The sequence below is a fragment of the Schistocerca piceifrons genome, chromosome X (genome assembly GCF_021461385.2).
Source record: "Schistocerca piceifrons isolate TAMUIC-IGC-003096 chromosome X, iqSchPice1.1, whole genome shotgun sequence".
Classification (NCBI taxonomy): Eukaryota; Metazoa; Arthropoda; class Insecta; order Orthoptera; family Acrididae; genus Schistocerca; species Schistocerca piceifrons.
The window spans coordinates 482,891,129-482,963,217 of NC_060149.1; the positions used below are offsets into that span (position 1 = coordinate 482,891,129).

At 38.3% G+C, this 72,089-nt stretch overlaps 1 long non-coding RNA gene across 1 annotated transcript; it reads left to right on the forward strand.

The window, feature by feature from the left end:
- The first annotated feature begins 25,678 nt into the window (after nucleotides 1–25,678).
- Nucleotides 25,679–37,850, forward strand: LOC124721139. The gene is made up of 3 exons (XR_007006276.1): nucleotides 25,679–25,727; nucleotides 26,594–26,624; nucleotides 37,756–37,850. It is a non-coding gene; the product is annotated as an uncharacterized LOC124721139 (long non-coding RNA).
- Nucleotides 37,851–72,089: the final 34,239 nt, after the last annotated feature.

Consider the following 72,089-nt stretch of genomic DNA (forward strand, 5'->3'; position numbering starts at 1 on the left):
GCGAATCTTGTGGTCAATAAATGAACTACACAGTAGTTTTATGCCCACCCTTGATACTGAGACTTGCCCAAAAAATCTCACATGCAGCTTCAATTTCTATTTCAATTTATTTGACCTTCTTGTTTATACTGATAAATACATCACCTCCATCTCCAAGATACACTAAAATTTCCTAAAAAATCTCACTGCTATCAATATCAAGTTTCAAGTTTCAATCAGCATTCTATGCCCAGTATTGTGTGAACTACACTGTTTGTCAGGAGTGCTTTGAACTCTGGAACTTTGTTCTGAATGCTTCAGCAGCTTACTACTAAGAGTTTGAAACTATCACCTAGGGGGCATTCTTTTGGATCCTAGAGTTACACTTCTGCGTCTCCTACAACTGTTATTATGTGGACCGGATGGAGAGTTGCCTAATCTAAAAAAAACCTTGTGTGAACCTCATACACAGTTAGCTACCAGGGTAGCAGCCTCTGATGTATAGGGTACCCCTGACCCATTTAGAGGGATCCTACAGCTCTCAGTGCTGTGGCGTAAGTCACAGCCTACCTTGTCACAGAACCTTTGGAATCTCTGGTTCAATCCTCCCACTCGACTTAGAACCAGTGGGCCATAATCAGGTTTGAGGACAATGCTGCAAATTTAAAGCTTTGTTGAAACTCTGTACGCAAGACTGGTCTTCTCAATCTTATCTGCCAGTCACTGGAATGATCCTGTTATGAGCAACGGCCAATTTGGCTTTCAAAAGCGCTGCTCAATAGATGAAGTAGTTTATGAACTTGAAAATGAAGTCCTTGAATCTTTAAATGAAAAATGAAAGTAATTGGTGTCTCCTACGATTAACAAAAGCTTTTGGTTGTCTCAATCACCATATTTTCGTTTAGAAAGCTAACTTAGTTAGAATAAGGGATGTTGCAGGATATTGATAACAATTGTACCTCCACATAGAAAACAAAAAGTAATTTTAAATAGCTCAACTGGGGTATGTGATATCTCTGTTCAATCTGAATTGACTCTTACGACTCATGGTGTGCCTCAAGATTCAATTCTAGAGCTACTGTTGTTTTTTATCTTTATAAATGATCTGTCATTATGTGCAAGACTGCGCTATAAGAGTATTTAATTTGCTGATGATATCACCATTTTGATGAGTGGACAACCAGATGAGAGTTTTGATAAATCTAGAAATGACATACTGTCTGAAGTGGTTCACTGGTGCAATGCAAACAGTATTTCACTAAGTTCAGTTAAGACCAATGTTCCTCAACTCTGTACAAAAATTAAAAATGAGAGAGAAGTAAATGTGATAAGTGGAAGTCAAATTATGGAAAGATTTCATGTGTCTAAGTTCCTTGGAGTGTACTGTAATGGTAAAATGAACTTATTTTCTCATATCCCACAGTTCTACAAAGACTTAAGTTCAACTACATATGCCATTAGAATGATCTCTTCCTTTAGAAACTTAAAGACTACGAAGTCCACATACCCTGGGTATCTTCACCCCATTACGTGTTGCGGGAATTTGGCCTTAGCAAAGAAAATTTTTGTAGGATAAAAAAGGGCTATTAAAATTATGTGTGAATAGCCCTAGGACTTCACTCTGTAACATTTTCAGAAAGAATAAGAAAAAATTATCACTACATCGCAGTACATGTATTCAAATTTATGTTTTGTAATAAAGAATCCTGCTCTATGTATATGACTGTAAAAGAAACTATCATAGCTAAGTCATAAGAGAGACAGAAATCTGCTTTACCAGATTTAGTAGGTGACAGCAGTTTAAAGAGGTGACAAATTGTCTGGCACTTAAATATTTAACTCTTCCCTGTGACAAATAAGATGTTAAAGGGACAATGAAACTCTGTTTAAAGTTAAATAAAAGAAATATTTGTTAGATACATCTACCTACCCATTGCAAAAGTTTTATCCTGAAAAGGGGAAATTGTATTTAGAAGGAAATAAATAAATGCCTATGATAAATTATTGAACTCTAACATATGAATTACTATACATCCTGACAAATATCCTTTCACAGATGTGCAACATCTTTATTTATTGTAATAAATTATTGTTGTAAATTTTATTGTAGTAAATTATTCTTGTAAAATCTTTTATGCATGGTTCATCTGGTTTCTCCTTTAGGATATGCAGTTTTGCTGTTTTCCAGGATATACCATACAAAACTGTAGTACTTGTATCTGCTTTTGTAAATAATTAAAGAAATTTGCTGATACATGTATGTCATCTAGTTTTCTTTAATGTCCTACATTATTACACTTTGTTATTATTTTTGTAAATATTTAAAGAAGGCTACAGGTACATGTAATTTATCTAATGTAACTTGAGATCAATAGGACATAAAATAAATAATAACAGACACATTTATGTACACAAAGTACTGTGTAACTGTAATTTTGGAGTGTGAATTTAGAAAAGATTACTGAAAGTGCCTTCATGGGCTGGCACTCTGGCTCTGGTAAGACTATTAGATTCAGTGGAAACTACGACCAAAGAAATAAAATTGGTTAATAATGCTGTTGACACTCTTCCGTTAGATGGTGAAAAAACTGGTAGATCTAGTTATATAGGGTGTCCCACTTACCTTGATCAGCCCAAATAATGTTTTGTGAAGTTAAACAAAAAATTGAGCAAGCAAATGTTGTTCAGCTACCAGAGGAGCATTAATCAGCATGATTGCCATTCTTGTAAATTTATTTTTTATGAAGAGATGGATAACTGTGTGTCTTTTTCAAATAACCTCCTATACTTGTAATCCACTTAGTCTCCTCTCCACTTACTCTCCTCAAGACCTGTTCAAAAACTTACCATGGTGTACTGTTTGTGTAAACATCATGTCATTATAAATGTACTAGCACAAAGTGCAGATATCTGAGGTCATGTAACTCATCAACCTCCTGGAGTTGACAGTGAACAAATGGAAACACAAGGAAAATATACACTGGTCATTACTGTTCTGCTAACTTACATTCTGCACGGACGTGTAGCATTTCTACCTTCTCTTTGTCTGTGTACCTTGCACTCACAGAAACAATCAACTGGGGACAGTTGACATACACAAGATTCAAACTCAGTTTTGTGTTATTGTTTTAATACTGTCATGACTGTATGAATGGTACACTGTGATACATTCTGAACAGATGTTGAGGAGAGAAAGTTGATTATTCAGTAAAAAATATAGTGTAGTTTAAAAAAGATGTACTCTTCTTCATATTTCATTATGAATGAAGTATCAAGCAAGGTAAAAACGCTGGTTAATGTCATCCTTGTAGCTAAACAACATTTGCTTGATATGCTTTTCATATTGCTTATGGGCAAAAAGTTATGCGGGATGGTCATGTAGATGGGACACCCAGTATATTTATATGGTGATTGTTATTTTTGTACATAAACTTGATTCCAGCCTTGTATCACTTACTGATATAATGTGACAACGCTCCATTTGTTTAAGGGAGAATGCCTAGTTCAATTATCTCCCTATTTCTTGGATATAAATGCAGTGTTGCTATTACTCTCGCTGGGATTGACTGATTTCTTCACTAATCCACAAAACAATATACATTGTATGGAGTTCATCATTCACATGAAGTGGGTCCTTTGCTTAATACATTGCACATTAACAAATTAAAGGTTCCACTTTAACACATGAATGAAGCAATAAAACTGAGACCATGGGATTACAGTATGGTGATTGTGTGGAGCTTGTGATGCCCCAAGGTCAATGGTTAGTTTGTAGTAAATTTAGTGACTGGCAACTGCCTGGCTTCACAATTGTTAAAATAGAATCTGGAATTGTTATGAATGTCATATTTGTTGTGTATGTTCCTGCACCATACGCTGATGCCATTGCAGCAATACAGAAACATTTTTCATTCCTTATTTGATGATGGGGAACAAATTAATCTGTACTAACATGAGTGTGAGCCACTTGTACTGCATCATCTGTGGTGGTTTACTGACACAAATGTGCTGATAACGGGGTAACTTGCTCATATTTCTTTAGAACAATCGCATCTTTTGAAACATGTTCTACCTGTAAGGTACATGTGCCATAATAATTACATCAGACAAACAAATAGTTACTCCCAGGAGTGCCTTGTAACACTGTCACTAGCCATGATAATGGAAGAGTATCGACAAACATTTTCAGGTAAGCCATATCCAGCTGAAGCCACTCATAAGTGTTGGTAGAACAACTGAACTGCTAGGGTGATGATTCGTTGAAATAACTGAAAATTAAATAAAAACTAGTTTTGTTGGAAATGAGCAACCAGCAGGAAACAAGATCAATAATTTTAAATTATCACTGTGGGCCATGTACGGAGGGAGGAAACAGTCAATGCTGTTACAAATCTAAATACAACATACCCAGTAGGAGTTGTTGGCATACCCTGCAGAATCTTACAGCTCTCCCTCCAAAATATTAATGAATCCCTCACTCATATATATGTAACTGCTCATTAGAGACAGGCATCTTTCTTCATCAAATGAAAACATCCAAAGTTATTCCAGTATGCAAAGCTGATGACAATGATAAAGAGATAAACTACCTCCCCATGACATTAACATCCTCTTTCCCAAAAGTATTAGAGAAAATAATGTACAATAAGTTAATACCAATTGTAAAAAAAAAAAAGTAGTGTATTAGCCAGTTCTCAACATGGTTTCTGAGATAAGTAATCAACTGAGATGGTAATTTATGAATACATGACCACTGTTTTAAAAGCCATTGATAAAAAACAGCAAACAGCAGGTATATTTTTAGACTTAGCTAAGGTTTTTGACTTGGTAAACCACAGAACACTTCTAGGCATGCTTAAGTACTATGGCTTTAGGGGGTTACCAAATGAACAAATTCATTCATTTTTCAGTGACTATAAGCAAAAAGTATGCATCAGACATGTACAAGAAAAAGCACAAACAGTCTCAGAATGGCTGTCAGGAGATAGACCAATCACCTATAGGGTACGTCAAGTATCGGTAATGGATCTCTTCTTTTCCTGATACATATCAGCGATCTGGATTTGTACACTGAGTTGCACAAAATAATTCTATTTGCTGATGACACAACAACATTAGCAAAATCAGCAAAAGATGATGATATCGAACATGAAATAAACTCTGTTATAAATAAACTAAGTAAATGGTCAGCAACGAATAAGCTTATAATAAACAACAGGAAAACAGTATCATTAAATTTCTGTAACTCTAAAAACAATACCCTGCATTTTCAAGATATCACCATCAACCAGCAGCTGATTGTGAATGAAGAAATAACAAAATTACTGGCATTTGGATTCAGAGTGCCCTAAAATAGGACAAACTTATTTAACATGCTAATGCCAATTTGAGTACAAACTGCTACTTTTAAGGACGATAAAGAATCCACAAATTAACAGTATATAATGTCTGCCTATTGTGTGTATTTTAATACACATCTAAAATATCAATTCATATTCTGACAGAATTCACCAACAGCTCTGGTGACCTTAGGAATACAAAAAACAGCCATTAGGATCATTACAAGGAGCAGAGTTGGACAGTCATGTAGACTGATATTTAAAACATGGATTGTGCTACCACTACCTTGCATGTTTATTATTGATACACTAACGTATATTTAAAAAATGTGATTAGAAATGATAACACTATTAGAAAAAATTGTGACTTATGTAATGACAACACTAGATTAAAAGGTAGCTTGCATTTACTCCCAGCCAAAACTAGTTTGTACCAGAAAGGTATGCATTGCGTGGGAATAAAACTATCAATATCTATAGCACCATTGCTTCTATTCAGTAAGTGAATACCTAAAATGCAATAAATATATCAATCTGCAACTTTTGTAATATGTAACATGTAGAACTATGCTTACATATAATACTGAAAGGTGTCATCTGTAATGACTACGATCCAGTCCAGTGTCATCTTGTATACTTTATTACAATGATCAAAGGACTAAATAAACAAATCTTGCCAGTAGCTGGTCCAAATAGACCCAGACACTGTCTATGGCATTAAGGCTGGGTGACATCACAATTGATACTCACGAAAACTGACAGATTGAATATCATTGCTCCTATGCACATAATCTGAATGATTGTGTCGAAGTCACGATACTTCGACATCTCCTAAACATCAAATAATCTCCTGAGGGCTAAACTACATCCTCTAGGCTACACCCACCGCATTACATGCCACCCCTTGGGCTGTTAGTGCTCTTGATGCCTTCCATGTTTTGAAAAGAGACTAAACAGGGTCCCATCGGTTCACACTACAAGCCTCAAGTCTGCAATTGTCCAATTTCACGCTGAAGATGTGTAACTCTATGTGCTACTGTGAACAATGACGTTTTGTGAGATATTCAGTTGTAAATGTCCAGTGCATGATGGACCCTTTATGGTGTTTGCTTGGAAATAGCTGAAGACAGAAGTTTCATTCACTGATAGCAGCAATACCTGTCAGTTAAGATCATTTTATGGCCACTTTTAGTGTTGTATGGCTGCAAGTGATACGCCATTTTGAGTAGGCACACTAGATGGGCTGCACTGATATCTTTCACTTATTAGACAACTTCATTCATCATCTGGTCATGGGCATCTAATCTTCATAGCTCATTGCTGCCATTCTGTCACATTGACCTATGTTATTCCACTGATTCCATACAACTGTCAGGCAGATATGCACCACTTCACTGCCAGGATTTCTGCTATCGACAGAGTGTGACATGACGTCCTGGTACCAGTTCTACCTTTTTTACAGTGGTTCAAAGCAACCAGTGTTTTAATGGGCTGTTTAATGTTTTTGAGCCTTCCTTTTATCACTGCAGTTCTCTGCAAGTAACAATTTTACATACATATTAGGAAATCTGAGCAAAAATACCACCAAAGTAAACGTTAACTGAGTTGTACTGTAAACTATGGTTACCTTGGACCAGTTTTTGCCTGTCTCTTTATGTATGCTGAGAAAATAATGAATAACAGCAGAGAGAAAATATCAAGAATATTTTTCTTATGTTGTCAAAGTCTGGTACCATCAATTAAGTACTGTAAGTTACTAAACAAAAAACATTATATCTGTTACTATAGTACCATAGAAAAAAGTAGACCAATACTACCCACACCCAGTCATGTCTTCAAGACGTTGGGTCAAAATAAACGTCATGAATATCTCTAGAGTAGTCATTCATGAGTCTGAAAACAAACTCTAAATGTTGAGGGTAATATTGAACTTTATTCAGAAAGTGATACACTAAATAAACAAGTATAGTGTATTTCATGAACTGACCAATTAATTTTCAAGTTACACTATGGTAACTATTTGCTATACCATGATTCATTAAACTATTATTTTAGTCATTTCATTGGTGCCTAGTGCAAAACTACTCATTATTGGAAGCTATGTTCATGAGCCTAAACCATGCCTACCCACTGTCACTTCCCACGGCAGAATGGCAATTAGGTGGTACTGTGGTAAGATAATGGACTCAACTGAGAGGGCTAAAGATTGACCATTTACATTTAAATTTTATTAGGTTCCCCTGCATTGATTATGTCAGATCCTGGCGTACTGCCTCTGAAAAATTCATGGCCAGTTTCTTTGCCCATCTCCTCATTCTTTTCTGATTAGGCATATGTCCTTCAACAACAAGGGAATTGAAAACAAGTGATGTTGGAAGACAAACAAGTGAAGAAATGCTGCTTCTTATTGAAGGTAAAGGAAAAAAGATGAAACTGATTAGTTATTTACTAACAAAAAAGTTCATGATAAACACTTATTTGCCGGCCGAAGTAGCCGCGCGGTTCTGGCGCTGCAGTCTGGAACCGCGAGACCGCTACGGTCGCAGGTTCGAATCCTGCCTCGGGCATGGATGTGTGTAATGTCCTTAGGTTAGTTAGGTTTAACTAGTTCTAAGTTCTAGGGGACTAATGACCTCAGAAGTTGAGTCCCATAGTGCTCAGAGCCATTTGAACCATTTTTTTAAACACTTATTTACAGAAAGAATTAGGGAAAAGAGGCAGGAGTAAATTACAGAAATTACTATTTGAAAGTCTGAGAATAAGAAAATGTAGAGGTTGTCAAGACATGAACTTGTACCAGAAGACGGTGTTTCTTGAACATTCCTTGATGATAATTGTTTCCAAAATAGGAGAAAAACAACAGATGTTTTATGTATATATATTATTTCTATTTGTTTCTGATATCTCCGATACCATTGTGCTTTAGGGGAATTGTGCCTCCGCTCGTTTTACACGCAACTATGATACCAGCCAACACTTTATTGTATTTATTCACTATACACAGAATACTTATCCAATGCAGACAACAGAAATCTCAACACAATAGTAATTACCAGACAACATAAAAAACGTATCATATTGTCCAATGCAAAGATAAGTTTAGTTTTTTTTTATGCCGGCCGGAGTGGCCGAGCGGTTCTAGGCGCTACAGTCTGGAACTGCGCGACCGCTGCGGTCGCAGGTTCGAATCCTGCCTCGGACATGGATGTGTGTGATGTCCTTAGGTTCGTTAGGTTTAAGTAGTTCTAAGTTCTAGGGGACTGATGACCTCAGCAGTTAAGTCCCATAGTGCTCAGAGCCATTTGAAACATTTTTTTAGTTTTTATGTCAGAGCAATTCATGAATCAATGATTGCACTTGCTCCATATCAATTGTCCACTTTATTCCACCACATAACCCCCCCTCCCCTTTTTGGAGAGCTGCGGTTCGGGAAGTCATGTGTGTAGAATAGTCACTCACTATGTCTGTTGGCCCCTCAACTGGATTGAACTTGAAAATCTGGAGGCTCCCAGACCATGGGGTATCAACAAAGAACTTGGCTGCCATAAAACATAAACACAGTTGGCTTTCCAGTCTGTTCACAGAGATGAAAGTCTCTATCCTAGTCTGACAAGTCATGAGGTAATATAACAATTGGGCTCTTTCATTGCGAGGTTCACCCAGACGTGTTTCATATTATGGTGGCTTAGGGTGGTCAACTAAGACTATGTCGTGTTTGCCATTTTTTAATTTCAAATTTTTGTCACCATTGTCCATGGCCTTAAAGGGTCCCATGTATGAAGAAGAAAGAAGTGGTCAGCAATGTCATCTCTTATTGATACATACTAACATTTTAACAAGTCTTGCTGGAAAAAGTTGGTTTATCTGCATGTTGTGATGGATTGGTAGGTTTGACCATTTGCATGTGAGTTTGCAGAGTGTGTAAAAAGTGGCATATTCCCTAACAGATAAATTGGAAGAGGAGATGGCGAGGAAAATTTGCCCAATAATTTCAGTTTATAACCATAGACTAATTGAGCATAGGAACACCCCAAGTCTTCTTTAATTACTGTATGGGGTCCTAGAAGCACTAATCATAGTGCTGTCACGCAGGATTCCTCACAGCAGGCCAAGGCAGCTTTCAGGGTGCAGTGCTGGTAGGACGGTAGCTCGTAGTTCATACGTGTTTCCATCCGCATAATTTCAAGAGCTCCTTGAACAGTTGGCATTTGTACTGCCTATCCCTGTCAGTAGTGATAATCTGCAGAATGGCAACCCTGGAGAACCAAGTGGGGATCAATGTGTGGGCAACGGACACTGCTGAAATATCTGGTACAGGGACAGCTCTGGGCCATCTAGCAAATCTGTCTGCGATGGTAATTAGGAAACGAAAGCCTTCTGAAGGCAGAAGACGACATACAATATTCAAATGCAAGTGTGACAATCTTCCTGAAGGCGAGGGGAAATTGTCCCCTGGAGGAAAGTTGTGGAGAGAGATTTTAAAACTTTGCCATCGTGTCCAACATCAAGCCCATAGACAGCAAGCTTTCTCTATTGCCATCCAAGCAACTCTGTCTGATACTAACTTAGCAGTAGCCTTATCCCCAGGTGTGCAAGGTTGTTTAAGGTGTCGAAAACTGGGCGTCACCACTACCTATAATAAATGGACATAAGTTGTTTGCTGAAGTGTCTGTTGTCTGCACGTTAATCACCGACTGTACATCAAAAGGTTGCGTGTTCCTCACAACTTGGTCACCACTTTAGGGATATTCTGTCTCCACTTGTGACATACACGACTATGACAGTCGTCAACACTTCACTGATTTTATTTACTACACATTGAATACCCCTCCAACGCACACAACAGAAGTCACAACACCATAGTAATTACCAAAGAATGCAAGTAACATTATCCAATGCAAAGATAAATTTAGTTTTTATATCACAGCTATTCATGTATTAACGATTGCACTCGGTCCATATCGATTGTCCATTTCTGTCCGCCACAGCACCAAATGGTCATTGAACGAATAAATAAGCAAATAAATTTACGCTAACTGTGAAAACTAATATTTACTAATCGTATTTTATGCATTTGCACTTTAAAAATAGAGAAACAAACAACTCCTTGAGTAATTTACTGACAGACTTATTTAATTTCTGCGTATATCAAAGGTGTCGTTTTCTTCCGGTTGTTTCTTTCGCAATGATGGACAACCTGACGGGCGGCAGCCCTCGGTATTGTTGATTTGAACGAAGCGGCAAAGAAGCGAACCGAAGCTGTTCGTGCTGTGTGGGTAAGGTACCTTCCAAAAATACAATTTTTCTCCTTGCGTGTGTTTTAGATTTAGGATACTAAGTACATAGTTGCAGAAATTAGCAGCGCGTATCAGAATGCATACGTTGCTCTATAATGAGCACAAGGCCTGAGTTAATAATTACGATGCTTGAGTGTTTATAAATACGTAAAGTGCATTACTTTATAGTGAAAGGTATTAAGGTAGACTAGCACGAATCTGTAGCATTTTTTTCTTTTTTTTAAATTTCGGGTGGTGCAGTTAGAATGCTCGTATCGATTCATTTGTTATAAATTATGGCTTGAAAATGTGAAATTTTGTGTTACTGCTGAAATTTTGAGCAACCGAACTCAACGTAAATAATGCTCCTGCGTCCAGATATGTAACGAATCACTCCTTCGAACTGACATTTTAATTTTTGTTGCTTTCTTTAAAATGTTAACTGCGGACTAGTTGGGTCCATGTTGTAGGTTACTCCAGGGAAAAAGTCACCTTTCGAAATCAGTCAAAGCTTGATTGAATTAAATGGCGTTTACACTGGATTTGAAATATGTTTTGCAACTATATTGCAAACACGAACAGTTATCCAAGTCTGCATTGGTACATATCAACGAAAACTATATGTCTAGCCTGCTATTGCTTAGTGCCAACGTATGGTGCAAATGTTAATGTTATTATGACTTACTTCATGACTTGTAGCAGAGTATAGTAATTTTGTTGAGTCATAGAGTGTGAGAAGTTGAAATACCCACATCTGTTGCGTAAAGACAATAAATGTACTATCCTACGACGCTAAGGAGTGCCTGTGGAACGTCTGAAGAGCAGACCGTAAAAATTCCATCTCAAAAAAGGCTTCATCCAGAAAATAGCTCTTATGCTTAACAGTAACAGCAGCAGCGTGAGAAAAATTTGAGATCCCTGCTAATACACTACTGACAAATTGTATCAGGTACTCTTTTTGGTGCAACTGAATTTATTTAAAGGGTCCCACACATGAGTAATGGATCTCAGCGATGGGTCGAATCAACCAACGCCTTCTCTAGGTGGCATAGGTCGAATGCATTATCGCCTGCAACTGTTCGCTTGCTACGACACCCCACACATGAACGATTTGCCAAGCAATATCAATCAGTATTACGAACGTCACTGTGCCCAGAAATGGTAAATGGACTGTTGCGTTTAGCAACAGTTGCAGTTGATTTCCCCATCGCCAAGAATATGTGCAAAGCGTAAATTTTTAATAAAAGAGAACTGTAATACATTAAACTTATTTGGAAATGCTTCTCTTGGGAACTGCAGGTTACTTTACAGGATATATTATATTTTTTATTAACGCAAAATGGGTTGTGTATGTCTTTCCAATGTGCCAGTATAATTCGTTGTACATTTATTAGTTCTCAGTTCCTTTTTGTTCGTTAGTCTTATAGTTAAATTGCAAGTATTTACACAATTTGTTTGATGTCTCTATGGAGATGTTGTCAATAGCAGCACTACTGATTATTGTAGTTCACGCTATAAATTGTTTGAGGGAGAATTCGGTTATAGAAAAAGACTAAGGATGTAAGTATAACGGTACAATAGATTTCCCCTGATCATTTAAATTAAAATGTCCTCGTAACAGTACCATACGTACGGTACTATGTTAATCTGGTTAGAAGTTACAAACTTTAATAGTGTGTATAATTATTTCATATATAGCTCAAAATCATAATATGTAACCTGACCATGAAGTTTCCATCTGTTCTATTTCTATTGCACAAGCTTCAAAATGTTAATCACTGCAAAATTGCAAGGTACGTTTTGTATTACTTCTTAATAGAGTGGGAAATCTGGCTTTCACTTCACTTCTCAGAGTAGTTCGTGGTGCATGATAACTATAAATTCTAATGTAAATTTCTTACTCATCTTGGGCAATACGAAACAAAACTGCAAAACTAGGCTTGATAAAGAGACCCAAGTGTCAGGTATATTGCCACACACCACTGATACCCAGCCAGACAGCAATACTGCATGCTCTAATTGCATACGATCCATCAGATTGCCTGGGATTTCTATGCAACCAGCGATTAACGACCAATCACTGTGATTTGTCCACACACGTGTGATCTACGAAGGGATCGGTCACCCACTGCTGCACTCCGTTGCTCATCCGTGGGGCCCTTGACAGACCTGAAGAGCTACTAGTGAGCATGGCAATACACAACTACTACAGATAGGTTCCCTTCTTATTCGTTAACCCTTTTGTTGTCTATCGGTACATCAAAGTATGACCTCTTTTGATCCTTGTTTATTCTGATTCACAAGTATTTCACACACACTGGACTGGTGTTGCGTTTAACAACTTGTTTATGTGCAGTTAGAACCATTTCTCTTCTTTCTAGATCTGATTTGCAAGTTAGTGAATATATTTGCATAATCTTTGGTGAAAGCTGAAGGTTTGATTTGGAGAGACCATATATGTTTTGTTTACTGTCGTACAACTGTTATCAATTTTTTTATTTAGATATGATGAAAATTTGGTCCTATTTTCTCCTTGCATAGCTCTTTTGTAAAATCTGTAGGCTTCATTTACGAAATTAACCGAAAACCATATGATACTTTAGTGTACCAACTAGCCGTAAGTGCGTTTTTTGTGTTCTTCTGCATAAGCGTCGTTTGTCACTTTCTTTGATTTTTTTTTTTTTTTTTTTTTTTTTTTTGCTGTGTTTTACTAGCTTTGTCGATCTGGTTGAATAAGCGTTAGGTTACTTTCAGTCTTAGCTCGGCTCTCATTATTGTAAATATTGTTTCACAGAGAATTTTGGGCATTACCAATACCAACAAGGGACGGAATTGTTTCAACTCTTCTCAGAGATTCGCCAGATGATAATGTTGTTACAGAACTGGGGGATAATGAAGACAATCGTACTGATGTAAATGATGCTAATAATCTTGCAGGTTTAGATTTTGATGTGATTTTTGAAAGGCTTTGTTTTGGTGAAATTTTTCAAAGGGTTTTGATAGAACTTGCGTCAGTGGGGCTTGAAGTCAGTTTACATAATACCACTGCCAAATGTTAAAAAACAAAGAATAAATGCCTTCTTACATGAAAACCCACTCAAAAATAGAGGGATGGCTGAAACTGCAACTGACAGAAATGAAAGAAATGTTGTTGTTGTTGTGGTCTTCAGTCCTGAGACTGGTTTCATGCAGCTCTCCATGCTAATCTATCGTGTACAAGCTCCTTCATCTCCCAGTACCTACTGCAACCTACATCCTTCTGAATCTGCGTAGTGTATTCATCTCTTGGTCTCCCTCTACGATTTTTACCCTCCACGCTGCCCTCCAATGCTAAATTTGTGATCCCTTGATGCCTCAGGACATGTTCTACCAACCGATCCCTTCTTCTAGTCAAGTTGTGCCACAAACTTCTCTTCTCCCCAGTCCTATTCAATACCTCCTCATTAGTTACGTGATCTACCCACCTAATCTTCAACATTCTTCTGTAGCACCACATTTCGAAAGCTTGTATTCTCTTCTTGTCCAAACTATTTATTGTCCATGTTTCACTTCCATACATGGCTACACTCCATACAAATACTTTCAGAAACGACTTCCTGACACTTAAATCTATACTTGGTGTTAACAAATTTCTCTTCTTCAGAAACGCTTTCCTTGCCGTTGCCAGTCTACATTTTATATCCTCTCTACTTCGACCATCATCAGTTATTTTGCTCTTCAAATAGCAAAACTCCTTTACTACTTTAAGTGTCTCATTTCCTAATCTAATTCCCTCAGCATCACCCGACTTAATTCGACTACATTCCATTATCCTTGTTTTGCTTTTGTTGATGTTCATCTTATATCCTCCTTTCAAGGCACTGTCCATTCCATTCAACTGCTCTTCCAAGTCCTTTGCTGTCTCTGACAGAATTACAATGTCATCGGTGAACCTCAAAGTTTTTATTTCTTCTCCCTGGATTTTAATACCTACTCCAAATTTTTCTTTGTTTCCTTTACTGCTTGCTCAATATACAGATTGAATAACATCGGGGAGAGGCTACAACCCTGTCTCACTCCCTTCCCAACCACAGCTTCCCTTTCATGCCCCTCGACTCTTATAACTGCCATCTGGTTTCTGTACAAATTGTAAGTAACCTTTTGCTCCCTGTATTTTACCCCTGCCATCTTGAGAATTTGAAAGAGAGTATTCCAGTCAACATTGTCAAAAGCTTTCTCTAAGTCTACAAATGCTAGAAACGTAGGTTTGCCTTTACTTAATCTTTTTTCTAAGATAAGTTGTAAGGTCAGTATTGCCTCACATGTTCCAACATTTCTACGGAATCCAAACTGATCTTCACCGAAGTCGGCTTCTACCAGTTTTTCCATTCGTCTGTAAATCATTCGTGTTAGTATTTTGCAGCTGTGACTTATTAAACTGATAGTTCGGTAATTTTCACATCTGTCAACACCTGCTTTCTTTGGGATTGGAATTATTATATTATTATATTATAGAATGTATGTATAGGTTATTCAATTATTTTTTTGAAGGAAGTAGTTTGATGAAACAACAGAATGCAGTGAATCCTCTGCAACGTGGGTACAAACTGTGGCTTACTCCAGACCTGAAAAGCTGGAGAAGGATTTTGACAATTCCTTATAATAGTTTCATGTTTCTCAAAGTATTTTTGGCGACAAAAACAGAATACCAGATTTCGATAACTTTTTACTTACTTTTCTTACCTGGTGGCCAAAAGTACCAAAATTTCACTTGTGGAATAATGACGAAAAAAAGTTTCCCATCAGGCCCTTCACCTTCAAAGAGAATAAAAAGAGGCGAGGAAATGAAAAGAGATGAACTTCATTAATAAGATATTTTCCTCTGGCAGTGGGGTAGTTTGTTGAAAGACAACAAAAATGTGTGTATCGCTTCCAGCTACCGTGGACTACAAGTAAAATGTCTCCAGAAAGCGGGTGGATGACGTTAAAATCAACATTCGTGCCCTTCTGCAGTAAAAGACTACATTTGTAATATGGGAATTGTGAACCATATTTGCAGACTTACAGCTGCTTATGGACAGGGAAGCAGATCCACAAGTATGTGTAACTCCTTATGAACTGTATTGTGAGCTGTATAGAAAGATTTCATTTCTGGAATTTGTATGTATGTATGTATGTGTGTGTTAGGCTAGTGTGCCTACAAAGAAAAGCATAGGTCACAGACATAACAATACAATTGGTTGGTATGCATACCCTTATGGCATACGTCCTTGTTGATCCTATTTATTTCTTACCCTTATACCATTAGCTTGGACTAAGCCTGAAATTTCCATTCTCTTCTTCATTGCTAAAAATCCGGACTTGATGTATTTGGCTGGACAAGGTGGTGAAGAGTAAGATATGTCCTGCTAAAGCCAGACATTGGCAGCCCTAGCCACATCTGCTATAGTAGTTTTAGTCCAACACGATGATATGTCTTTGTCTTCATCTGCTTATATTGTTGAGCATTGTATCACATCATTAATTAAGCCTCTGCATTGGATACAGCATAATATACTATATAAATACACAATGAAAAGTTTCTGCCACCAGCTTTGGTGTTACAGATGATGAAAATCCCGTACAGAAATCTTTGTTGCGAGTGTTGATGGATACACAAAGAACATAAATAGTTGCAAACATGTTGCAGGCAAGAACTTGTATTTCAGCTCTAAGCAAACACTGTGTAACAGTATAGTTCAGAAAGATATGCGATACATTTGTGCAAAATGCTCAATATTTACAGTATCTGAAATTGGAAGTTGGGCCAGTTTTGTTGCAATAATCAGTGCGTTCGCTGTTCATACACCTATGCAGTGTAATTATGAAGTGAGTGTGAAAAATATTCAGACTGTTATATTTCATATTCATTTGGCGACCAGTAACTGCACTTATAAGGCCATACACTGCAGATTCTAGGTGCCATGGTGCTGACTACCCATGAAACCTAGAACACAATTAAAGAAATGAAGCTCTGCACAAAATAAAAATTGTAAATATTTGTCCAAAAATTTTAAAAGTGCTATTACCTTTGACATGCAGCTATTTTATGAATTATGATATCAACAAACTTTCCAAACTCTGACAACTTAATAATTTATAGAGTATAAATCAAAGTGTTCTCTCACAGTTACCAGTATTGCATATAAATCTAAGATCGTGAACAGAATTCTGTAGTCATTAACTATGCAAGAATATAAATGGGAGAGTACCGTATTTTTATTCGTTAGTGGAACACCTTTGTCCTTCTTTTCCCTATTCTTTCTGTGGTTTGCTTCTTCTGTCTGTGTATACATGAACTGTGCCAGATTTGTTGTAGGCAGCAGTCATGTTCATGAGCAGGGCCAGCTTGAGAACATTTTTCTACATAAGTGACTTACAATATGCCACCTCATGCCCACTTCCTTCCCCCCAGAGGCATCTCAGCCCTTTCCCATTGTACACTTTCACCCAAGTAAATTTTTGCTATTAACTGCGATACACACACACACACACACACACACACACACACACACACACACACACACACACATACACACACACACACACACACACACTCAAACGCACACACACACATATTGTATACAAGTCTTCCACATGGCCGACCGGAGTGGCCGAGCGTTTCTAGGCGTTACAGTCTGATACCGCACGACCGCTACAGTCGCAGGTTCAAATCCTGCCTCGGGCATGGATGTGTGTGATGTCCTTAGGTTAGTTAGGTTTAAGTAGTACTAAGTTCTCCCATAGTGCTCGGAGCCATTTGAACCATTTTTTTCTTCCACATGGGCACTCACGGTGCCCCTTTCTCTGTCTGGCATCCCAAGCAGCTGCTACTAATTGTGGAACATCCTGCATAGAAACCTTATACTAGTGGTGCCGTCTAAGCTGGATGCCCCCAGTCGCAGCTTGAGTCATTTGGAATTTAAGCCAACCCTGGTCACGAGTTGCAAAAGTGCAACTGACACTAAACTGAAGTTGATAGTTTTGGTGGTAGTTTCAGACCAATCTGTAGCATAGTCCGAAGCCTAGGTTAGGTAAAACTGTTAATTTAGTTGTGAGTCAGCAAAGCAAATGAATGTGAATCCTAAATAAAGGTTGTTATAACCGACTGACATCTAGTGTAGCCCAATGTTTACATTTGCATTGTATTTTATTAGTCGATTTCAGCCAAATGCCAGTTGTACCATACGCATTTAACATTCTCATGGTAAGATGAGCCTGTGAATGGGGGCATTTTCGTGGTTAAAATATAAAACACCTGCTTTTATTAGATCAGTACACAAGTATGTAGTGCTTTTTTCGTAAGTTTAATAAACAGAACCGATATACACAAGAGAGAACTTAATCATTAACATTATATTCTTCTTCATTATTTACAACAGATTGCCAATGCTGGCTTAATTTCTTCATTCCACAACTGTATAAATGACACAGTTTTGAGATGAGGAACATGTTGGTAGCATCACATCATGCAGTCTTCCTGGTGGTTTTTCTTGGATTGTGTCTGCAAAACTTCTCAGTTATTGTCAACAAATATCAGCAGTGATGACTACTGTTTTCAGAAGAAATTCACGGTACATCACACTGTTACTGTTTCACCAGATCCATACCATTATCTTTTGTGGATGTATGTAGACCTTTGTGTGGGGAGTTGCTGCTTCGTTTGGACTCAACCATTCCTGTCTTAGAATAAAGACACCATTTCTCATCACCAGTAACAATACAGGATAGGAATGTTACGTGTTGTTCATGAGACAGTTGGCAATGAGCAGCTGAGATGTCCAATGGCCACTCACTGATTCTTGTGATTTTGGCTTACAGCATATACCCATACACCTGAGATTTGAACATTCCCCATTGCATGCAAATGTCACACGATAGTGGAATGATCACTATACATCACATTTGCCAGTTCTGAAGTTCACTGACATGGTTCAGTGTGGATTAATGCATTTAAACTATCATCATTGAACCTCAAAGATCTTCCTGAATGTGGAAAGTCACTAATGTCAAAACGATCCCCCTTAAAAGGAGGAAACCATTTTCTTGTAGTGTTCTGTTCCATGGCATTGTCTCCACACATGGTACAAACATTTCTGGCTGCCTCCGCTGCTGTCATCCCTCCACTGAATTCAAGTAGGAGACTGTGTTGGAAATGTTCAAATTTCTCCTCTCAGCACTTCATTTTCTAACGTCCACAGCTCCACTCACCATCTCCAAATGGCAAAATGACAATACGCAAACTCAAATAGCAACAGTGAACTACAAATAAAAAATTATGATTGATGAATAAACTCATAGCAGTCAGAATACCAACATCCAAAATGAAAATGCTACAAACTTACGCACCAACCTAATAGTTCAAAAGTTTTATGCATTCACAGCACATTGTTTATCATTCTATTTCAGTAGAATGCAAGTTAGTTGTCATTGGAAAATGAATTCACCATTGTGTGCAAGAATGAAGGAAATGAAATGCTCCAACATGAACTTACTAGTCATTACTTGAATAAGGAGTGGTTTTGGCCAGTCTCTGTCAAAAAGTATGAATTTTTCACAGAACCTTAGTATGGTATTATCTCAAAACAGCTTGTTTTTGTAGCATGTTAGTTATGACAGTATGCTGGTAATGTAAATCAGATTAATGCTGTAACATGTAACCCAAAATGTAATTTGTAGTACAAGAATTCAGTCTGCATCCAGTAACATACTGCTATAATTATTCACATGAAATATTAGAAGTACTCTTGTAAATCAAACGTCTTTCATTAGGCAAAATAAAAGCATGTAATAAATGTTGGAAACTTTAATTTTTGTCCTAAATGTTTGATTATGCATTCAGACCACACTTGTGACATAGAAAGGTTGAAAAGTTTTCAGCTGTCGTAGCTTCAGGCAGAATTCCAGGGCTACTGCAGAACACACAACACAGTCAGGTATTGCTTACATCTTATTATGCATTTTACATCTTGTGATGAATAGATCATAATGGGAGGGACCTTACATAGTATACAGCCACCACACAGAAATTCTAAGGAAACAGAGACTACTGCATACTAGGTGTAAAACAAAGCACAGGACTATAGATAGAGAGGTGCTGAATGAAATGCATTTGGCTGTCAAGATGGCAATGCGTGAAGCCTTCAGTGACTACCAAGGCAGAATAATGTCAAAAGATCTTTTACAAAACCCAAAGAAATTCTGATCGAATGTAATGGCTGTTAATGGCACCAAAGTCAGTGTCTAGTCTCCAGTAAATTAGACAGGAACTGAAACTGAAGGTACCAAAGCAGAACTTGAAATGCTTAAATCTGGTTACACATTTTCCTTTACAAAGGAAAACCCATGAAGCATTCCATCTTCAGGCAACAAGTGGACCATCAGGACCATCCAACCGCTGTGTCATCCTCAGCTGAGGATGTTGATAGGAGGGGCGTAAGGTCAGCACACCGATCTCCAAAACCCAGGAGAATTGCCTCAGTTTAATCCTTGTACCTCTGAAAAGATGAGTTAAATCAGTGTTAGTATTAGTTATGATGGGAAACAGCCAAAATTGTTAAAATTGAACAAGCTGCATGGCCTGATGGAATCATTATCAGATTCTATATTGAATTTTCAGCTCCTTTAGCCCTTCTTCTAACTATAGTGTATAATAGATAATTCGAACAAAAAACTGTGCCCAGTTCTTGGGAAGAAGCACAGCTCACACCCGTCTATGAGAAGGGTTGTATAAGTTGTCCACAAAACTACCATCCAATATCCTTGACTTCAGTTTGTTGCAGAATCATAAATCGTATTCTGAGATCAAATATAATGATGTATCTTGAACAGAATAACCTCCTCTATGCCAACTAGTATAGATTCCAAAAGTATTCATCATTCAAAATTCATCTTGTACTGTTCTCACATTACATACTGAAAGCTTTGGATCAAGGCAGTCAGGTAGATGCAGTATTTCTTGATTTTTGAAAAGCATTTTACTCAGTGCAGTCCCTACACTTATTGTAAAAAGTTTGATCATATGTGATATCAATTGAAGTTTGTGACTGAATTGAGGACTTGTTGGTAGGGATGACCAGCATGCTCTTTTGGATGGAGAGTCTTCATCAGATGTAGAGGTAACATTGAGTGAGCCCCAGGGACGCGTGTTGGGACCCTTGCTGTTCCTGTTGTATTTTAATGACCTTGCAGACAATGTTAAGAACCTCAGACTCTTTCCAGGTAATGCTGTTAACTATAATGAAGTACCTTCTGAAAGAGGCTGCATAATTATTCAGTCAGATCTTGATAAGATTTCAGTGTGGTGCAAAGACTGGCTACTTGTTTTTAATGTTCAGAAATGCAAAATTGTACACATCATGAAAAGATAAAACTTAAGTGTTCTATGACTATAATGTCAGTGAGTCACTATTGGAATTGTCCAACTCCCACAAATACCTAGGTGTAACACTTTGTATGGATATGAAATGGAATGATCACATTGGCTCAGTTGTGGGTAAAACAGATGGTAGAGTTCAATATATTAGTAGGATACTGGGAAAGTCCAATCAGTCTACAAAGGAGATTGCTTACAGATTACTTGTGTGACCTGCTTCAGAATATTGCTCAAATGTGTGGGACCCTTGCCTAATAGGAGTAACAGGGGGTATAAAACTTACACAGAGAATGCAGTACAAATGGTCGCAGGTCTGTTTTACCCCTGGGAAAGTGATACAGAGATGCTGAGGGAACCGAACTGGAAGAGTCTTTAAGACAGACATAAACTATGCAAAGATAGTCTACTAATAGACTTTCAAGAACTAACTTTAACTAATGATTATATGTATATACTACAACCCCCTATGTATCACTAACATGAGGATCATGAGGGAAAAATTAGAATAATTCGAGCACACACAGAGGCATTTAAACAATCATTTTTCCTGTGTTCCATACATGAATTGAACTGAAAGAAAACCTAATAACTGGTACAGTGGGACAAATCTCTGCCATGCAGTTCATGGTTCTTTGCGGAGTATGGATGTAGATGTAGCATAATTTGCACCATTTAAAATCACTTCAGAGAACCAGATATGCCAGTGATACTGTTCAGTTCATGTTGTCCTGTGTTTTCAAGACCGGTTTGACAACTGTTGTCCAAGCAAGTATGTATCATATGGCTCCACTCCCCCCCCCCCCCCCCTTCCCCCCTTTCTTCAGTCATTAGTTGCTTTTTATTAGGACTCTCGGTAAGGTCTTTAATAAACAATATAAATCTACTGATAGTGGAAATAGTTTTTCTTTCAAAACCAGTAGGAGAGAGAGCTGTTGCTTGTTACACTTTTCAGACTTTTACCTCTTGCCTGCCCTGTAATAACAGTTTAACAATTTTCTTACTCCATTTTTAAATGAAGGCGTTCATTTTTTGTGTGTTGCAGTCTTTTTCTGAAATTACAAAAACTGCTATAGAGAATTAAAGTCTCTCTAAATGTGAAAATGTATTACAAGGTACAACATGGTCATGTACCTAGGAATAAATATTCAATTGGCATTTAATACCATTGTAACTGAGAAAATCCTGTCAATGCTGTATTTAATAGTTTGTTCCATTATTACTGTACTACACACCAATAATCAGTAAGTGAAATTTAAGCAAGCAGCAGTATTACCAAAAACTAGTTACAAGCAAAATGAATTTTGTATCTGGCAGGCCACTTGAATTTGTGCACACAATGGCCTGATTGACTAATTTTGATGCTAATTCATATAGAAATCACACAACACATCAGTTTTCTTCTAAAATATTATTTCCCACCAAACCCTGAAATGCAACACCCTAACAAGTTTGTCAGACTGTTTTTTACTACCCTGTACAAATAGTTCTGAAAATGTATACAATTTTACTCACCATATACTTCTCTACCTGAAGACTGAACAATAGATTCCAAGTAGATGTAGTATATTATACAGCACTTAAATGTACAAAATGTGAAAGATTGTAAAAGGTTGTGAAAAACAGAAACTCATACCTGACAACAAAAAGGACAGCAGAAATTGATGGAAAATGCATATAGTGGTCTCCAGTGGATGTTCCTACATATCATTTTAACATTGGGCACTTCACAGAAGTAGCTCCCTACTGCTTTCTAGATCAGTGGGGTTAGTCTTAACCCATATTTTTACTTCACTTCCTCACCTGCCCCAGTGGTTTATCTTGAAGCCGGCCCTGCTCACTGATTTCTGGTATCACTTAGTATCAGGACCAATGACTAGTTGCAACAGCAAAGTGATTGCGGCAACTATGTTGTAAACAGCCAGTTTGTGGATGAATGTTTAGTGGAATATCTTTTCTTTCATTCTCAAATACTTTCACCTGTGCCAGTTTTTGGTACCACAACAACAGTAATTAGCATGGGACACTTGCAACAAAATTCCCATTAGTGAGAGAATCACAGGGAGGAAACTTGACACAGTATTCTTCTGTGAAAATGAGGAACAGAAAGCCCTCACCATTCTGTAACACAAAGTTGATGAGATGAACAGTGCAAATTACTGTCAATGGTTGCAGAACCAACTCCTTTCAAATCTTCCAGACTGATGAATTATTATACATTACAGTGTTCTCAATAATACATATCTAGAAAGCAAATGAAACTCTATCATTGTGGCCGAAAAACAGGTGATTGCTTTAAAGTACATCCGAAAAATGGAAATTCCAGGCACACAGTCACCCTTGGCATTACTGAGATTTCGTTCTTCTTGCAGCTTTTTATTAAGGCTATCTCCCATCCCCATCAATCGTTCTGCACAGTAGCACTGTCAGTGAGTTTGTTGGATTAGTTTCTCTCTCTCTCTCTCTCTCTCTGTCTGTCTGTATGGTTCTGTATAATAATAAAAAAAGGCTTTTGTTGTAAGTGACATAGTTGTTATCAGAATGTTAGAATGTAATCTTTCTTTCCTTCTTTCCATACAGAAGAGGAAATATTTGATGCAGAACATTAATAGGTGTGGTTGAATTCAATCTGTGGCAAAACAAGTTTCATCTATGACATTAATCTGTTCAAAAAAGAATTTCCTCAATGAAAATTCATAAGAGTAATGAATGAAGAGGCAAAAGGAACTTTCAATCACAGGTTGGAGCAAATGGATTGGTCTTTATATATAGCCATGATGGTGTTGATACTAAATTTAACTTTTTTATAAATGAATTCTGTGCTCTTTTTTAAGAAATATTTCCAAATAAATGGATCAGAAACAGTGCTTCCAATTCTGTAAGTTAGCCTTGGATTACAAAGGGTATAAAACAGTCATGTAAAACCAAAAGGGAAACTTATGCTGCAGTAAGATTCTGTAAAGATGTAGAAAAATGGGAACACTATAGATTATACTGTAAAATTTTGAAGAAACTAATACAAAAATCAAAAGCCCTTTATTATGAGAAGAAAATAGATAATTCTAATAATAAAATGAAAACAATGTGGAGCATTGTAAAAAAAGAAACAGTTAGAGATACAACAAGCAAAGAAGATGTAAATAAAATCAGATATGAAGGTACCCTAGTAGATAACCCCAAAACGGTGGCTGAGATTTTTAATAAACACTTCCTATCAGTAACTCAACAGATTGGTTGCAAGCCCAATGTTGATGAAGCTGTAACTCTTTGTCAAGCAGTATATTCAAACACAATTTCAGAAATGCACCTTAATCCTGTCACTGTAGAAGAAATTCAAAAAATCATCATGTCTCTAAAAAGTACGAACTCTGCAGGGGTTGGTAATATATCTAGCAATCTATTGAAATATTCTTGTGTGTGGATAAGGGACATTCTCTGTCATATTTTCAACACTTCCCTTCAAAAAGGTGTTGTTCCCAGTGAAGCCCCTGTAAAAAAGGGCGATAAAGCTGAACTAACTAACTATCGACCTTACTCTTTGCTGACAGCTTCCTCCAAAATTCTAGTAAAGCTAATACATACAAGAATTACTGATCATCTCATGAAGAATGGAGTTCTCAGCAAGAGGCAATTTGGCTTTCAAAAGGGCCGTTCAACAGAAGACGCAGTCTACGCACTTGCAAATGAAGTCCTAGAAACCCTTAATGAAAAAATGCAGCACTTGGTGTCTTCTGTGATTCATCCAAAGCGTTTGACTGTTTTGATCACCAGATTCTCTTGCAAAAAGCAAAATTAGTAGGAATAAGTGGTGTTGCAGGCAATTGGCTACAGTCGTACCTCCAAGACAGAAAACAAAAAGTTGTCTTGAGTAGCTCGGGTGGAGTATGTGACGCTTCCTCAGATTCTGAATGGAGTTCCATTCTTGGGCAAATATTATTCCCGATTTTTATAAATGATCTACCATCATGTACAAGCCTGCCGTGTAAATTTACGTTATTTGCTGATGATACCACAATTTTTTTGAGCAGTAGAACAGACAACAATCTTGAGGAACTCATTAATTACATACTCTCAGATGTGGTTAATTGGTTCAAGGTGAATGGTCTCAGATTAAATTCCAGTAAGACCGGTTTATTCAATCCTGTACAAAAACAGAAAAAGAGAGAGAGATAAGTGTGATATGTGATAATCAACCAATAGAAAGAATGGAAACAACAGAATTTCTTGGAGTGCACATTGACAAGAAAATGAACTGGTCTTCACATATTATTGATCTCTGTAAGAGGCTTAGCTCTGCTACCTATGCTTTACGGGTTGTCCCTACATGTGTTGAACTTAACACTGCAAAAGTGGCATGCTATGGCTATTTTCATTCTCTCATTGAGTGCGGAATTATTTTTTGGGGCAACCAGCGATTAGCAAGGAAAGTGTTCATTGCACAGAAGTGAGCTTTAAGAATTATATATGGATTGCGCCCAAGAGACTCGTGTAGAAATAGTTTTCCTAAATTTAAAATATACACAACTACATGCCAATATATTTTTTCTCTCATTTGTTTTGTTTGTAAAAATATAGAGATATTTCAACCAAACAGTATTTACCATGAGCATAACACACGGAGGAAGAATGACATTCACAGCGAGCTCAGAAATTTGAGCTTGGCGGAAAAGGGTGTCCACTACACTGGAGCAAAACTCTTCAATGCTCTTCCACCTGAAATAAAGACAGAGATTCATAACAAGAGTAAGTTTAAGAAAGCACTAAAAATATTTCTGCTAGAAAAAGCTTTTTACAGTCTAGATGAATTTTTAACTAAATAAATTGTAATATTTTAATATTATATGATACAAGTTGACATAATCCCACTAAGAAAGTTATTTAACCTGAGCTCTGTATCTGTGTGTGCTCTGTATCTGTTTTCTGTAGTGTTTTAATGATTCTAAGAAAATATGTATTTTCTTTTTCTGTGTTGCTGCCCAAAGAATTTACGGTATAAATTTTTATATAATTATGTACTCAAATTTCTGTATATGCTACAAGATTATCAGAGTGTATTTGTAAAAAACTGACTCGTTCCACGTCCTTGTGTATCCAACACAGTTGGACCTAGGGAACACGAAATAAATCAAATCAAATCAAATCTTGACAACTCCTTCTATACCATTGATAAATCCTTGAATATGAGTAAATAAATCTGGAGATATGATATATGCGTTTTGTGCCATTTAAGGGAATGGGATAGATAATAGGAATATTTAGGTATAACACTATAATGTAAAAAAAAAAAAAAAAAAAAAAAAAAAAGGGCCTTGTTTGCTGTGCGCATTTGAAATGTTTCACATCATAACGGTTTTTCAATGCTATTGATCAATGGAACACATAACTAACTAACTAACAAAGAATGTCCTTTGCCTGTTTCTCCTGCCCACACTTGTCTTTCAGTTTACAACTTCACTACAGTATCTGCTGTACTGCTTCTCCACTATGTGACAGACTCATAGTCTCTTAACTCCTTTGCTATAGCCTTGCAGTGTGTGCTGAAAATGATTTAGTTACTTATATTTGATGTGTGAATTATGTTACTGAATGTAATTTTGCTTTTGTTACAGGTAGATTTTGGACAGCTGCTGTTGTCTATCAGTAAGTATCATCTGTTAAACTTTTCTTTCTTTTTCTTGAGAAATCTGATTAAAGTGTTGGTAAGTCTGATTATATACTTATTAGACAAACAGCCCCATCAGTGATCATGCAAATAAAGCTACACTTAATTTACAGTAAAGCTGCACTTAATTTGAAATAAACTCAAAACAGTATTGTCTTACTGAGGATCAAACTGTGCAATAAACTATACAAACACATTATAGAGATAATTAAAATCAAAACATGTATGTGAAAAACCACACTTTTTAAGTAATGAGAATGATGAGGTAAAGCTGCCAACATCCTCCAAATGGTACTGAATGCTGCCGTGTTTTACCACATATGGTCCTACTGCAGATGTTACACTGCTGCTTTCCATCAATCTTTGAACTTACTTACTGATTCAGTAACAGGGGAACCTGAGATTCAGTATAAACTCTGGACCATAGGCACATGTGCCAACTCTCCTGTAGAGAGAGACTCCTGATTTTCCACCTTTTCTCCCGCTAACCCATTATTCCATTATTTCCCCCGATTTTCAGCTACTTGTCATCAAACCTCAGACATTTGCCTTGAAAACCTGCCATTTCAGTTTTTTTGTCAATGGTTAGAGAGTCATACCACGCCACAAATCACACAGGTCATGCCACCCATCATCTCAGGTTTTCATGAAACATTGTATATTTTCTTACACTGGTAACATAAGAACTTCTGGAAATTCTTTTTGGCCTCAGACCAAAACTTTTTATGTTGAATTTTCAATTAGTGATGTTCTGATGATCTGGCTCTACGAGAATGCCCATGCAAAGTGGTACTTCTCTACAGGAATACCCATTATTCAAGTGTATATGAAGCTCAGCAGTTTGGTCCCACAGGAACTTACCATCACCAAGTACACCAACAGTACATAAAATGTTTTCCAAAGGCGCAAAACAAGAGTCTTCCTTTTCAGGTCAAAAGATGACACTGACAGTCCAAATGGGTGGAAAAAAAGTAGCTCAGTGTCTCCTTCTTCATTACATACATTCTTGATAAAGGCAAACTATTACTTGTCATCGTATACAGCTGCCACAAAAGAATTTGTTAAGGATCAGTACATGCCCATTGCAAGGCATTTACATTCAATGAGAAAATCAAGAAAGGCTTTTTTGAATAAATTAATTTTCTAATTTCTAATAAATCACAGGGAAGTGGTTTTTAATAGTGAAAATTCCTGGTACCAGTCATTGTGCAGGTTGTGAAAAATCTCTTCTCGAGTTTCCTTCATAGGATGTTTGCATTGATTTTCTCTAATAAATGAAAAAAAAAACATTTGTCAATATTAGCCTTGCAGAAACTGTAAACACCAGATGCATTTTATATTTATACATTGTCCTCTAGTTGAAGACATGTTTTACAGTTCCTCCCAATCCATCACTTACAACATACAAATTTACTGCAGCTAGTAACAAAAAAGGAATGTTTACTGTCAATGGAAAAATCATTTTTGTATTCACACGTTTTTAAAGCTTTTCTATTTTTATATTGAGCAGTACAGCCATCAGTGAAACAATACAGCTTCTTGACTTGTGAGTAGTGTTCAGCCAACCACTTAAATCAAAAGTTCCAGATTGATTAACCAGTTGAGTCTGATGGTCTGTGTTAATCCACTGGCTGTATTCAGTTTAATCATCATCATATTTGTAAGGTAATTTTTCTTTCAAAAACCTAAGACTTTATCACTTCAGAATCATCAAGTGATTAAGAATACAGTCATAGTTTTCGAAGTCACATTCAAGAAATTTTATAATCTCTTTCTATGTTGATTGAATGTGTTCCACATCCAAAAGCAGTTTTACATTTTGGTGGATAGAACAGACACTTCTGAATAAGTGCTTGTAGTACCAGGTAAAATACATCACTTTGGTCTAGTGAACAAAATTTAGAAAAACCAATGTTAATGTTTGGGTTCACCCATTTAAAACAATAATATAGTTCCCTCAGGTTGCAGAGGATAAGTCTTTTTTGCATATACACATTCTTCTGAATGCAATCTTTGTCTTCTTCTCCTGGTAACATTAGAGTATATTCATCATTTTGGTAAAGATCAGTGACAGACTTTACAGTTTCATCAGTGATCATTTTATCTCTTTTTGGCTTAGGAACTGATAAAACATTGATCTCTGTTTTCAGTTTCCTTGCCAGTTGAACTACATGCTCACTAATGTTGAATTCTGACATTATTTTGTCTTTTGACCAAGACAGAGAAGCTAAAGTTAAAACTCAATTTTTTTTTCAGATCTCCTTACACTACCCATTTTTTATTTCATTAAGACTGCCATGGCATCAAATTCTTTGGCTATCTTAACAATTCCATCATCCATTTTATCCTCCCTACTATCAAAAATTTCAACACTGCAATCCAATGCCTGGTACACTTTTTCTTCCAAAACATGCTTCACTGTTCGTAGCTTCTGTTTGCCATATGAGGCCTTGATGTGATTTGGAATGGTATGAATCTTTAAGGGAGAGCACTCCAAATCATCTAACATTTTATTTACATCCTTAATACATTGACTTTCAAGCACTGACTCATGAAAGTTACCTCTGGGTCACTGGCATCACTTTAATTTCTATTACAGGTTTTTTTTTTTTTTTTTTAAAAAAAAAAAAAAGTCTGACAACATGTAAAAAGTTTTTTGCCTGGTTTGACATCAATTCTCTTAGCTACTATCTATCAGCCTGTGAATTCTGAAATGATCACAAGTTCTTTGATGGCTTCCAAAAACCTTTGAGTAACAGTAACTGTGATGTCCATATGTACAGGGTGGTCCATTGATAGTGACCGGGCCACATATCTCACGAAATAAGCATCAAACGATAAAACTACAAAGAACAAAACTCGTCTAGCTTGAAGGGGTAAGCCAGATGGCGCTATGGTCAGCCTGCTGGATGGTGCTGCCATAGTTCAAACGGATATCCACTGTTTTTTTTTTTTTAATATGAACCCCCATTTTTTATTTCATATTCGTGTAGTACGTAAAGAAATATGAATGTTTTAGTCGGACCACTTTTTTCGCTTTGTGATAGATGGCACTGTAATAGTCACAAACGTATTAGTATGTGGTATCATGTAACATTCCAGCAGTGTGGACAGTATTTACTTTGTGACACATCACTTGTGTTAAAATGGACCGTTTACCAATTGCGGACAAGGTTGATATCGTGCTGATCTATGGCTATTGTGATCAAAATGCCCAACAGGCATGTGCTATGTATGCTACTTGGTATCCTGGACGACATCATCCAAGTGTCCAGACTGCTCGCTGGATAGTTACTTTATTTAAGGAAACTGGAAGTGTTCAGCCACATGTGAAACATCAACCACGACTTGCAAGAAATGATGATGCCATAGTAGGTGTTTTAGCTGCTGTCATGGAGAATCCGCACATCTGTAGCAGACAAATTGTGTGAGAATCAGGAATCTCAAAAATGCCAATGTTGAGAATGCTACATCAACATCGATTGCACCCGTACCATATTTCTGTGCACCAGGAATTGCATTGCGACGACTTTGAACATCGTGTAAAGTTCTGCCACTGGGAACAAGAGAAATTACGGGACAATGACAGATTTTTTGTACGCGTTCCATTTAGCGATGAAGCATCATTCACCATCAACGGTAATGTAAACCAGCATAATATGCACTAATGGGCAACGGAAAATCCACTACGGCCGCGACAAGTGGAACATCAGCAACCTTAGCGGGTTAATGTATGGTGTGGCATTATGGGAAGAAGGATAATTGGCCCCCATTTTATCAATGGCAATCTAAATGGTGCAATGTATGCTGATTTCCTACGTAATGTTCTACCGATGTTACTACAAGATGTTTCACTGCATGACAGAATGGCGATGTACTTCCAACATGATGGATGTCTAGCTCATAGATCGCATGCGGCTGAAGCGGTATTGAATAGCATATTTCTACATCTACATTTATACTCCACAAGCCACCCAACGGTGTGTGGCGGAGGGCACTTTACATGCCACTGTCATTACGGAAAGCGAACTACTCACTGTTGAGAGGAATGTCGTTACACGTAATGCCAACTGCATTGAGGTTGACGGACATCATTTTGAGCATGTATTGCATTAATGTGGTGTTTACAGGTAATCACGCTGTAACAGCACGCATTCTCAGAAATGATAAGTTCACAAAGGTACATGTATCACATTGGAACAACCGAAATAAAACGTTCAAATGCACCTATGTTCTGTATTTTAATTTAAAAAAACCTACCTGTTACCAACTATTCATCTAAAATTGTGAGCCATATGTTTGTAACTATTATAGCACCATCTATTACAAAGCGAAAAAAGTGGTCCAACTAAAACATTCATATTTCTTTACGTACTACACAAATATGTAATAAAAAATGGGGGTTCCTATTTAAAAAAACGCAGTTGATATCTGTTTGAACTGTGGCAGCGCCATCTAGCAAGCCAACCATAGTGCCATCTGGTTTCCCTCTTCAAGCTAGACAAGTTTCATTCTTTGTAGTTTTTTCATTTGACACTTATTTCATGAGATATTTGGCCCGGTCATGATCAATGGGCCACCCTGTATAGTTCTTTCTTGATAGTGTCAAGGTTTATATTGGACCATAACACTACCAAATCGTGTTGCTCTTCACTCATCTCTGAAAAAAATTGAAGAGTTGGCACTACTTCAATTAAAAACAGACTGCATTACAAACAGAATGATAAGTGGCTGCACCAGAAAACAATACAACCTGTCTCACAGAAAGACAAAGAGGAACTGAGGCCAGAAGGACCAATTGTTGCATATCAGTGATGTTCAACAACACATGGCAGTGACTGTTGCAGTGTTTTCATTTATGCACATGTTTCAAACAAGCTACTACAAACACACACAACACTTTATAACCATGACCTGGTGGTTTGCTGCACAGGTAAATGTGATATAATATAGTCATTCAAAAAAATCACTTAGTAAAATGACATAAATTTTTCACACTTAAGATTGATTTGTCTGCCTAGAATAACTGATATGTAAATATGCTAATTTGAGACACCTCCATCTGAGGCACTAGGTGTCAGAATTGGCTGAACTTACTTGGAATGACCTTTTTAACATTAAAAAGTTTCTTTATTTCCGATTTATTTGTGTATTCTTTTACAGAAAACCCTTTAATATTTATATTTTTTTAGAAAGCTTGCAACCTTAGCAGTTTTTGAGACCAAAATTAGGTTCCCAGCAGTTTGGAGAAATGTGATATAAGTGATGTACCTTCACTCATGACACGTACAATCTCAGCATTCATGCATCCATATGGTTCACAGGCCCACTTATAGAGGCCAACTGGGTCAAGCCTCTGGTGTGCTCTGGAGGGCCACCAAAAAGCAGTATTATTTGGCTATCACAGATGTGTGCTTGACCTATACTGTAACCTGGTTACTGTTATCCATTCAGTGTGTTCAGTACTATGTGCAACCTGTACTTCATTGTATCTTATGTTGTCACTGAGTACCATGCTCCATAAATCATGTTTGTTCTTATTATAACAAGAAGTGTTTTTCAAGGTCCTTGTGATTTTTCCTGAAATTGTAAAGTGACAAACATTAACATATTTTTTGTAATTTTCTTTGAAACTTTAATGCTTAAATAAATTCATTCATGCTAACTGTATGCCTCTCTTAACTTCTGAAAGAAATTACAAATAAAAAGCTTCATATACATCTGAGTTAAGAGTATTTCTGTAGACAAGTACCATTTCACATGGACATTCTCGAAGAGCCAAATTATCAGAACATCACTATACTGAAAATTCAGTATAAGAAACATTTAAATCTGAGACCAAAAAGAATATCCAGAAGGTCCTTTGTTATAGGTATGAGCTAGTATACAAAGTTTCATGAAAATCTGTGATGGAGGGCTATAAATCCTAGAGTTATTGGGTGATTTGACATGGAATGATCCTGGAAGTCCTTCATCCATTACCTGTTTCTAATCAAGACACATATAGAAGGTCACACATCACCCACATATTATTTGTTATTTTTCTTCTTTCTCAAATATTTTGTAGGACATATATTTCTATTGCAGGTGTTGTTCTCTTTTGTACTTGTTTGTGTGTTGTGTTTGTGTGTTGACTGAATTCACTTATTACCTAACGTTCTTATAATCAGAGTAAATTTTTAGAGGGGATGGTCATAGGTGTTATTTTGTTACCTGGATCACGGAACGGCTTAATTTTTTTTAAATTATTATTATTTAAGCTGTTATTTCACTTGTATCTTAGTCATTGTGTTCTGATTCAGTGATTTGTTTCTCATTATGGTAATAAATTTACCATTTTCATCTTCATCCGCAAGGAGAAAGGTACTGTACATGTTCTTATGATTATTGCAGTGTCAATTGATATTTAAGTATAGGTGAATACTAATAGGCTACATAACAAGTGTTAAATATCATGATAATTTTAGAGATTCCTTTAATGACTTAGCATATCTAGAAATATGTAATAGCAGCTGTCTTTGAACATGCTGATATATAGTATGTGAAATCGTATGAGAAGAAAGTAGATACTAACCCTGAAACTTAACAGAGGAGCAGTTTTGGCAGAATTTCAGAGTGTGCCTGAGAGCCAGTTGGGAGCCTTTCTTTACAATATTCATGTGTATGTCACAGAACAACATGGCAGACACTGTTTTATAGCGGTCATACTTTCTCTTTTAAAATGGAAACAAATCATTCCATCCTGGTATTGATCACGAGAGCTACACAACAAGTAAGGGCTATGAAATGAATGTCTTTTGGGTAGATCTAGTAGATGATAATCAAACTGCAACCCATGGGTTGCATGTCTCCTGATTCAAGTATTTGTGTAGTCCACAGTTCCCAGCCATACTTTATTATAGTATACATCTAATCACTAGCAGACAAATCCAAATATGTCAATTATCACTAAGAACTTCTTACAAGGGAATGGTCCAGTCCAGCATGTTGAAACATACCCTGAAATTTTTCACACAGGAAGAATACACAGAAAGAAATGTACTGCCAAAATTTTAATTGATAAGGTGCACCGCAAGTATTAAGAAAATGGAAGTTACTCACTTTTGCCCCATGATGAACCACTTATTACAGCAGTCTGTACAGCCTTTTCTGCCTAGTGCACAATCCAGCAAACAAGCAGACACAGCCATGACAACAGAACATAGGGTGAAGTCCAAAGTGCACACTTGTGAATTTTAAGCTCTTAAACCATATCAAAAAATGTCTCACATTGTTAATTTTTTGAATAACCATTGGTTCATATTGACAGCTAAACTGTTGCAGATTTTATTGTTACGCATGCATCTGGCTGAGGAAAGAAAATCAAGGCAGTTTCTTACACTACATGATAGAAAATTTTCATCAGTTGTGACTTCAATTCATCGACATTATTTTATAAAAATTCCTGTAGCACAGTTCTTATGATAATTTTTTAATACAGTATGTTCTACCAACAATGAAGTAGTTCCTTATTTATTCACTGTAGTTATCACAAAAACGCAAAGTATGAATTGGATGATGAAGGCAAAAATTTTCTTCACACAAGGCACACCAGATGAGAGAAAAATTAATTCATTGAGGCACATGAATTACTAGTTTTATTTAGACATAACTGGGATGGAGTAAGAAATGGTCATGGCCATTGCTCTGCATATTATGCTGCAAACTGACAATACACAAATGATTGAAGTTTAACAATACTGTTATACTGATAAACATGAAATGACAAAGAGCTATCAGAAATTATATTGTCCAACAAATTTCTGAAAAATGCTCCACATTGTTGAAAAATTTCTTTATTAAGAGACTGAGTCACACTATTAGTTCCAGATGCAATCTGAATTAGGTTAATAGCATTTTTGTCCCCATCATAAGGACCTATGGATGGAGGAGTCTGTATGTCCAGGTCAAAAGAGTCCAACAAAAACAATGAATTGTTTTCTGCAACTGGTAAGAATACATTATGAATGTGGTATTGAAAATTATTCTTTCCCTTTTTTCCAGATTTTTCTATTTCAATTCAGTGATTCTTGTAACTAAACAGTCTTTTAAATCATAGGCCTTAATAACCTTGAGGTTCCTGAAGACACATGTAAAGCTGTGGAAACAGTAATCCATTGATACTTATCACTGGCATTGTTGTATATGAATGTGCCATAGCATTTATTGACTGCACAAGCAGCTCAGAGCATTTTAGGGGATAGCAAGAAGCTACACATTTGTCTAAAGTACTACCTCTTAATGACTTCTCTACAAGTTTACTCGAAGTAAACTTCATAATTTTGCAACTTCCTTTTCTGCATAATTATCTGAATCTGTTTAACCAGGTCAAAGGAACCTGAAAATCAGTAATGTTCATCTCACTCACAATTCGTAGATTTCCCTCAGTAATGGTGCATTGACTCTCATGAGCAGTACCAGATCTTTGAATAGTTTTCCTTTCACACATGTGTGAGTTTTGCTTTCGCACATATTTCATATTGCTTGTAAATCTTTCTTCCATTTATGCAAACCATATTCAGATTTTATGAAATGAAACACTAAAGAGACAGCTTACACTACACTCATTCGTCCTCTGTTAGAATATTGCTGCGCGGTGTGGGATCCTTACCAGGTGGGATTGACGGAGGACTTCGAAAGGGTGCAAAAAAGGGCAGCTTGTTTTGTAGTATCACGTAATAGAGGAGAGAGTGTGGTAGATATGATACGTGAGTTGCGATGGAAGTCATTAAAGCAAAGACGTTTTTCGTCGCGGCGAGATCTATTTACGAAATTTCAGTCACCAACTTTCTCTTACAAATGCGAAAATATTTTGTTGAGCCCAACCTACACAGGTAGGAATGATCATCAAAATAAAATAAGAGAAATCAGAGCTCGAACAGAAAGGTTTAGGTGTTCGTTTTTCCTGCGCGCTGTTCGGGAGTGGAATGGTAGGGAGATAGTATGATTGTGGTTCAATGAACCCTCTGCCAAGCACTTAAATGTGAATTGCAGAGTAATCATGTAGATGTAGATGTAGAAACTAGCTTTTGCAGATAACTTACCTTTATGTTGTCCTTCATTTAATGAAAAACTTTACAGTCTTTCTTTATTGCAGAATTTTGTTAATTTCTTTGCAAGACTCAAAACATTACTTTGATATCATATTGCTGTGAAACTCTGAAACCTGCACAAAGACAGCTGTTATTAGTGTGCATATACAAAGAAAACACAAAGAAAGCTAATTCAGTTTTACCTCCATTGTTAACAGTTAGTGATACCGCAAAGACATCTACTAATTATTATGGGTATTAAGTGAGTTGCAAATTCGAGCAAATAGTAATTCTGAAGAACTGTATCAATGAAACTATCAATGGAAATTAAAATTTGCTCTGCAAATTATAATTGTATTGTACTGTGTTACCTGTTTATCAATTTGCCATCAATAAAAGTTGTGTGCCTGCTGCATTGTGCAAATGCTGATAAATATAGATTTATTAACAAATGATGTCGGCACCAAAAAGTTACATCGCCCGTGTGATGAATTTAACCTGACCCCACTCATTCGGGAACCCACTAGAGAAATTGGCAATAGTAAAACATGTCTTGACAACATAATTACAAACATGACCCACCTATCCCACAGTGCATCAGTTTTAAAATCGCCATCTCAGATCACCATGCAGTACAGCTTAAATTGGAGCTCCATGAGGCCCCCACTGTCACCACAAAGCAACAGTTTGTAACTAAAAGAATCATGTATAATGACAACATAAATAGAATAAACTGCATGCTAGCACAAATAAAATGGTTTGAAAATAATAGCTTTTCATATGATAGCTTTGCTGCTTTGATACCACATGCCCAGTTGTAATCACAAAAATGAAACAAACAAAAAATATAAACAAAAATATCTGCAGTGACTTTTGCAGACATTGTCCTCTTATTTTTGTCACAGTCTTTTTCAGTGATCATCTATCACTATCACTCAACACCCACTTTTGTCTGCACTGTGACATTGTAGAAGGTGTTGTCCCACTTTCCCTGTATGCAAAATAAAACTTTCATATTGTGCCGCTTGAAACACCAAACACTTTGGCTATTGGGTGTGAAACCACCCACGACACAAGAACCATCAATTTGCCCACATTTGAATTGACTTAGCTTTGACATAATGCACTAGCAGCATTCACAACTACATAGCACACAACTGACATTTGCTACCTATTGAGGACATTGCACAAGTGCCATTCATGGTCACATACAACAGCGCAAGCTGCACCCTCACCAGAATTTGCATTTATGTTGAAACGCCCATTTCTCATGGTGTTTCCATATTTTTGTCCAACTGCCTTAGGTTACGAGTTAATAATAAGATCAGTAGATATGCAGTACAAGGTGCCACCCCACAATGTCAGTGTTACCTCTTGACCAAGAAAGTTTGATGACAGTTCTGGTGTTTCAATATGCATTTTTATACCTGTTATAATGCTTTGTGACATCATAGTGAAAGACATCAGTTGTCTCGGGTTTATACTGAAAATGAGCCACAGTTTTTGATCATTCATTCCTCCTGATTTATAAATCTGAATCTCCTGATCTTTAAAGGTTGGCAAGTATGCATATGTATCATTACAATATGAACGGCTAACTAATCAAATTAAAAAATAACTGAAAGCTACAGCATTAGTTTTCCACAATAATATTTGTTTTATATTTTTTCTAGGCCATCATCAGACAACTTGCGACTGGACAAACAATCCACAAGTGTCAATGACAGCTTCTGCTGTACCAAGACTGTTATTTACAAAAATATGTGACAAATTTTCATATGCATCCATAATCTTCCAATCATCACATATCTCTGTAAATAGCCTTTGTGCAGCAAGAAGTTCTCACTGCCACTATAGGCCGAAATCAGCATTTTTTTGAATAGTACAATAGCACTTTCTTTCTTTTTTGTCTCTGTGGATTCCTTATGGATCTCGGTGTAACCAGTGAGAGTAGTTTGCCTGTTTTTAGTTTCAGGTTGTTAGAAAAAAAAAATATTTGCGTTCCATCATTGTTGATATCTGATTTTCTCTCTTCCAGTGTCGAAATCAGAGCAGGAACAAAGTTGCACCTGCACCCAAGACCTGGCAAATCTGCTGCCAGTTCTTATACAGTTCACCACAAGGTTGGAAAACATAGAGACTCAGATGAATGACATGGAGACCCAGCTCAGTAGTTTACTACAACGACTTTACAGAAAGAAGCACCAGCTCACCATTGAGAATAAAAAGCAAATTAAGAAGGTGGACTACCTCATCTGGAAGCTGCAGAATGTGGAGCGAGGTTGCAACTGGACTGATGAGTCATTGTCAGCATATTATCAAAGACGGAAGAATGATGTGACACAGTTAATCAGGGATGTGAAAAACTGGATGAAGAAGGTGGTCAAGTTCAGCAAGGAGAGGAAGGAGACAATGAAGGTTGTGGCACGGTACAAGATATGCTCACAGCTACCAGACAGCACTATGTCCATAGTAGAGTCACAATTTTTAGTAACTCATACTTTTTGCAAAAGCTAGTGTTTATCTGAGTAATCATGTGATCACTGTAGTATTACAATATTTGCAGTACCCTGTATGGAATGTAAAAAATAAGGGAAAAGGTAACCTCCCACTGCATCCTATGACAGTGAGAGGCCAACAGGTACCTACACCGTTGAGACAAAAGTCCTGGGACCCCTTTTTGCCTAATGTAGTGCAGCATCCTAACGTGGTATGGGTTCAACAAGTGTTGGAAGTCCCCTGCAGAAATAATGAGCCATGCTACCTCTGTAGCCATCCCTAATTGCGAAAGTGTTGCCTGTGCAGGATTTTGTGCACAAACCTTTCAATCATGTTCCATAAACTTTTGATGGGATTCATGTCAGGTGATATGGGTGCCCAGATCATTCGCTCAAATTGCCCAGAATGTTCTTCAAACAAATTGTGAACAATCCGGACCCAGTGACATGTTTGGGAACTTAAATTACATGACTGGCTATAATGGTCTCCAAGTAGCCGAACTTAATCATTTCCAGTCAGTGAACAGTTCAGTTGGACCAGGGGACCCAGTTCATTCCATGTAAACATAGCCCACACCATTATGAAGCCATCACCAGCTTGCAACGTGGGCTTTTTGAGCTCTGTACCACACTCAAACCCTACCGTCAGGTCTTATCAACTGAAATCAGGACTTGTCTGACCACGCCTCAGTTTTCCAGTCATCTAGGGTCCAACTGATATGGTCACGAGCCGAGGAGATGCACTGCAGGTGACGGCATGTTGTTAGCAAAAGCACTCGTGTCAGTCATCTGCTACCGTAACGTATTAACACCAAATTTCGCTGCTTTGTCCTAATGGATACGTTCATTGTATGTCCCACATTGATTTCTTTGGTTATTTCACACAATGTTGCTGGTCTGTTAGTACTGACAACTCTATGCGACCGAGCGAGGTGATGTGGTGGCTAGCAGACTGGACTTGAATTCAGGAGGACGATGGTTCAAACTGGCATCCAGCCATCCTCATTTAGGTTTTCTGTGATTTCCCTAAATCACTTCTGGCAAATGCCAAGATGGTTCCTTTGAAAGGGCAAGCCCAATTTCCTTCCCCATCCTTGCCTTAACCAAGCTTCTGCTCTTTTTCTAATGAGCCCATTGTTGATGGAATGTTAGTCATTAAGTGAAGGCCATCGGCCACTGCATTCTTCATGGTGAGAGGTAATGCCTGAAATTTGGTATTCTTGGTACACTCTTGACACTGTGGATATTGAGTTATTGTATTCCTGAACAATTTCCAAAATGGAATGTCCCATGTGTCTAGCTGCAACTACGAATCCAAGTTTAAAGTCTGTTAATTCCAATCTTGTCGCCATAATCACGTCAGAAACCTTTTCACATAAACCACCTGAGTACAAATGGCAGCACCACCAATGCACTGGCCTTTTATACCTTGTATGTGCAATACTACAACTATCTCTATATGTGCATATCAGCACCCCATGACTTTTGTCACTTCAGTGTACATCTACTTCTGCACGATTACTCTGCAGTTTGCACTTAGGCATTTGCCAGTGGGTTCATAGAACCATTTTCGGATCACTTCTCTACTGTTCCACACTCAAACAGCATGAGGGAAAAGTGAAAGTTCAGATTTATCTTATTTTAACCTATTGATCAGTTCCTCTATGTAGATGAGAGTCAACAAAATATTTTGACTTTCAGGGGATGAAGTTGGAGATTGAAATATTTTGAAAATATCTCATCACAGCAACAAATGCCTTTGCTTTTATGACTGCCGTCCATACTTGCTTATCATATGTGTCAATCTCTGTCTCCCTATTTCGCCATAAAACAAAAGGAGCTGTCCCTCCAGCCAACCTATCTGATAAGGACTGCACACTTTGCAAAAGCACTGCATAAGAGGTCTGACAGGGGAAGTATAGGCAGTGTCTTTAGTTGCTTTGTTGCACCTTCTAATTGTTTTGCTAGTACAATTCCTACATTATGGTTCCAGTTTAAGATTTTTTGTATATTTTCAGCTCTAGATATTTAGTGGGGTCTACAGTTTTTAAATTTGTTATTCGTTATGTAACTAAAATTTAACGAAATATTTTTAATATTCATGTGGAGGACTTCACACTTTTTAGTCTTCAAGATCAGATATCACTTTTTGCATGATGCAGATATCTCAGCTAAATCATTTTATAATTAGTTTTGATGTTAGTAAATGACAGATGTTTGCAACCAATCTAAAAGGGCATCCCTGATTTTGTCCTGCATCATCTGTATAGATTAAGAATAGCTGAGGGCCTACAACTCTTGCTTGAGGGACCCAAGAGATTACTTCTGTTTCATTCACTGACTTCTTGCCAATTACCACCTTTCTGACAGGAAATCACAAATCCACTTGCACAACTGAAATGATACACCATAGGCATATAATTTGATTAGAAGCTACTTGTGAGGAATTGTGTCAGAAACTTTCTGGAAATCTAGAAATTTGGAATCAACTTGAGTTCTCTCATCGACTAGCGCTAATTACTTCATGTGAATTAAGTGCCAGTTGTGTTTTACAAGAATGGTATTTCCTGAATCCATTGTGACTATGTGTCAACAGCATTTTTTAAAATATTTGGTAATGCTGGAACACAGTGCATGTTTCAAAACTTTGCAACAAATAGATGACAGTGATCTGGGTCTACAGTTTGGTGGATTACCGCTATTTCCTTTCTTGTGTGCTCGTGTTACCTGTACAGTTTTCATTCCTTAGGTACAAATCTTTCATCAGGCATGTGGTTATGTATGATTACTAAAAATTGACCTATTTTATTATCTTACTCTGAAAGGAACCTAATTAATATACAGTCCTGGGAGACTTGCATTTATTACTGAAGAAATCTACTTCCAAATTACTCATGCTTACCAATATTTGCAGGGGTTTCTCAAAGCTAACAGACTAATGAAAAAATGGTCTTTAAATATGTCTGCTTGTGCCTGTATATGTGTGGATGGATATGTGTGTGTGTGTGTGCGAGTGTATACCCGTCCTTTTTTCCCCCTAAGGTAAGTCTTTCTGCTCCTGGGATTGGAATGACTCCTTACCCTCTCCCTTAAAACCCACATCCTTTCGTCTTTCCCTCTCCTTCCCTCTTTCCTGATGAGGCAACAGTTTGTTGCGAAAGCTTGAATTTTGTGTGTATGTTTGTGTTTGTTTGTGTGACTGTCGACCTGCCAGCACTTTCATTCGGTAAGTCACATCATCTTTGTTTTTAGATATAGACTAATGAAACACACACACACACACACACACACACACACACACACACACACACACACACACACACACACACACACGCACACGCACACATGGTTACAGTGTTCCAACACTACAACCTGACTACTGTAGTGTCTCTTATTAGTCTGTTAGCTGTAAAGAAGCTTAGTAAAGATTTGTCTCATTTATGTGCTTTTTGATCATTTGGTGTCTCCTTCCATTGTATTTTTTATGATTGTTTGTGGAATTAGGCTAACTCATGATTCAAGTTTTGAAATTTTTCTGTAAATACCAAAAGTCAGTCACTGGACAAAAATTAAAGCTTTTATTTCTGGTACTCATGTTGGGTAAGTAGAGGATGAGGATAAGAGAGGCAAATAAGATTTCAGTATAAAACAAATAGGAGTTATGGAGCATGTAGCTTTTGTTGTGGGGAGGTTGAGGGTATTGAGGGAGATTTTGAAAACTTCTGATATGCTGTGATATTGTACATATTATCTGATAAGAGGATCTTAGAAAGTAGCCCACTTTGATGTTCTTGATACTTGTTGACACCCTGTCATCAATTTCATAATGCTGTAAGATGCAGTATGAAAAAACAATAGAAAATTACATTTGAAGATTAAATTTAAACAGAGTCACTGGTAACTGAATGCATAGTATAAGTGTTTTGTAATCATGAAGTCTCTGACCATATGAATGTCACCAGCAACACCTTCTTTTATTTACATTTTATTTAAACTCTACTTTACTGTCATTGAAGTGTTAACTAACAAATACAGACATAATTTTTAATAAAAAATAACATCCTTTTATTTTTAATTACTAATCACATGTAAATAAACTCAAATTTGCTTGACGTGTGAAAGGTCTAATTGGCAATTGATTAAATGTATGATTCAATAATACTGTTCAATTTATAAAAATGAAAAAGTGATACATTTTCTATTTGATGCTACACATTTTTGTAGAAAAGTTTCATTTATTAAGAATAATTGCCTTTACTAAATCTAAAGTGACCTAGGAACTTAATGAATACAAGACTTTTGTGCAAGCACTGCACCTCTAGCAACTTCGCTAAAATGCTCAAAACATTTTGTACTTAACAATTCCCAGATATCTTCAATCTTGGAAGGAGTTTTTTTTTAAGAATACCGTCATACTGCCTTAGGAAATTGATGAACTGGCACTAGCCTTCAACTGTTATTACCATCTAGGAAATAAAAGAAGTTTAGTTAAAGAACAAGTAAATCAGTAAACAAAAATGATGACAGATTTTGTCTCTTGTCTACAGAAGATCAAGAAGGAGCTGGCGTTGATGAGAAAGCTCAAGGACTGGAAAGGCAATGAGGAAGCACTGCTCCGCAGTTCTCTGTCCTGCAGCAGCTGCAAGAACTCCACCTACCAGTCTGAGAAGATTAAAGGTAACAAGGTAAATATTATCTCCAACACAGCCAGAGATTGACAGTAAGTCTTCCCAAAACCCTTATATGAAGGCCATCTTTTCACATTTTACAAATGACCTCTATATGGTGTTCAAGAGTTGTTTTAAAGTTTGTCTTACATTATTTTTAAAGCAATGGCAGTTGAAAAATTTGAGAAATTATGAGGCAGATTTGCAAGCTGGTACTTGATTCAGGAGGCGAAATGTGTAGTACTGTCGGTAGATGTGTATAGAAGCAAGAGATATGCTTTTACTCATACAAAGCATGTCCACAAATTAAGTTTCCCACTCGTCCCACACCTAGAAAAACATATGTTATGGGAAGCAATTGTGTATATATGAAGGAATAATGATGTGGCATGCACTATCAAAACTTTCTGGGGTCTCCCAGTAGCTTTGTAGCAGCAGTTTAAAATGTGTGAAGTGCAATCAGTGATAAAGTTTTTGAATGTACAGACCTTATTACCAATTGAAATTCAGTGTCAGGTGCGCCAGGTCTGTTGGACTAATGTCACAAGCAAGCAGATGGTGTGTCAGTGGTGCAGAAACTTTGGAGTAGAGAGTTAAAACGTTCACAGTGAGGAGTGCAGCAGAAGACCATGTGACATTAGAGCTGGTGGAGCTGGTATGGGAATGCATTATGGAGAATCATCACACTATAATTACAGAACTCAGCAGTTAGTTCCCACACATGTGCCCCTCCTTGTTGCATGCTGAGCATGTGTAATTCTGGAAATTATGGCTAGGTGGATGCCAAAGCAACTGACTCCAGAACACAAAGCCAAGTGCATGAGGGCAGCTCTGACTTTCTGTAGTGGTACTGTGATGATGGCAATTCATTTCTGGACCAGATCATCACAGGTGGGGAGATGTGGGTTTCACATGATACCCCAGCAAGTGAGCAACCGGCAATGAATTGGCACCACAGTGGTTTTCTCTGCAGGATGAAATTCAGTCAGTTTGTGATTGCACAAAAAGTGCTGTTTTCAGTGTTCTGGGACAGAAGGCACATTCTCCTCATTTTGAATTCATGACTGGAGGTGAGATGGTGAAATCTGAGCATTACTGCAAAACAATGTGAAAATTTTGGCAGGCCATTAAGAATGAGCCTGCGGGATACTTAGTGCCAGTGTTGTCTCACTGTCCAATAATACTCAGCTACACACGGCACTGCAGATGACATAAGTCCTGCAAATGTTCAGCTGGGAGATGTCTGATCACCCATCCTACTGTCCAGACCACACTCACCATGATTTCCCTTCTGTTCCAGAGCCTCAAAAAATTCCTGTCCAGTTGGAGTCATTGCTTTCGGACTGACAAAGAGCCAGAGATGGTTGTCATATGGTGGGTCCAATCCCATGAGGCAGACTTCTATGACATGAGGATACAAAAAGTTTGTCTGAATTTTGATGGTAAATGTGCAAAAAAAAAAAAAAAAAAAAAAAAAAGCACAATATTTTCTTTATCTGTTCCTAGAACTTTTTAATTAAGCTTTATTTTTTTCTTTTCTGTTCATGATCCCAGGGAAATTTATTTCATTGCTGCACTTCATATGTTTGTCTATAGGCAGTTCTATACTTATTGCCTCCTAGCATAAGTACTGGCAGTAAGCTTACTGGCCTGTGTTTGCCTGGCCTTGGTAGCTGCTCTTCTTGATATCTCTTCCTTGTAATTATGTGCTTTAGCAACCTGATGGACAAGACAGCACACATGTCACCTAGAAATATTCTAAAATTCATTGACATCTCAGAAGCACTATGATGATGAGCTTCTTCTAATGAATTTACACAGTGCACATACCACTGGCCATTAGCTACACTTATGAAGTCTTATCAGTGGCAACAAACATACTGAGTAATTTCATTATCACATTTCATGACACATTCACTGTTTGCAGTAGATGTTCACACAAATAACATACTTGATGTTTGCACAAACAATTTATCTGATACTTACTAAATATTAATTAATCTCAGAGTGAGTCACAAAATAATAATACATTCAGGTGGGATCATTTGACTACCCAACCATAACAGTGTCACAAAGACTTTAAGGAAATGCTTGCAAACCATAAACTGATATATGAAGATGGCATAAGAGTTCACAATGCAGCCATTAGGTGCCGAATGACTGGAGGAAGTTCACAAAGATTGAGATCATAAAGATGTCCATACCATGGCCTGCCTGACTGACAAAGAGCCAGAGATGGTTGTCACACGGTGGGTCCAACCCCATGAGGCAGACTTCTATGACATGAGGATACAAAAAGTTTATCTGAATTTTGATGGTAAACAGCTGATTAATGATGTTGATGTTGTGAATCACTCCTGCAGACTGACTCGAAGAAGTTCACAAAACCGAGCGAGGTGGCGCAGTGGTTGGACACTGGACTCGCATTCGGGAGGACAACGGTTCAATCCCGCGTCCGGCCATCCTGATTTAGGTTTTCCGTGATTTCCCTAAATCGCTCCAGGCAAATGCCGGGATGGTTCCTTTCAAAGGGCACGGCCGACTTCCTTCCCCGTCCTTCCCTAAACCGATGAGACCGATGACCTCGCTGTCTGGTCTCCTTCCCCAAAACCAACCAACCAACCAACCAAGTTCACAAAGATAATAATTTTTTATTTAAATGACTACATTCTATTTATGAACCATGGACCTCGCCAATGGTGGAGTGGCTTGCATGCCTCCACAGCATGGATAGCCATGTCATTGGCACAACCACACTGGAGAGTTATTTGTTGAGAAGCCAGACAAGAATGTACTTCCTGAACAGGGGCAGCAACCTTTCCAGCAGTTGCAGGGACAACAGTCTGGATGATTGACTGATCTGGCCTTGTAACATCAATCAAAACAGCCTGCTGTGCTGGTACTGTGGACAGCTGAAAACAAGGGGAAACTGTAATTACAATTTTTCCTGAGGGCATCCATCTCTACTGTATGGTTGAATGATGATGGGATTCTCTTGGGTGAAATATTCTGGAGGTAAAATAGTCCGCCATTCAGATCTGCAGGTGGAGAGTACTCGTGAGGATGTCATCGTCAGGAGAAACAAAACTGCATTCTGTGGATTGAAACATGGAATGTTAGATCCATTAATTGGTTAGGCAGATTAGAAAATTTAAAAAGGGAAATGGAGAGGCAGAAGTTAGTGATAGTGGGAGTTAGTGAAGTTCGGTGGCAGGAGGAGCAGGACTTCTGGTCAGGTGAATACAGGATTTTAAATACAAAATTAGATAGTGGTATTGCAGAAGTAGGTTTAATAATGAGTAAGAAAATAGGAATATGGGTAAGCTACTATGAACAGCATAGTGAACACATTATTGTAGCCAAAAATAGATATGAAGCCACAGCCACCACAGCAGTACAAATTTATATGCCAACTATCTCTGCAGGTGATGAAGGGATTGAAGAAATGTATGATGAGATAAAACAAATTATTCAGATAGTTAAGGGAGGTGAAAACTCATTTGTGATGGGGACTGAAATTCGATAGAAGGAAACGGAAGAGAAGGCAAAATTGCTGGTGAATATGAATTGGGGGAAAGGAATGAAGGAGGAACCTGCCTGGTAGAATTTTTCACAGAGTATAATTTAATCATTGTAACACTTGGTTTAAGGTTGATGAAAGAAGGTTGTGTATGTGGAGGAGACCACAATTTATTGGTTATGAACTGCAGGGGAGGGGGGGGGGGGGGGATAAATGGAAAGAACCAGAGGTTGTAGAGAGTAGGGAAAGGGATACAGTGGAAGATGAATGGATAGCCTTGAGAGATCAAACAGTGAAGGCAGCAGAGGATCAAACAGCTAAAAAGACAAGGTCTAGTAGAAATCCTTGGATAAAACAGGAGATATCAAATTTAACTGATGAAAGCAGAAAATATAAAAATGCAACAAACAAAGCAGGTGAAAGGTAATACAAATATCTAAAAAATGGGACCTACAGGAAGTGCACAGTGGCTGAGCAGGAATGAATAGAGGGCAAATGCAAGGAATTAGAAGCATATATCACTAGGGGAAAAGTAGATACCACCTACATGAAAATTAAAGAGGCCTTTGGAGAAAGAGAAGCAGCTGTATCAGTATCAAGAGCTCAGATGGAAAATCAGTCCTAAGCAAAGAATGGGAAGCTGTAAGGTGGAAGGAGTATATAGAGGGCCTAGACAAGGGAGGTGTATTTGAAGACAGCATTATAGAAATGAAAGGGGCATCAATGGAGATGAAATGGAAGATATGATATTGCCAGAAGAATTTGGCAGATAGCTGAAAAAGACTTAAGGCAAACCATGGTTACTGGAGTAAAAGACATTCTGTCAGAAGCATTGATAGTCTCGAGAGCCATAGCAAAATTCTTCCATCTCGTGAGAAATATGTATGAAATGGAAAATACCCACAGACTTCAAGAAGAATATAATAACTCCAGTTCCAAAGATAGCAGGTGCTGACATGTGTGAGCACATCTGAACTATCAGTATAAGTCATGGTTGCAATTTACTAAAACAAATTCTTTGCTCATGAATGGAAAAATTAGTGGTAGCCAACCACAGGGAAAATCAGTCTGGATTCTGGAGAAATGAAGGAACATGTGAGGCAATACTTAACCCACAACTTATCCTACAAGACAGATTAAGGAAAGGCAAACCTATGTTTATAGCATTTCAAGAGTTAGATAAGGTTTTTGACAATGTGGACTGGAATTCTCTCTTCGAAATTCTGAACACAGTAGGGGTAAAATTCTGGGAACCAAAAGCTATTTACAACTTGTGCAGAAAGCAAACAGCAGTTATGAGAGTTGAGGGCATGAAATGAAAGCAGTGGTTGAGAAGGGAGTGAGACAGAGTTGTAGTATCCCTGATCTTGTTCAGTCTGTCCATTGAGCAAGCAGTAAAGGAAACAAAACAAAAACTAAAGTTTAGGGAGAAGAAATGAAAACTTTGAGGTATGCTGATGACATTGTAATTCTGTTGGAGACAGTAAAGAACTTGTCAGAGCAGTTAAATGGAACAGACAGTGTCTTGAAAGAAGGATATAAGATGAACATCAACAGAAGCAAAACAAAGATAATGAAATATAGTCTAATTAAATCAAGTGATGCAGAAGGAATTAGATTAGAAATGAGACTCTGAAGGTAGCAGATGAGATTTTCTATTTGGGCAGCTAAATAACTGAAAATGGACAAAGTAAAGACAATATGAAATGTAGACTGACAATGACAAGGAAAGTGTCTCTGAAGAAAAGAAATTTGTTAACATAAAATATGGAGTTAAGTGTTGGGAAGTCTTTTCTGAAAGTGTTTGTGTAGAGTACAGCCATGTGTTGATGTGAAACATGAATGACAAAACAGTTTAGACAACAAGAGGATAGAAGTTTTCGAAATGTGGTACTACAGAAAAATGCTGTAGATTAAATGGGTAGATCATGTAACTAATGAGGAGGTACTGAACAGAATTGGGAGAAAAGGAATTTGTGGCACAACCTGGCTAGAAGAATGGGTGGGTTGACAGTACACATTCTGAGATGTCAAGGGATCAACAATTTAGTATTGTTGGGAAATGTGGGAGTTAAAAACCATAGAGGGAGACCAAGAGATGACTAGAGTAAGCAGATCCAGAAGGATGTAAGTTTCAATAGTTACGCGGAGATGAAGAGGTTTCACAGGATAGGAGAGCATGGAAAGCTGCATCAAACCAGTCTTCGGACTGAAGACCACAACTCCAGTCTATTCAACATAAGAAGCATCCTGATGCAAACATTAAGCTGTGTTTTCTTCTTCATTTGCTATTACCACATTGAATTATATTTCCTACACAGCTTCAGCTATGTATAGTTGGTACAATAACCTTATGTTTTATGTGGCAGCATAGCTCACCCACAATACTCTTTCATTTAATCTGTTTCCAATTACTGTACTTTAACTTTTGTCACAGATATGTATTTGAAAACATTGGAACACTGTGAAATAATATATGTCAAAAGTATTAAAATAAAACATTGATGAGAAGATTAGACCAAACATTCCACCTGCAGACAGTTAATAAAATCAACAAACAGCAGTCTAATAATAAAACTTGAAATCTAATTTAAATTTTAAAAGGGATACATTAATATACAGTTACACTCCAGTAATATTTTTCTTAAGGGATCATCCAGAAACCATATTTTAGCTTATAAAAAAAACCTTAAAAATACTTGCATAAGCACAGTACAATTTGTCTCTGAGAGCACTGTGTGAGTTTAACAGTATATTCCAGAGATTTAGCTGTATAATGAAATACTGAAACCACTTAAGGTATTACTCACCTTAATCATGTGATAACCTCTGAACTCCTGCCATCTCTATCTCTGAACTAAAAATTTCATTAGTGGAACTGCCATCTTCAACACTGATGAGTAGTCAACCAACAACACAATCTATGGAACCACCCAAGAGCTACATTTTGTCTTCTTGTTTCATTACCATACATGTTGTTCTGCATCCCACCAGTGTTCAGTAGTGAGTGACATGTGACAGAGCTTTGTTTATTAATTTAAGCATGTCTAGTAGCTTAAATGCCATATTCTTTCTTGCGACATGTGCTTCAGCTTGGCTTCAAATAAGATCTGTGGGGTTAAAATTGCAGGGGTACAGTGGTAACCTAATGGCAATGTGACGTGAATATGGCTCTGTTTCATCAATAATGTAGTGATCTACAATGTAAGCTTCAAACTGTGTCAGTAATTCAAGCTTAATTGCAGTAGGATTGATGTGTGCTTCCTCCCCCATCAGCCAGTTTACAATGTATTTCTCCCTCCAAGATTTTGGTGGGCTACACTCAACCTTATTGTTATGATATGAAGCACTGTCCATAAGTATAACACTGTTGGGCTCTAATTTTGTTTTCAGGATAATCTCCAGTCCTTTCTGATTCAAATATCTATTCAGCAGCTTCCACAAAATCACAGTTGCTTCCTACATGCACTATGCTTAGCCTTCTTCCTTTTCCCATCAGATTTTTTAACCACTGTGATAGACCTGCAACAAAACCTTTCTCTTATCACTCATTGTTTTATCAGTCCACACTTTTCATGTCACATGTTCTGTGTTACCCATGTTTTGTCAAGATAATAAATCTCCTGTATCTCTCACCTGAACTGTTGAACCTGCTGGTGATAATGCTTCCTCTACAAAGCAATATCCTCTCTATGTATAATTATGCTATTTCATTTCCTACTTTTGAATTGAAAATGAATATCTTTCATCAGTGTACAAAATGTTGCTCTTTTAAAACTAACCAAGTCATCATCATTATTTACCACTTGAAGTGCCTTGTTTATTTTAGGTGATTTGTTCCTGGAGAAAATGCTTGCACATTTGACCACAAAGCATTTTTAATTAAATCATTACATTTGCCTTATAAACACACAACTGACATTTTCTTGTGTTTTCCAAAGTTGACAGCTTACCTGTATTGCATCTTTCTTTACAGACATACACACACACATTATACTTGTCACAGAAACACAGGTAAACATGAATGTTATAGCTGCAAATTCCTTTCCTAGTAGTGATGGATGTTTCTCCTATAACTTCACAGAAACATTGAGAACAATTAGTCTTTTACCAATTTGTACTGGTGTTCCTCCTCTATGTTTCACAAAAGAAACAACTTCACAGAAACATTGAGAACAATTAGTCTTTTACCAATTTGTACTGGTGTTCCTCCTCTATGTTTCACAAAAGAACATGACAGAGTTTCAGCCTCTTTCACCATGCAAATGGGAAACACAAATTAGTGAGAAGCAGCACTATGATTGGCAACATGTCCATTGAGAAGCAGCTGGAGGTAGGGGCCACATTTCCCGCCATTGTCTTCAGTACAACAAGGAAGTTTTTTGCACCCACCTACCCTCTGTGTGTTTCTTCAGAATGACATATATAACTGAGCATTCTTGTACAGAAAGATCACCACCTACAAACTGAGGACTTGTGAGAAGTGCATTGTCACATACAAAGGATGATTTTCCTTCACATACTCCATCTACTCTCAAGTGTACAACACAGGATGTCATTTTGATAAGCATTAAAAAAATTAACTTAGAATGCAATCAAACCAACAACCTTGCATGTACAAGTCTGTTATTATATCCACTAGGCCACTACAACTGTGCAGATTTGGAGATATTTTTATAATGATACTATACCATGTTTCTCTGAGTTATTAAAAAAGGTGAAAACCTAAGTTTTTCAACATTTCATTTTCAAAAGAGAAACTGAGAGAATGTATACAAAGCAAGATGACATGTACTGATCAGAACTAACCATAATGTCATGCACAGAACTGTTCCAAGGAAACGATTGTACACTGAGTTTGAAAAAAGGAATAGCTGTCATAAACATTTAGCATACTGATTAGCAAAACTGTTCCTGTCTGTTAATGCTTTGGAACATCTTAAAGTTTCATTAGAGATAGTGTAACACAAAACACCTAATACATAATTAGAGGCATAACAACACCGATGAACACATGCTACGACCACTGACTAATCACTGCACATGTGTTGTTAACATCAGAATCATTCTTACGGTGAATGGAATAGAGTATACATAGAGTTACAGAAATTACTGACTACTGCAGGGATTCACAAATCCCACAAAAAATTACAAAACTATTAAAACTTGTAAATTGAATAATTGGCAAACTAACCAACTTTCTGAGTGAAAGTGAGTATTTTTTGTAATGAACTACAAAACTATGAGACTGAATTTTGGAAATCATCATTTCTTAAAAATGGAATCTCCTGGAAGACAAGAAACTTTAATTGAGAATAACTTACCAAGCATGACATTTTTGGAAACAGCAACATGTTTGCTAAGAAGAGAGTAATGAGGAATTTAACATCAAATGTATCATTTTTGTCTGAAACCACCATTTAAGTCACAGCACATTTCATCTCCAACTGTTTATTAGGATTCTCAGATCACTGATATTTGTTCATAAAAATTTTTTCGCCAGATACAAATAAGAGACATGTGCTGAGGTTTCTGTACAAACATAATTATGTATATAGGCAGTTTATCCATTCTGGGAATCAAGAATCTCTCCATTTATGTCTGTTACTGACACTGATACTGGCAAGTTATTGGTCCCCATCATTCTAAGATTTTTGAGACTGTTTTAATTTCAGTAATATTAATGCGACATAGTCATGCAGGGGACATGTTACCATTATTATAATAATCAATAGCTCTCCATTCAAGCTGACTGGCTTTCAATGGTGAAAGTCAAACATCAGGCAATGAATGACTTTATTGCTCCTATGATGTGTTTCAGAATTTATCCTGATTAGATGTCCAGACCAGTTTTCAAATGTTTGTTTCACATAGAACTTGAAACACCATATCTATGTGCAGTCATCAGTCCTGGATATCTGATAACAGATTAATTCTGAAATGCATCATATGAGCAACGAAGTCATTCCTTGCCTGTAGTTTGACTTTTACCATTGTGACCCATTCAGCCTGAATGCAGAACTACTGATTGTTTTATTTTCTACTGTGACGTCAGAAAACAAATGAGAAAAGAAATACTCCTTTTGTCACAAAGTTCCAGGACGGGTTTTTGACGTTAGAAAAAAAAATGAGAAAAGAAATACTCCCTTTGTCACAAAGTTCCAGGACAGGATTTTCTTAAAATAGAAAATTGCATTTACCAAGTAATGATCCTAGCTCTCATCAGAGTAGTCCCCTTGGCTATCTATACACAGTTGCCAAGTTTCTGGAGGTCTTGGAAGCAAGCAGGGAAATTTTTATCTGTGATTCTGGGACGATCACTTGTCACAGCCTATTGGATGTCTTTGATATCTTGATGAAGCTCTTCTTTCTCACAGAAACAAAGAACAAAAAAATCGCAAGGCGAGAGGTCGGGCAAATATGGTGAATGTGGGATGGAAGTAACAGAATGTCTGGACAGATGCTTGATTACAGATAAAGCAGTGTGGGGTCTTGCATTGTCATGCAGTAGGAAGCAGTCCTGAGAAAGCCACAAATCAGAGTTGTGATGTCGAACTGCTTCTGGCAAACATTTCAAGACTTTGATGGAAAGAGTTTGGTTCACTGTTTGACCTGGAGGAACATTCTCATGGTGAACTAATCCCTTACTATCAAAGAATGTGATTAACATTGTCTTTGTTCTTGAAGGTTGTCATTTGACTTTTTTTAAGACTGGTGATCCAGCACATAGACACTTAAACTGACGGTCATACTGGTAGCACCAGCTTTCATCCCCAGCAATAATCTTTGACAGAAGTATGGGAGCATGTCTGGCTCTATCCAGTAGTACAGCAGAAATTCTTTGTCTTTCCATTTCCCTAAATCTTTGTATAAAATCTTATCATGGTCATCGCAATTCAAATTAAGTTCCTCTGATATTGCATGCACACTTCCATGCTGGTCTCCTTGAAAAAACTGCCTTACACACTTTATAATTACACTGGTATGTGCTGTAGACAGGCAACCAGCTCTGGGATCATCTTGCACTGAATCTCTGCCTTCAGGCAACCTTTTGTGCCACTCAAAAACATGACTTCTTCAAACTGCCTCACCTACATATGCTTGCTTACTCATTGTCCACATTTCACTATGGATTTTCCTGAGCTTAACGTAGAACTTAACATTCACTCTTTGCTCACAGTCGGCATCCATTGCTTCACTGTAACTAATACACTGAAAACTCAAACAGTGTGTTGCTAAGCACAGCCCTGCCATGTAGTGAGTTTGCACAGAAACATGTCCAAGGTTATTTCAAGGACGTGCACATATCGAGTAACATAAGAACAACATTTGTTCCTTTTTATTATTGCAAATTCAGAAATGTTCTGGAACTTTCCTGACAAAGGGAGGTTTTTTTGTGGGGTGTAGTTACAAATTTACATTTTTCAGGTTTTTCCTTTGGTTGCCAAATTTCATGATTCTACGCCAATGGGAAGGTTGTTAGTGCTTTTTCTTCTGGCTTATGGAACCCACATTTTCTGGTTGTCTACGAAAGTATCCTGCCCTGCCCCGTAATTCTAACATAAGTGAAAAGATTTCTTTTGTTAAGTGCAGTACACAATTACATTTGAGAACTACTTTCAGAAATATAATTATCTGGTGTATTTAGTATAATAACATAAATTGGTAAGATTGCACCAGAAAGCTTAGTATCTGGTGTATTTAGTATAATAACATAAATTGGTAAGATTGCACCAGAAAGCTTAGTAAAAATGAGACAAGTTTTCTGGCTTAGATTTTCACCTTTTTCTTACCTCTTTCACTCATTTTTTTCTTTTAATTGAGAATTTTTGGGGTCTCTGGCTCATTAGAACCAAACTGGGAGCAGCAACATATTATAATTATGACTGCACTATGCTACAGCTAGAAGTCTCTGCAGTGATTAAAAAGAAAATGGGCTGTGGAAAAGCAGCAAGGTAGTTCAAATCTCTCAAAGAACAAATGAAAACAAAGTAAAGTGTCTTCATTTAAAGAAATCAGTGTGCCAGATTGCACTGAACACTGAAGAAGAAGAAGAAGAAGAAGAAGAAGAAGAAGAAGAAGAAAAAGAAAAAGAAGAGAAAGAAAAAGAAATTCTCAAACAAGTCCTCATGTGTGCATGTTGGGGAATGCTCTTGATACTCTTGATCTACAGCTTATGATCAAAAAAATTTCGATTCAGTGGGGAAGCTGGTTTCACAATTCAAAAATAACTTACCTGGTGATGACTGGATCAGTTCTTTTGTGAAATGGCATAAACAAAAACTTTCTCATGCTACAGCTAGTGGTGGAGCAGATTGGCTTAAAGTATACTTCAGCCATTTTAAAGCTTCATTAGACAAGACAAATCTGACTTATGATCCAGGGCCTAAAAAATGATACTTTGTAGAGGATACAAGTATCTACAAAAAGTTATAAATTCTACCAAAGCAAGTATTTATTTAATGCTTTCAGCTTTGGCATCAAAAGAGCTGCTTTCTCCTTTCATGGTGTATCATTCAAAGCAGTGACACATGTGGATTTTAGAAGGACCAAAGGAAACAAATATGGCAATTCAGCAAGGGGATGGTTTGATGCTCTGCATTTTGAAAAATGGCTTTTCCTTGTTGCTTTGCCATGGTAACAGCCTTGTGAATGTAAAAATTATGCAGAACTCATGACATTTTCTTTGTGTTCTTGCCTCCAACATACACTCATTTATATCAACATCAGGATGTTTCATCCTTTCCTCCATGACTTTTGTTCAGTGAAGTACATAATTATATTTGAAAACCAGTTGTAGAAATAAGAGAAATCAAGGCCTGTCATTACTGTCCCCCCTTCCTTCACCTCTTCCTTCCACGCCATAGCCCCCCTCCACCCCACTATGTCACCAGCACCAGTAGCCAGTCCATGTGGTGGAGCTGTTATGTTCCCATCTGGATGAGCTCCTTGTTAACACAGGGATTACACATCCAATACCTAAACTGTTGCCTCCCCATGTATGCCCATGCTTGTCATTCTGGAGTAATGGAACTCGTGGCAAAAGTTGTCAAGTCAGACAGTCCTTGCTGTGGCTGAGTGGAACCCATGGGTAGAGCCCCTGATTGTAGTGAGTAATATCAGGGTGGACACTTTGATTACAAAATGTATCAACTTCCAAAAATCTGGCTATTCTTCTACAGCCATTTCTTTGGTTGGTAACATATCATTGACTGCTGCTTCTTATGACCCTGTGCCCTTCACTTCCCTGGCTACACCCTGAGAGGAGGGTCAGGCTCACCTACTTGCGCTTTCACCACTGCCTGGTCTGCACTAGGACAGGTGGGGACATATTCACCAACATAAGCAGTTAATTTTGTGGAAGATATGAAAGACAAGTTTGGCAAAGTGAAGTATCTCAGTAAGATTTGGTCAGGTTCCCTTTTGATCAAAACTACTTCTGTCACTCAGTCTGCATCTCTTTGTTCTTGTAATCATCTTGGCGATGTCCTGTTGTCCATTAAAACTTGCCAATGTTTTAATATGGTTCACATTTTTCATAGGGACTTGATACTTCAAAATGATGAGGATCTCTGGGACAATCTGGAACAATGGGGTGTTCATTTTGTTCAAAATGTGCCGATAGGTCATAAGGACAATTGCACTGATATTAGCACCTTTATTCTGGTTTTTTAGTGAGATACTCTCCAAGAGAAAGTTGAGGTTATGTGTTATCGACGTGATGTGAAGCTGTATGTCCCATCACCCATGACATGCTTTCAGTGCTTGCATTTCGGGCACATACAGCAGATCCTCTATGTGGTGAATGAGGACACTCACTCCATGAGTGGAGCCCCTGTGGTCCACCACCCCTGTATGTTGACTGTCATGACAATCATTCTCCATGCTCACTAGATTGCTTGGCTTATAAGAAAGAAAAGAAGCTATGGCAGTATAAGTTTCTTGATCATTTGTCTTATGCTGAGGCTTGTCAGAAATATGACCAATATCACCCAGTGTTGATGACTTCTACTTTTGCCTCTCCTATGTCCTTTCCCCCTACTCCCTCTTCCTTACCCCAGTCCTATCCTCCTCTCCTCTCCCACTCCCCTGCAGTTACCACACTGTTACCACTCTTACCCACCAGTGATGGGGCTCCCACCCAGAACCCCTCAGCATCTCTGAGGCTGGAGGTCTCCTACCACAAATTGGCCACAGGACACACAGTCTCTGTGCCCCAAGGTCGCCCGCTCTCTTTCAGTTGTGGATCTTGCAGAAGCCTGCACTCCCTCCATGCCCTGCCCTCCTCAAACCATGAAAGAGAATAAGAAGAAATATAAGTCCCAGGTAAAGCACCCCTCCCCCACTAGTGCCCCCCTAGCAACCTGAGTCTGATTTCTTCTTTATGGGTGTCACCCCATCCTCATTGATGACGTCTGGTGACTTGGTGGTGTGATTGGCTACAGCCTCTTGGCCTCTCGTTTGCATACTCGTTTCATGCTTATTCAGTGAAATTGTAGTGGATACTACTATCACCTCCCAAGACTGCAATCCCTTATTGATTTTTACTCAGCAGCTTGTGCAATTCTCCAGGATTCTCATTTTACTGATGTTCACTCACTGCCCCTTCATGTGTTCCATGCTTTCATTTGGAACTGGGTCAGCACTTTGAGGGCTTCCAGTTGCCTTTGCATGTTGTTAGTACATGGATCTCACTTCATATCATGTTGCAAGCAGTTGCCGTCCGGCTTGACTTGGATTCTGTTGTCACGTTGTGCAATCTCTATTTCCCTCCTGACAGCCATCTATACCGGCTACCCAAACTGCCGTCCTTCAGCAACTCTCTCCTCCCTTCCTCCTTCTTTGGGATTTTAATGCCCATCGCCCTTTGTGGGGCAGTGCTTTTTTGTACAGTCTGCCACTTCTCATTGATCAGTTTCTTGCGGACCACGAATTGTGCCTCCTTAATGATGTTTCCCACACTCATTTTAGTGCCACATATGGCACTTTTTCTGTCATTGATCTTTTGCTTTCCTCCCCTCCTCTTCTTCCTACCTTACACTGGTCACCACACAATGACTTCTGTGATAGTGACCACTTCCTGTTGATTCTCTCGTTCCCTTCCCTCTTCAAGATGAGCAAGTTACCACACTGGGCTTTCCATCACGCTCATTTGCCTCTACATATCTCTCAGTTTGTGTTTACGTCTTCTTTGTCAGGTTGTATTGATGAAATTGTCCATGATCTGTCAGATAAGGTAATCTGCACTGCCAGCATTGCCATTCTCCACTTGACAGGCCCCGTTCACCATCAGCCCGTTCCATGCTGGAGCAAAGTTATTGCCGCCACTATCCATGGTCATCATAATGCCTTGCAACATCTTAAGTGGAACCTGTACTCCGCTGCCCTTATTATCTTTAAACATCTTTGCCCAAAGCCCATTCCTTAATGAAACAGAGCAAGCAGGTGTGTTGGGAACACATTGTCTCCTCTCTAGGTTCTCCTGTCCCTTCATCATGGGTGTGGGCTACACTCCACTCAACATCCTCCAAGGTTATCAGCTGTAGTCTTCCATCCCATGCCTTGCCCTTACAGGTGGCCTTTGTACAGATCCATCAGTTCTTGCAGAACATCTCATGACCCATTTTGTGATAGCATTGTCATCAGCCTCCTATTCAACCGCCTTCCTCCTTCGGAAACAGTGGGCTGAAGCTTCCCACTTATGTTTTACCCCTTGTCAGACAGAATCCTACACTGAACCTTTTACTGAATGGGAGCTTCTTCTGGCCCTTTCGTTTTCTCATGATTCAGCTCCTGTCCTTGATTCCATTCATAACCAATTGCTGCAACATCTCAATCCTTCACAATGATGATATTTCTTCTGGGTGTTTAACTGTATTTGGCTCCAATGCATTTTTCCCCCTCTCAATGTTGTGACCATATTGTAATTCCTGTCCTTAAGCCTGGCAAGGAACCATCATTCCTTGACAGTTACCAGCCAATCAGTGTGACCAATGTCCCTTCCAAGTTGCTGGAGCACATGGTGTCTCATCAGCTCATTTGGGTCATTGAGTTTTTGGACCTTTTATTTCCTTATCAGTGCAGCTTCTCGGACAGACAGTCTCCAATTGGTCATCCGCTTTGATTGGAAACTGCAGTTCAGAAGGCCTTTTCTCAGTACTGCCATTTTGTTGCAGCTTTTCTTCAATATTAGTGAGGCCTGTGACACAGCTTGGTGGCCTCACATCCTCCTTACACTCCCTGAGTGGGGTCTTTTGCTTTTTCTCATTGATATTTATGGACTTGTGGCCTCTGCCAGACCATCATCTCTGCTCTGTATGTAGATGATTTGTGTTCTTGGGCTAGCTCCCACTCAGTGGCCTCTGTAGAATGACAACTCCAGGGTGCCATCCATTGTGCTTCCATGTGGATGCTCTTGCATGGTTTTCAGTTCTCTTTCCCTAAGTCAAGGGTGGTGCATTTCTGTTGCTGTACTATGGTCCATCCTGACCCTGAGCTCTACTTCTAGACCCATCACCTGACAGTGGTCCCCAGTTCCATTTCTTGGGTCTTCTTCTTGTCAACAAGCTAACATTGTTGCCCCATATTCATTATCTGAAGGTTGACTTTTTCCGTAAACTGAATGCCCTACACTTGCCTTTTGGGGCACAGATTGTTCAACCTCTCTTCACTTTTACAAGATATTAGTTTTGTCTCATCTGGACAATGGTTGTCAAGTTTATGGATCAGCTGCCACTTCCACACTGCTCCTCTTGGACCTGATTCACCATTGTGGTATCTGTTTAGCCACTGGAGCCTTTTGTACTAGCCCTGTCGATAGTCTTTTGGCTGATGCTAGGATGCCTCCGCTTTCAGTATGGTGGTCCCATCTTCTGGTTTCCTATGGCATCACTATCCACTCTTCCCCTGCTCACCCTTTCTCCCCCTTTTTCAGGTGTGTTTACCAATTGGGCTCTGCATTGCTTGTCTCAGTTGTGACTTCTGTCTTCCTTCTTTGTCCTCTTCCTCACATTCACTCCCTACCACTCCCTTGGTCCCCCCTCACTTTGATTAGTTCTTTGGCCCTGGATTCTGATGGACCACTTCCAGGGTCCAAAAGCCGCCATCACTCCAGTAGTGTTCCACTGTCTGTTCGGAACATACTTAGGGGAGATTCAGGATGCTATTGCTTTTTACACCAGTGGCTCTAAATTTGCCAATCATCTGGAATATGCCTCGACATCATCTTCTGTTGGCACAGAACACCATATCTTGCCTGCCAAGTGTGGGATGTTTATTGCGAAATCAAACATGACATTGGGTAAATAGCTTCTTGAGGTGATGAAAATGGCTGTCTTGCCTACTTTGTTGACACATTCATAGGATACATTAACGTGAAAAAAACCATTCAACAATGTAAAATGGTGCAAGATGTTCAAATTTTTGAGAAAAATGGAAATAAGCCATAAAGAAAAATGGATAATAAACAGTATGTAAAAGAACCACCAGGTAACAACAATACTGGAAGATGAAGAAAGAAATGCTCAGCTTAAAAATGGTGTAAGACAGGGATGTTGTCTTTTACCCCATACATTTCCATTTATTCATCAAAGGAACAATGATGGAAATAAAAGAAAGATTCAGGAGTGGGTGTTAAAATTCAGGGTCACTGATAAAACTGCTATCCTTACTGAAAGTGATGAATTACAGGAACTTTTAAATCTAGTTACCAACACTTCTTATGCTGATACATCAGTTTCTGCAAATACTTGAATTCATCACTAGTATGTTGTTAAGAAAATGGCAATAAAAAGCTCAATATTCCATTACTGTCAATCATCATTACTTAAATTAAAACATTCACTACTTTATCAATAAAATTAATACAAATTTGCTTTTTTGTCTTATATGTACTCATCCAGGGGTAAATTATCATCCTGTGCTCTATTCAGTGCATAATTTTTGTTGAAGTTCACAAAAATCCAAGTGTAAAACATTGACTGGCTCATACCATGAAGCATTCTAAATTGAAGCAGACCCAATCAAAATTATTGTAAATGTACACAATGGTCTTGCAACAGCAAAAATGCCTGAGTTGTGCTTGAAAAATATTTTGCAGCTTCCTTTTCTTCAGATCCCCCACTCCACTCCCCTTTCTGCTATCTTACTGAGCTAGGTGGCGCAATGATTAGCACACTGGACTCGCATTCAGGAGGATGACGGTTCAATCCCACATCCGGCAATCTTGATTTAGGTTTTCCATGATTTCCCTAGATCACTTCAGGCAAATGCCGGGATGGTTCCATTGAAAGGCCACTGCTGATTTCCTTCCCCATCCTTTCCTAATCCGAGCTTGTGCTCCGTCTCTAATGACCTCGTTGTCGACGGGATTTTAAACACTAATCTCCTCCTCCTCCTCCTTTCTGCTATCTTTACCACAATTCTCACAAAATTAGCATAAAGGAAGAAAATTTTCGTCAGAGGAAAGTGTTATCAATTTTGTAAATGTATTATAATTTTCCTTTAGGAGTGAATTCAAAAATTTCATACCTCTTCTCCAAAACATCACTTCATTGATATTTTCTTCAGCCTTAATGAGAAATGTTAATGTATTGTGTAAGGTTAATTGTTGATCAGTCATGTGATTACATTTTTAGTTGTTATTCAAGCCTTCGTCTTGCTAACAAAAGTAAACTTCACAAATCAAGTTGCAACATCTACTGGAATAATAACATGTGCCTGGAATACCTCTTACAAAATATTAATATTTGCACCCATTCTTCCTAAGTTGCTACTGCAATTATGTGTATCATACAGATAAGAATTAATATTCAAATATTGCTAAGATTCAGAAGTTCAAAGTATTTGATTGTAACAATTGCACATTTTCCATGTTTTCTGTTTCAGGCCTGAAGGCACGCAACACTCAGAAATCATTACAAAAATAAATGAAGTAGGATGATTCAGACAACAACTTATATAGACAACTGTTTTTCTAATTTTGTACTGCTTGCTAATACATCATGTGTTGTATTCAAGTAGTTGGGGTATTCTGTATGGTTGACATTTGAACTGGAAGTGATTCTTGTTTCTTTAATTATACATTTATTTAATTCTTCTTCTTGTTTAAAAAAATGGTGAATATCCCTTTTGCTACTATAAGAAATGAGATCATTTTTGTATATAGAATAAAACTGCAGCAGTTTATCAAGGAAAGTATATCCATTACTACACTGGAAATGTGGTAGAAACACAATACATTAAGAGCTGTGTTACATACATTAGTGTCCACATGTTATGAACAACTAGTTAAGAGCTCAGTAAAAAATTTTTCCCAATTTCTGAGAGCATAAGGACATGTTTTCACATTTAGTTCCTTCAGAGAGATGTTAATGGTTCTAAACTTTCCTTTATATGTCACTATGGAACAGTCACCATTCAGCCTAGTGATTCTGTGAGTAATTCTTTCCTCACTTTCCTTGCATGCACGGCATAGCCCTATGGTACACTAATACGTACAGGCATTAGTGTATGGGCATTGGTACGAAAAGAAAGGCAAACAGAACACAGAAAATATTCTTCACTTTTTGGTTCTTTTATTGGAATAGGACACAATTATATAAAAATTAACATTCATATAGCATACAACAGACTCACAGGACTGAGGTTTCAGTGTGTGGCAAGTAACAAATTGTAAATGCTGAATATTATACAGGGTGTTACAAAAAGGTACGGCCAAACTTTCAGAAAACATTCATCACACACAAATAAAGAAATGATGTTATGTAGAGATGCGTTCGGAAACGCTAAATTTCCATGTTAGAGCTCGTTTTAGTTTCATCAGTATGTACTGTACTTCCTCGATTCACCGCCAGTTGGCCCAATTGAAGGAAGGTAATGTTGACTTCGGTGCTCGTGTTGACATGCGACTCATTGCTCTACAGTACTAGCATCAAGCACATCAGTACATAGCATCAACAGGTTAGTGTTCATCACGAACGTGGTTTTGCAGTCAGTGCAATGTTTACAAATGCGGAGTTGGCAGATGCCCATTTGATGTATGGATTAGCACGGGGCAATAGCCGTGCCGTGGTACGTTTGTATTGAGATGGATTTCCAGAACGAAGGTGTCCCGACAGGAAGATGTTCGAAGCAATTGATCGGCGTCTTAGGGAGCACAGAACATTCCAGCCTATGACTTGCGACTGGGGAAGACCTAGAACGACGAGGACACCTGCAATGGACGAGGCAATTCTTCATGCAGTTGATGATAACCCTACATCTACATCTACATCTACATTTATACTCCGCAAGCCACCCAACGGTGTGTGGCGGAGGGCACTTCACGTGCCACTGTCATTACCTCCCTTTCCTGTTCCAGTCGCATATGGTTCGCGGGAAGAACGACTGTCTGAAAGCCTCCGTGCGCGCTCTAATCTCTCTAATTTTACATTCGTGATCTCCTCGGGAGGTATAAGTAGGGGGAAGCAATATATTCGATACCTCATCCAAAAACGCACCCTCTCGAAACCTGGCGAGCAAGCTACACCGCGATGCAGAGCGCCTCTCTTGCAGAGTCTGCCACTTGAGTATATAAAACATCTCCGTAACGCTATCACGGTTACCAAATAACCCTGTGACGAAACGCGCCGCTCTTCTTTGGATCTTCTCTATCTCCTCCGTCAGACCGATCTGGTACGGATCCCACACTGATGAGCAGTACTCAAGTATAGGTCGAACGAGTGTTTTGTAAGCCACCTCCTTTGTTGATGGACTACATTTTCTAAGCATTCTCCCAATGAATCTCAACCTGGTACCCGCCTTGCCAACAATTAATTTTATATGATCGTTCCACTTCAAATCGTTCCGCACGCATACTCCCAGATATTTTACAGAAGTAACTGCTACCAGTGTTTGTTCCGCTATCATATAATCATACAATAAAGGATCCTTCTTTCTATGTATTCACAATACATTACATTTTTCTATGTTAAGGGTCAGTTGCCACTCCCTGTACCAAGTGCCTATCCGCTGCAGATCTTCCTGCATTTCGCTACAATTTTCTAATGCTGCAACTTCTCTGTATACTACAGCATCATCCGCGAAAAGCCGCATGGAACTTCCGACACTATCTACTAGGTCATTTATATATATTGTGAAAAGCAATGGTCCCATAACACTCCCCTGTGGCACGCCAGAGGTTACTTTAACGTCTGTAGACGTCTCTCCATTGATAACAACATGCTGTGTTCTGTTTGCTAAAAACTCTTCAATCCAGCCACACAGCTGGTCTGATATTCCGTAGGCTCTTACTTTGTTTATCAGGCGACAGTGGGGAACTATATCGAACGCCTTCCGGAAGTCAAGAAAAATAGCATCTACCTGGGAGCCTGTATCTAATATTTTCTGGGTCTCATGAACAAATAAAGCGAGTTGGGTCTCACACGATCGCTGTTTCCGGAATCCATGTTGATTCCTACATAGTAGATTCTGGGTTTCCAAAAACGACATGATACTCGAGCAAAAAACATGTTCTAAAATTCTACAACAGATCGACGTCAGAGATATAGGTCTATAGTTTTGCGCATCTGCTCGACGACCCTTCTTGAAGACTGGGACTATCTGTGCTCTTTTCCAATCATTTGGAACCCTCCGTTCCTCTAGAGACTTGCGGTACACGGCTGTTAGAAGGGGGGCAAGTTCTTTCACGTACTCTGTGTAGAATCGAATTGGTATCCCGTCAGGTCCAGTGGACTTTCCTCTGCAGTGCGGTCTTCCTCTGTGAAACAGCTTTGGAAAAATGTGTTTAGTATTTCAGCTTTACGCGTGTCATCCTCTGTTTCAATGCCATCATCACCCCGTAGTGTCTGGATATGCTGTTTCGAGCCACTTACTGATTTAACGTAAGACCAGAACTTCCTAGGATTTTCTGTCAAGTCGGTACATAGAATTTTACTTTCGAATTCACTGAACGCTTCTCACATAGCCCTCCTTATGCTAACTTTGACATCGTTTAGCTTCTGTTTGTCTGAAAGGTTTTGGCTGCATTTAAACTTGGAGTGGAGCTCTCTTTGCTTTCGCAGTAGTTTCCTAACTTTGTTGTTGTACCACGGTGGGTTTTTCCCATCCCTCACAGTTTTACTCGGCTCGTACCTGTCAGCATCTGAGAAGTTGCTGCTGTACAAGGTAACATTGACCACGTCACTGTATGGAGAGTGCTACAGGAGAACCAGTTGTTTCCGTACCATGTACAGCATGTGCAGGCACTATCAGCAGCTGATTGGCCTCCACGGGTACACTTCTGCAAATGGTTCATCCAACAATGTGTCAATCCTCATTTCATTGCAAATGTTCTCTTTATGGATGAGGCTTCATTCCAACACGATCAAATTGTAAATTTTCACAATCGACATGTGTGGGCTGACGAGAATCCGCATGCAATTGTGGAATCACGTCATCAACACAGATTTTCTGTAAACGTTTGGGCAGGCATTGTTGGTGATGTCTTGATTGGGCTCCATGTTCTTCCACCTACGCTCAATGGAGCACGTTATCATGATTTCATACGGGATACTCTACCTGTGCTGCTAGAACATGTGCCTTTAGAAATATGACACAACATGTGGTTCATGCACGATGGAGCTCCTGCACATTTCAGTCAAAGTGTTCGTACGCTTCTCAACAACAGATTCGGCGACCCATGGATTGGTAGAGGCGGACCAATTCCATGGCCTCCACGCTCTCCTGACCTCAACCCTCTTGACTTTCATTTATGGGGGCATTTGAAAGCTCTTGTCTATGCAGCCCGATACCAAATGTAGAAACTCTTCATGCTTGTATTGTGGACGGCTGTGATACAATACGCCATTCTCCAGGGCTGCATCAGCACATCAGGGATTCCATGCAATGGAGGGTGGATGTATGTATCCTCGCTAACGGAGGACATTTTGAATATTTCCTGTAGCAAAGTGTTTGAAGTCACGCTGGTACGTTCTGTTGCTGTGTGTTTCCATTCCATGATTAATGTGATTTGAAGAGAAGTAATAAAATGAGCTCTAACATGGAAAGTAAGCATTTCTGGACACATGTCCACATAGCATATTTTCTTTCTTTGTGTGTGAGGAATGTTTCCTGTTACCTTTTTGTAACACCCTGTATACAGCTATTGCATACCCAGCAAATACAAGAAAAGAAAACTTGTAGGTAGACTATGGAAATAAGGTGACACCTGACACACTGTCCACTGTGATAAAACTGTTACTGACTATTCCCTGATGCAGAAGTAGCCTACCGATTCTGTGAAAGTACCGCGAATGGTGTGAAAAACATCAATCTCAAATTGATCTGTGTGAACAAAATTCTAATGCTCTGCCACCAGTGCTCAGCAAGGTATGTGCAGATGCCCGAAAGCATTGTTTGATCAAAATGTGTGATACAGACCCACCAGCATTGTCTTGTTTGCAATCTTACATGTCCAGGATACTCTCACTGCATCTTGTACAAGCCCCTTCTTCAAGTCCACTTAGCACAAAGGATACTCACTATTGAAAACTATCTAGCTCTGTAGCACTTCACCTCAACACCAATAAATACTACTGGCATTAATATTGGCCATATTCAACATTTTCAGTAGCTTTTAGAAGTCTCACTCCCCCCCTCCCACCCCGTCCCAAACACACACACACACATTCAGAGAGAGAGGGAGAGAGACTTGGGAATTATTCATGTAACAAGAAATTGTGGTATTAGTGATATGGGTGTGGTGTGTGTATTGTGCAATATAATCCAAAAAAATGGTTGCTTTATTTGACCAATTAAAATTAGCTTCTGTTGATCCTAGTTCCTGAAAAAAGAGGGGAAGATCTTGAAATTGTATTAATTAGATATTTTAGGGTACAGTCATTCTTTGGAGGGGAAGGAAACACTTTGATACCTTAATGGAGGCATAATGTGGAGACATGTGTAATGTTTATCACAAGCTGTATTAAGAGGTGGGCACTGTGGTTGGGGGATGGATTGCTAAATCAAGCACAACATCAGTACATTGTGGTGATGTATTTACTGTGTTGAACATTCTTGACAGATTTATGAACCTGTACTCTTCAGTGACATTACTCTTGCCAGAGCATGCTGCACTGTGTGATCTCAAGCTTCATTACTACTTACTTCTGTCTCATTTGGTATTGACAGAGACTATACTTCTGAATTAATAGCTGAAATGTGGACGAGCGGCTAAGGTGAAATGAGGATTTTCTGCGAAAGACAGGATCCCACTCTGACACAGATGTGAATTGCAAGTGGCAAGAAATGCCATAATTTAATACCAGTATGTACTCAGAAGAAGCAGACTGACGAGCAGTCACTTATCTACTGTGGGACAACTCATGAAAAAAGCTGAGTGTTCATTACTGATGCTCACTTCATATGTTTAAAACTAAACCATACAACAGTACAGTATAACACAAACCAGATTTGGAAAGTATATTAGAAGAATTTCACTCTCATGCTACAAACAGGTCTCTGACAAACACTCTGCAAAGTTAGGACAGGGAAGTTATAGTGTGTAGTTAGTCAAAAATTGATCTTTTCTCATATATTTTCAGCCAGGTATCAGCAAGGATACAATTTCAATTCTAAAATTGCCTCAAAAGAATACACGGGTGAGCCAAAACATTATGATCAACTGCTTAGTAACTTGTCTGTCCAATTTTGGAATGAAATACATCACTGATTCTGCATATCAGGCATCTGACAGTTTTTAGTAGGTGTTTGGAGGTATGTGGCATTAGATTTCTATGCACAGTTCATGTAATTTGTGTAAATATGTGCAGCTGATTTGCGTTCACAGTGATGGCACTCAATAGCAGATGGGTTCCATAGAATTTACATTGTGTGAATTTGGTCACCAAGACATCCACGTGAGTTCACTATAATGCTCCTCAAATGACTGTAGCATAGTTCTGGTTCTGAGACATGGACAATGGTACTGCTGAAAGATGGCATTTCCGTAAGGTAAGACATCAAGCATGAAGTGATGCAGGTGGTTCACAGCTGTTAGCACATCTCCAATTACTACCACAGGTTCACACAAGTGCAGGAGAATGTCTCCCACAGCATTAGAGTGCTACCTCTAGCCTGTGTCTGTGGCACCCTGCAAGTTTCAAGCCACCATGCACTTCATTGACAGTGTTTGTGGAGATGACCATTGATCTAGTGCAGCAAAAATGTGATTCTCCTGAAGGGCTGACACATTTCGACTGATCAACGGTGAAATCACAGTGGTCCCATGCCCACTGTAATCATAATTGACAATAATCGACAATGTTGCTGGGCCAACATATGAACATGTAGGGGTGGTCTGCTGCAGAGCTCCATGTTCAACAATGTATGATGACTGGTGTGCTCCAAAACACTTGTGTGTACACCAGCACTGTACTCTTGCAACAGAGGTGCCACAGATCACCATCTATCCTACTTTACCAAGCAGACAAGTGTCTAAACCCTATGTTCTGTGAAGAGTCCTGGATGGACAACCATTTAGTGTCTAGTGGTATTTTCACTGTTCTACCTTTTTCTGTAGATGTAGCATTTGAACGTTCAACTAACTTTGTTGTTTTTGAGATACTGATTTACATGCTCTGTGTAATAATAATCTGCCCTTTGTCAAAGTCCGTTTATCTCATTGGGTACCCCTATTTGCAGACCATATATTTGCTAGGGTGATCCCCGATCCTTGTCCGGTCCGCTTTCTTACTTTCATTATCATGTCACTTGCCCACAATGCCATCAGGTGGCACCCAACATTGCGGTGGGCAGTGGTCATAATGTTTTGGCTGACCAGTGTAAATGTGGGCTGAGTAATACTATTCCAGCTCACCTAGGTAGCTAACATTGCACTAATAAGAAAGGGAAGAGAGGTAAGAGAATATACCCACAAAATTGCAGACCAATTTCCTTAATATCAGTTTGATTCAGAAGTCTTGATTACATTCTAAGTGTAAGTTTGAATATATTACAATTCCATGAGAGCAAAAACCTTCATGCCACAAATTGGCATGAATTTCAAAAGCTTGTCTACTGCAAATGTCAAGCTGCCCTTTTCTCACACAATATTCTGTGAACCATGCATGAAATGCAACAAGCAGATTCCACATTTTGTTTTACATGGAGCCAAACTGCAGAGTTTTAATGAAGGTCTGATTATATGGAGTAGATTCTTAGACACGTAAGTGGCTTGAAGACTTTTTGAATGATAAAACGTAGTAAATTGACCAGGATTGTGAGTGTGCAGGAGAGAAAAGAAGTAATATCAGAAGTGTCCCAGAAAAGTGAGATAGGACTTCTCTTGTTCTTTATATGTGTAAATGATCTGACAGATAAGGTGACCAGTAATCTGCATATTTTTGGTGATGGGAAAATGTCATTAGGGTAACAGCAGGAGGGTACAGTATGACTTATATAGAATGTCAGTTTAGTGTGGTGAATGGCAGATTGCTCTAATTATGGAAAAATTTGAGTTAATGAAGAAGAGTAAAATTAAGACTCTGGTAATGTTTGAATATGGTTTCAGTGGTATGCTGATTGACATGGAGATACTGATTAAACATTTTGCAGTAAAACTGCAAAGTGAGAAGAAATGAAACACGCATGTAAATTTGGTTGAAGGGAAGGTGAATGGCAGACTTCAGTTTATTGAGAGAATTTTAGAACAGCGTAGATCATACATAAAGGAGACTGCCTACAGAACACATGTGCAACCCATTCTTGGGAATTGCTTGAGTGTTGCAGATTCCCATCAGGTTGGTTTAGAGCAGCGCCTAAGCAATTCAGATGTATGCTACTAGATCCGATCAACACATGACTATTACAGAAACGCTCCAGAGACTCAGATGAGAATCCTTGAGCAGAAGATTATGATTTTTTGAACTACTATTGAAAAATTTTAGAGAAGTGACATTTGTGAACACCATAAAATGATTCTACTACATGTAGATGTAGAAAAAGGATAAAACCTCATCGGCATACAATGAAAAATTATATTATAGGTAGGGCTACAAATCAAAGAGGGAGAACAGTACGTGGTATAGTTGGACAATGGAAGAACACTTCTAATTTATGATCTGAGATTCAGTACGACAGGGAAATTTAAATATGAGTAAACCACATTTGGTGAAAGGAGTCGCTATTAAATTAAAATTAATGCAATATACTTGGCAGCATATTTCAGTTTCACACACATACTGTGAAACAGACCATTTAGACAAAACTTCAGAAATAATTACAGACAGTCTTTTATACAAAAAGTTTGCAGATATTTCGCAGTGAAAGTGGCTGTAACCAATCTTTCTCTACATGAAAGGAAATGTATATTTTCTACACAGTAGCCTACTATACTCTCAAGAGTGTATATGAACACTAGGCATGCTCTACACCAAGAAGACTTTGTACCAATCCCCAGCGGCTTCCAAGAATACCTGTTCCAGCGAGAAGTGATCTGTGGATGATAAAAGGAGAACGCTTTTTTGTACATACAAGCATTCAGTGTAAGGTAAGTGTGTTTCTTTGCAGCATTTTGTATGTTACTTGCTTTGGCTTATTTTCATTTGTCATTTGTAACCTAGCAATCTATTCTCCAAGGTTCCACAGTTGAAACTGATGTACCCAACTAACAGTATTGTTTTATCATGTCATAGACCGCAAGATGACCATTCACAAAAATACCATTTGTCATTCATTCACAGCTATTCCTCCATGGGGCAGCTATCCAGGCTGCAGGCTAGGTACCCAACAGCACAAAAATTTGAAATAAATAAGTCTTTGTTTTAATAACCATAAAAATGGACCTAATTATTTTTATGGGCTTATCTGGCTGATTTCTTAAGTTGACAGCTGTCTCAAATTAAGTTAAAATTCACCTATTGAACTTCGCATTCACTCACATCAAATTCCCAGTGGTGCCCAGTCACATGAATTGCACTGAATTTTGGCAAAATGACTAAGAATAGTGAGAATTTTAACAGACTGAATTGTATAAGGTGCCTTAAGATCAGTATTGTTATGTCTTAGAGTAAATTCAGAGGCTGAATAAATAAATGGGTTTAAAAAATACAATTGTATTTTTATAAAAAATATGTTTGGTTGAAATAATTATACATCTATCAGTTGGAAACAAATCAAACATTTTATCACTATCCCTGTTACAGTGTTATAATGGAAGTAATCCCTATTACAGTGTTATAATGGAAGTACACGTCATTGTAGGAGAATATGCAGAACTATCACGGTGGCTGTCTCTGTTATTAAAGCTGATTAACAACATCCAAGTAAAGCTCTCCTTCAATAAGATGTTGCTTTTATTTTTTCATGTAATCTATACCTACCATAAAATATAAGACCCCACAGGGGGATCACCACTCTATGGTGAGTTTGTGCTTGGGTACTGCCAGTCCGCAGACTTTACAGCACCTCTTCCCTTTCCATGCTGTATGTCTATCCTCCGCTACTCATTTTTCCCTCCCATGGGGAACATATCTTGGATAGTTTTGGGAACACATTCTGAAATTTTGATAGCCTGGTATTGGAGCAGTCTCTCATATGTTTTTTTTCTTTCTTTCTTCGATCTCAATCTCCTCCCCTTCCTCTCCTTTGGTGTTTGAGGTTTCTCTTTGTTTCTTCTTCTGCCCTGTGCAGTTCTGAAGGCCGGCCCATGTGTTTGACGCATAACAGGTGACTTGGTAACGCATAATTCGCAGCCCAGGTTCAACAGATCGGGTTTGCACATACCCCATATTACACGTCAGGCCAAGGGAGAAGCTGTTACTAAGCTGTTACCTTTCCAATTGTCAATTGGTCCTTCTGTCAGGAGCTTGGGAGGTGTGAACAGTCACCTAAGGTAGGTGAAGCCCCCTCTGATGAGGCCCCTGTTTGAATCAGTGTGCCATCAGAGGTGCTGGCAGTCGTGGGAGATATTTTCACTATGAGCCACTTGCTGTCCCAGTCTATGTCTACTAAATGTAAACAGAATCAGGATAAAGATTCAAAGACTCTACAAGCTGCACCTCGGTTTCTCATGGTATTATGTACCAAAGAAGGTCAGCCCTTTGCTGTGGTTAATCCATTTATTATTCAGAAAGGTTTTGATGCAGTTGCAGGCCTGTGAAATCCTGCTCTCACTTATGCAATAGGACTTTGCTTCTGAGTCCAATTGTAATTTTCAAGCCCAACAATTGCTTACAGCTTCGTTACTCCACACCTCTCCTGTTCATGTTGAGGCCCATCATATGCTGAATTCTTCACATTGTGTTATTCACACGCAGCTGCTTAATGTCATGACCGAGGGAGAACTCCAAACTTACCTCTCTGAACAGGGCATCACTAGAGCCCATTGGGTAATTAGAAAAGTTGATGGAAACTTAGTGCCTACATGCACTCTTTTTTCTCACATTTGATTGAGTTGTGCTTCTATTAAAAATTAAGGAAGGCTGTGAAGTCATCATGATCAACCGTATATTCCAAACCTGATGCATTGCTACCAGTATCAACATTATAACTGAACTCGTGTGCCATGTCAAAACCTGGCCAAATGCATTACTTGTGGTAGTATGCTCATGAGGGTGATTGCCCACCTTCTTCTACTCACTGTATTAATTGTAATGGAGACCATGCCACCTCATCCCGTGAATGTCCCATGTACGTCAATTAGCAGGCA